We start from the raw sequence: 72,089 nt of genomic DNA, 5'->3' as shown, positions 1-72,089 counted from the left end.
TTGGGGGTATAGCCCAATCTCTCTTTGTAGAGAGAAGCTCTTTGGCTATCCAAGCACATAAGCAAGCGGTCCTCACCACCATAGGCCTTAGCCAAGGTGTGAGTGAGCTTATTGACCTTCTTCTTGAGGTTCTCATTCTCAACCATTAGTGAGGCATCACAAGTGGAACCATCAGTATTAGATGAGGTGGAAGTAGAAGTACTACAAGAAGGGTTTGTGGGAGCAACAATGATAGGCATAGATAATGATTCTTCAATTATATCACAAGTTAAGCCTACATTGCAAGTTTCAACATGCTTCTTTTTATTTTGCTCATCAAGCAAAGAGGAATGAGTCTTTTCAAGCTTTTTGTGAGCCTTGCCAAGCTTCTCATGGGCTTCCTCTAGCCTCTCATGAGATGCATTGAGCTCATCAAAGGCTTGCTTAAGGGCTTTTAGTTCCTTACGCAAGCTTTTGCATTTCCTTCTCTTGATGTCAAAGTGTTCTTTAGCATCTTCTAGCATGTCAAATAGTTCATCCTTAGTAGGTTCATCATCATCACTATCACTTTCATTTTTGTTTTCATTATCATGTTCCTCATCACTTCCATCATCACAAATTTATACCTTAGTGGCCTTAGCCATGAAGCATGATGGAGTGTCGAAGAGAGAAGGTTTCTCATTGATAGCAATGCTTGCAAGTGCCTTCTTCCTGGTGGTCTTGTCATCATCACTATCATCATCATCACTTGAGGAAGCATCACCATCCCAAGTGACCACATATGAACCACCCTTCTTCTTGAAGGTCATCTTGTCCTTCTTCTCTTTCTTTTCTTTCTTGTCCTTCTTCTTGTTCTTCTTGTTATCATCATCATTGTTGCTATTGTATGGACATTGAGCAACAAGATGATCTTTGCTTCCACATTTGAAGCACCTTCTTGACTCTTCCTTGTTCTTGGATGAAGATTTCTTTCTTCTAGCATGGTACCCTTCTTCATCATGAACTTGCCAAATTTCTTGACAAAGAGAGCTATCTTCTTATCATCATCATCATCCCATGAGCCATCATCTTCACTTGATATATCTTGCTTTGCCTTGCCCTTGGATGATGTGGCCTTGAATGCCACACTCTTCTTCTTCTCATCTTTCTTTTCCTTCTTTTCTTCCTTCTCATCATCATCTCTATATGTATCATCGGTCATTATATCTCCCAACACTTGGTTTGGTGTCATGGTGTCTAAACCACTCACTAGAATAGTGACCAATGTGCCAAATCTTGAAGGCAAACATCTCAAGAACTTGTGGGAGAAGTCCTTGTCCTTCACATCTTCTCCAAGTGCTTTGAGATCATTGACAAGCACTTGAAGCCTATGGAACATCTTCGGCACACTCTCATCCTCCTTCATCTTGAATCTTGCAAACTTCTCTTTGAGAATATATGCCTTTGCACCCTTCATGGCTTGAGTGCCCTCAAATGATTCTTCCAACTTCTTCCAAGCCTCATGCGCCATCTCAATATTCTTGATTTGCTCAAATGTTCTCTCATCAATTGCATCATGAATGTCACTTAGAGCAATGTCATTGTTTTGGAGAAGCACTTCTTCGGCCGCGGTGGAATTCTCTGAATTATTAATCTCAATTTTGGTTTCTACCACCTTCCACACTGTTCTATTGATTGACTTGATATGTATGGTCATCTTTGATTTTCAATACGGATAATTTGTGCCATCAAATTAGGGTGGCTTCTTGGTGTTGTTGATTTGAGCCATTTTTACACCGAAGGTTGTAAAGCCTCAAATCACGGTGACCTCTGCTCTGATACCACTTGAAAGGTCCTAACGGCTAGAGGGGGGTGAATAGCCTATTAAAAATTCAACAACAACACTTAACAAAACGGTTAGACAACTATGAGGCGAAGCAAGTGTTGCGCTAGCCTACTAAAAATGCAAGCCACCTACCATAATTTTAGTTTCTATTGTCTCTAACCACACAATAGCTATGGCACTACACTAAGTTAGTGTGCTCTCAAAGACTAACTAAAGAGCCACACAAACTAAACTAACAAGCTCTCACAACTAGCTACACTAAAGAGCTTGATAACTAGTTTGCGGTAATGTAAAGAGAGAGAGAGCAAGATAGTTATACCGCCATGTCGAGGAGTGAACCAATCAATCACAAGAATCAATATCAATGAAGACCAATCACCTTGGAATCAAATGATGAACACAATGATTTTTTACCAAGGTTCACTTGCTTGCCAGCAAGCTACTCCTCGTTGTGGCAATTCACTCACTTGGAGGTTCACACGCTAATTGGCATCACTCGCCAAACCCTCAATAGGGTGCCGCACAGCCAACACAAGATGAGGATCACACAAGCCACGAGTAATTCACTAGAGTACCTTTTGGCTCTCCGTCGGGGAAAGGTCAAGAACCCCTCACAATCACCACGATCGGAGCTGGAGACAATCACCAACCTTCGCTCGACGATCCTCATTGCTCCAAGCCATCTAGGTGGTGGCAACCACCAAGAGTAACAAGTGAATCCCACAGCAAAACACGAACACCAAGTGCCTCTAGATGCAAACACTCAAGCAATGCACTTGAATTCACTCCCAATCTCACAAAGATGTTGAATCTATGATGGAGATGAGTGGGAGGGCTTTGGCTAAGCTCACAAGGTTGCTATGTCAATGGAAATGGCCAAGAGAGTGAGCTTGAGCCGGCCATGGGGCTTAAATAGAAGCCCTCACGAAATAGAGCCGTTGTACCCCTTCACTGGGCACAACGCAGGGCGACCGGACGCTCCGGTCATATTGACCGAACGCTAGACCTCAGTGTCCGGTCATGCGATGCACGCCACGTGTTCCCTCTCTTCAAATGTTGATCGCCCGATCTCAACGGTCAAGTGATGACCGGACGCAGCAACTCAAAGTGACCGGACGCTGAACCCCAGCGTCCGGTCGTTTCTAGTAAGCATCCAGAGACGACTTTTCATGATGCTCGATCGGACTCTCCCAGCGTCCGGTCACTCGACGTCTCCTCTGTGCACTGCCACGTCAGTTGGACCGGACGCACCCCTTCAGCGTTTGGTCACCAAGTGACCCAGTGTCCGATCATGGGACCGAAACCGCGCGCCCTCTGCTGCCACTGACCAGACACGCCGGTCCAACAGAGACCAGCGTCCGGTCACTTACAGTGACCTCCGTCTTTTCTGTATAGGGCGCCGGTGGCACCGTCGGACTGTCCGCACTCTACGGGCGGACACTCTGCCGATGAAGTTCCTTACCCTTGCTCAAATGTGCCAACCACCAAGTGTATCACCTTGTGCACATGTGTTAGCATATTTTCACAAATATTTTCAAGGGTGTTAGCACTCCACTAGATCCTAAATGCATATGCAATGAGTTAGAGCATCTAGTGGCACTTTGATAACCGCATTTCGATACGAGTTTCACCCCTCTTAATAGTACGGCTATCGATCCTGAATGTGATCACACTCTCTAAGTGTCTGGATCACTAAAACAAAATGGCTCCTACCATTTATACCTTTGCCTTGAGCCTTTTGTTTTTCATTTTCTTCTTTTCAAGTCCAAGCACTTGATCATCACCATGGCATCACCATCATCATGTCATGATCTTCATTTGCTTCACCACTTAGAATGTGCTACCTATCTTATGATCACTTTGATAAGCTAGGTTAGCACTTAGGGTTTCATCAATTCACCAAAACCAAACTAGAGCTTTCACCGGGCCGTGGCCGTGGGCGTGGACGTGGGCGCGGGCGTGGGCGCGGGCTGGGCCGGGCCGAGGCCGAGGCCGTGGTGAGGCAAGGCAGGCAGGCAGGCGGGCGGCGAGCGAGCGGGGGGCGTGGCCAGTCTTTTGCCATTTAATCCACAAAATCACAGGAGTTTCTCCCCTTGATTGTGGAGGCAAACTGATTGCGTCAGTTACCGTCTCTTCCGCTTCTCCGTCTCCTGGGATTCTCCGCTGCCTTTCTCCCTTCCCGTCGCAGCCATATAACCGTAGTCCTCCGTCAGTCTAGATTTCCGTCTTCCGCAACCGCTCCTGGTAGAAACCACATCTCTGCAGCCCTTTGGCTTCCCCGTCCTGTAGCCCTGCGCGCACGGAGTAGCGGGAGAGCAGGTGCCTCTGGAACCCTCGTCCGCCTGAGAACCTTGCACGGGGTGTGCGGCGATTAGGTTTTTGGGGAGCGATCCGCGACTGCTCGTCCACGTACGCCTTCTTCCTGGTGGTGATCGCTCTCGGAACCCGTCTACTTCCCGATGATTGCCTGCGGAACAGCAAGGCGTCTTCTTCCTGGTGATCCGTTCGTGGGACTGCACTGCGAACATCGTCCTGCATCGACTGTGGTCCGCGACTTCGAGCAACGCACTATGTCGACTAGTGCGAATGGAGCCTCCGATGCCCTCGGCATGGGACCCTCCGCTGGGTACAATCTAATCTCTGTGATTACTGTACTTTGCGCTTTTACTGTATCCATCTGTATGTCATCTCTGCATGCTGTAGCGTTCATTAGAAATATACACATGCACATATATGCCGTCACGAACCTTCTGATGTTATTTTTCTGGATTAAATTGATAATGAAAATGCCTAAATTTCTAACATTTTGCAGTTCTGTTAATGATCGATGACAACTTTGCGGTAGATGATGTATTTCATTGAAATCAAACCAGTCGAGATTATTATTTTTGACAAAGTTGCAAAACCGAGATGCACATAGTCTTTCTTCTCAGTCTTGTGTTGAGAAGCCAAGTGGAAAGTAGTGGATCTCGCTTATTGCATTCAACTGAAGGCAGCAAAGGTGGTGAAAAATCTGAAAGAGCTGAGTACTGTTCACATCCGGCAACAAAAAGATGGAGCAGACCACCAGATAACTTTCTGAAACTTGGTTGTGATTAGGGATGGCAACGGGTGAGAAACCCGGTGGGGGGGCAGAAGAACACACCCGCCCCCACCAGGGTTCAAACACCCCGTCACCCGTACCCGTCACCCATGACGGGTCTCAAATTTATCCAGACCCATCACCCGCGTGGGTAACGGGTACCCATCGGGTGACCCATCCCCATTTAACAATAACACAAGATCACAATTCACAAAGCTAACATCATCAAAAATTCAGAATGATCATGCAAGTATGCGGCGCAGGAAGCGGATGCGAACAGACACGGAGACGCCTGGGTTACGACGCTGCTGAATGAGGAGGATTAATTGGAACGCTAGGGTTTTCTTCTCTATATACTGTTTAATGACTGGATGGACCTATGTGTCATACTCAAACGGGGGACCCATCAGGTAACGGGTTTGGGGTATACAAGAACGCATCCATACCCGCTTCACCCGACGAGTAAGGTAATCACCCAGTAACATATCCGTGGGGGGCAAAATCCCCCAAACCCGTACCCTAATAGGGTTTTTACCCGCGGGTAAACGGGTCGCGGGTACCCGTTGCCATCCCCTTGTGATGGAGCTTTCTGCCCAATAAGAGCAGGCCCAACGTGGGCAATCATCAATTTGTGCCTCAGCTAAAAGTTACTGAACAGGTAGACATTGTGAAAAACTGAAAATATCAATCTCACAACCCAAGCTAATTTTTTGCAATAAAAAAGTTACTTTCACTTTTTGCACAAACTCTCAGTGCCCTCACATTTTTGTAAAAAAACACCGCTTCTCTCACAACCTACTCTCAAACTAGCTGCCTCAACTTTTTGTTAGATGAGGCTGTTGTTACCTCTGCAGGCACCAGTGACCCTCTGCGCTGGACATTTGGTGCCGATGTGGAGGACAATGCTACAAGCCAACACGGTGCGTTTGGGCTGCCCTAATATGCTCAAGAGGATGGGACCATGTGACCCCAGAAAGTCAGATGACGTTATATGGGCCAGCAGGGGACGGCCTGGAAACAGGAAGAGTGATTGTGTAATCTGATGCTCTGATGATCAAGCAGGCAGTGACTAAAGGCGTGTTTAGTTCACACCTTCTAAAGTTTAGTCACCTAAACCAGCTCCTAAACTTTAGTCACTTCTTGTTTGGTTTGGTGGACTAAAAGAGGCCCCTTTTAGTTAGGGTGTTTGCAGCGCCGGTCAAGGATTTTGAGGGTCCTCTGGTGAGCTCGTCGCGATGGCCCCTCTAGACTATGTATAAAATCTTATATTATATAGGCGCTAATTTTTCTTGTAAAGGAAAAGTAAATCCAATAATATATTTTTAATTTAACATGACTAAATTAGAAGAAAAACATGACTATACGAGTACAAAGTACCAGAAGTCTAAAATACTATACAAATAATTAATTTGGATTAAAAATGAACAAGGAAAAAATACCTAGGGCCTGGACATGAACTAAAACAACTGATCGCAATTCACAAGAAGGCAAAAACCAAGATGTCGATGTCGCGGAGCCCTGCCTGGTCCTGGTCGCCGCCGTCGTGCACCATTCTCGGACTCGACGGCGCGGCTCGTCGCCTCGTCCGACTCCGCGTGTGTGCGTCGGGACTCGGGCATCGGCGCGTGAGCGCGTCGCGAACTCGCTAGTCACAATCTGCGATCGGCACTGCGGAGCGGCTCCTCACCTCCTTGGGCCGGCTGACCAGTTCTTTGCCTCTCTTCTCATTAGTTTGATGATGCCTAATGGACTATAGGGTATGGGAGTTTATATACCTGGGCTTGGGCCCCTCCCTGTCTGGGCCCTCGGCCATCGCACCTCATGCCTTCCCCTAGGGCCGGCATTGGGTGTTTGGATAAAGTGACTACAGGTGAGGCAGCCTGACTAAAAGGTGGGCTTTAGTCTCATTTAGCAACACTTGGGTGAATAGTTGGCTAATGCACTTTTTAGTCCCATTTAATCATAGTGTTGGGGTAGAAGTGACTAAATGGGACTAGATTTAGGAGGTGAGGAGTGAACCAAATACCTAGTAAAACGGTCTTCTGATCTTAGTTTGGTGGGTGTACTCATTTGCAAACTAAAGGACATGGACTTGAATTTCACAAAGTGGATTTTATGCTTAATCTTAGGGATTATAATAAAGTAGCTCATGACTTAGATGAGTTGGCTTGTGTACTTGTGTTTGCTCTAAAGAGACTAATCCTCATATAGAGGCTCCCAAATTGTACTCTTACTTTGGTTGCCCAAGATTATGTTGCATCCTCGGTAGAATGGAATTTAAAGTTAAGAATATGTTGCATCCTCGGTATAATGGAATTTAAAGTTACAATGAAAAAAAGTGCAAGTCATTGAATATACAACTCAAGTACTCAACGAACACTTCTCACATACCAAATTACTACAAAAAGAAATGCATGAACATAGACAAGGAACAAACTAGAAGAAAAGAGTTTCTAGTGATGCACTTCATGGATTTTATTATTAGGCACAATGTCTGACAAGTTAGACCTTTTTGCAATACCACAATTGAAGAAACAAGTTTGTAATGACGAGGAGTATGGAGTTCATGTTTTTCTACTTCTTTTCCTTCTTAACCAGTGTAATCTGGATGGTATATATATATAAACCTAGGAAGGGATCCTTATATCATGGTTAATAGCTTCATATGCAATCTTCTCAAATAGAAAAAAAAAACATTCTGCCATATATATATATAAATGAAATAATACAAGTAGGGGCCTCCCCAGATGCTCTTGCCAATAAAAAAATCATATGCAATCAGGACTTTAAAATAAAATAATAATCACACTTTCACGTGAGTCTTGTTCCTTCATTTGGCACAACAGCATTGTACTAATCAACCCATTTTCTCCTAGAGGCACCAAACTGTGTTGGGTGTGAAACAGGCATCCTTCAGTTGGTTGTCTACCGTGTTTACAGCAACCAGTTGTACAGACGCAACAGGACATAAGACTTAACTTGGATCAAGTATATACCCTTTTTGCTCCAGAACATATAATGCAGGGTACAGACGTCAAAAGAACATATAATGCAGGGTGCAGACTGTCAATCAGAACTAGCATCTTACACCAAAGGATTACATTAACATATTAAATTTGTTCAAAGCCAAAGATTAAGGTTTCGTCATCATGAGGGTGTTAAGGAAAATATACAAAACGGGCTAGGTACAGTTCTCAGTGGAAGAGTTCTGGACAAATTGTGAAATTGCTTTAACAGCTTCCATTTCAAGATCATGTTGATTTAACCCTCTAGACTCTAGGTACTTTTTGGCAACCTTAAAAGAGTGGTCACCACCATCAATGACATGCAGTTCATTCTTGCAGGTCATCTTCTTGCGAGTAGACTGAAGTTTATCTAAGGGGCACAGGGCATCTTTACTTCCCTGGTAATAAATGTAAAAAAAAACAATTTACTATTCATTTCACTTTACAATATTAGAAAAAAAAGAGAAATTCCATTACCTGAACAAACATCGTTGGTACCTTCAGCTCTAAGAGTGTCTCATCTCTCACTGCTCCATTCACTCCCTAAGTCGAACAAAGCACGATGAGATGGAAAAAAAATGATTCTTCCAATTATAATTTGATTGTGATCAGTACAGGTTTCTGGTGGTAGCCTATTGGTAGGAGTGTGGATAGCAATCCACATGACCAAGGTCAGATTACCATGACAGGTAGGAACATAAAACATGTTTTCAGGGAGGGACAAAAAGAATTTTGTAGTCTCATCTCAAGGAATGCTTTTAGAGCAAAAATATAAGTAATAAAAACGTCAACACATAACGCTACAACATAGTAGGTGAAAAAGCAACTATAAAGTCACAGAAACTACCTTTTTATCCTAATAAAAACTACAGAGGAAATAAAAATCCATTCCTAATCTAGACAGTTGATTAAGAGTTTTAACTGATAGAAGGTAAAATTCAGGTACAAGGGAACCAAAAAAACAATGTGCTGACCAACCTTTAGTGGGCAACCCAAGCATACAACAGCAGAAACATCAATGTCAGTGGAGCATGCCACCATGCAGCTAACCCTGACAATTTTGAATACACCATTGTCAGATATTCGTATCAGTGCAACATGTGTGTTGAATTGAAGCATTACAATGTAAAAGTATTCAAATGTTGAACTAAGCGAATAAGATGCACAAATGATGAAACAAACAGTAACATTGTCCATCCAAAAGTCCAAAACTACCTCGATCCCATGGACTTCCCCATCAAAATAAGAGGGTGCCCCTGATACTTGCCAGCAGCATCCTTCACGATGCCAAGGTGGTGATCAACAAGCTTCTCTGCCTTTGGCGGCGCCCTGCGCTTCCCACCCGACATATCTGCAAGTTCACATTGTTATCTTGCCATGCCACCACTTAGCTCTTGCTGACAAATTTTGATCCAAGAATCAAGGGTAACGAGTAGTAGACTGAAATACTGAATCAACTGACATGGGTAGTCAAAGGTCACTACGTCGACAGCATCCAATGCGTCCTGCACCATCTTCTTCCAACTAGCAGAATAAATCGCCAGTTTAGCACATCACGATACAGGCATCGCTTCCACAGGAAACGAATGTTTGACAAGATTCGATTGACCGCTTGGGCGAGAAATCAGAAACAGCTTACTGGACCATCCAGTCAGAGGAGGAAGGGGCACCGGCGCCGTGGGCGAAGACGACCACCGGCTGAAGTTTTGCCGTCCGCAAAGGAGGAGGTGGCGCCGGCACCGGCGAACCCTGATCCGCACGGCGGCGCTTGGGAGCCATGAGGAAGGTTATCCACGGGCGGAAGACACCCTAGATTGGGATTTGGGGAATGGGAATGGAGAGGCGGCCGTCTGAGCGCGGGAAACTCTCCTCCCCTTCCCGCCCGTCCACGGTTGCCCCGGGCAGCAATATAAGCCGGACTCTGGCTAGTCGAACTGTCGCCGAAGGCCCATATCACGTCAGGTGCGCTTCGTGGGCCGCATAAATTCATTTGTGGGACACGCAAATCATCACGCAACTTTTATCGGCACTTGTGTTTCCCCCAGGCATAAATTCCTTTCTTTTTTCATTTACCTTTACTTTCTTTTTTCTAAATTTATTTTACCTTCATTTATTTTCTCTCTCTTTATTACTTCTAGATATTTCTGAACATGGAACCAATTTATTGCCGAGCTGAACGCTTTTCTCCTGGCCGGCACTAATTTTCTCCTAAACAAGGAACAATTTGCATATGTAGTAGTATTTTCTAATTGTGACATTATGAGGGGGGCTCATGATTTATCCAACATCGTAGAAATACCCATATAATAGCTAAGGTGGAAATTTCAAAATCCTATTTATGTAAGTATCCTCTTTCAAATAACTAAGATACCTCAAACTATCAGTGCCACTCATCAATAGAATAATTATATTATATTTTTAGGTAAAAAAAGGTAAGTGCTTCTCTACCCGTCTTCCGATAACCTCTCTCCCAATATGAAGTAGTGGCTAGCTCAATATTTTTTATGAGTATTGAAAGAGTTGATACAGCAGTACCCGATATATTTCCTCTAATACCGGGTGCTAGCCTAAACAGATGCTAAATGATAAACGATGGCGAGCTATTTTGTTTAGAGAAGCAAACAAACATTTAAGGTGGACCGTTTAAATGGTCAAAAAATAGGAGAACGGTCTAAACGCCTTAAACGGGACCGAGGTAAATAATTAAACGTGCTAAAGGATTGTTTAAAAAACTGTTTAGGTGAACATCGAGTAAATATAATTGGGTTTTACATGCATAATTTTGTATACTTATAAGTTTATTATATTGATAAATATGTATACTTGATTTGTACACGCATAATTTTGCATATTTGATTCCTTTTACATGCATAAATATATATAAATATTAAAATATTTGATTTTTACTTGCATAAATACATATAAATACTAGAATAATTGATTTTACATTAATAAATATTCATATTTTTGGTAATATTTCGTAAAACCATTTAAACACCATCTAAACAGTTTGAACGCTAAACAAAGGGTGACTAACTATTTAGCGTTTAGCGTTTAGGATAACACTACCAATACCTATATAAAAGATGGGGTCCACATGTATGTAGAAAAAAGATGGTTGAAAAATAATAGTTGGGTGAGACCCATGCTATTGCAAAGAGATGTAGCTCCTCCTTTACTTGTGGGGAGACGAGAAAAATATTAGTGACCAAAAAAGAAAGAGGTACTAGTAGACTATTGGAGCAAGAAAAGAAGCATTGTGATCAATATAATAGTTTTATGAGTAAAATGCATCCGATGTCCGTTAATTTTCGTTGGGGTGTCATCTAGATCCATTAACTTTGAAACTGTATTTTTGGGTCATGAACTTTTAAAATGGTTCACTGCAGGTCCATGCCATTTATTTAACCTTAAATCCAATGTACATTTGCAGAAAACCCCTACCTTTCTTTATCTTCTGACGCGGTCGCCGTCCACGCACCTATTCAAGCGGCTGCGCCAGCACGAGGCGCTGCAGCGCCAGTGCGGCCCGGGCACCGAGGCGTACAGGGCCGCGGCTACACGGCTCAGGTCCTGGCGCTGCAACAGCCCCGAGGACGTTGCGAGAATTTAACAAGAGAGACTGGCGCCGTGCCTCGCGGAGCCTGGAGCCAGCCAGTGACGCGGCGAGACACAGGTGGAGCGATGCCAGGAGCGGTGGAGTCGGTAGTGGCGGACGCGGCGGCGGCAGCTGCTGCTGTGAGGCATGTACCGCGACCTGGCGCTGTCACTGCGGTGCGGACTCCGCGACGCGGCCGCGGGGTTCTCGTTCCTGCGCCTGCGCGGCCTCCGCGCGCTCCTCCGCGCCCTGCGCTCCGTCCCCGACGTGGGCCCCTTCCGCTGCTCCCAGTCCATCCGAGATCTCCAAGGCAAGGTCCCCACGTCGTCACGTTCACGTCTCGCCGTCGTCCCGGCTCTTCTGCCTCTTCCATCTTCTCCATTAGTCACTCGTGCCGACGGAACTGGGTTTTGCAGTGATCCCGGTGCTGTTCGAGCACAGCCTGCGCAAGGCGGCGGCGACCGGGGCCGGGGACGCGGTGCTGACGGTGGCGCAGGTGCTGGGCATGGAGCCCGCCGCGGCCAGGCTCAGGAACCCCGCCACGGACTCCGAGGTCGTGCTCGCGCTCAGGGTGCTCGAAGGCTGCTGCCTCCTCTGCCCGGCCTGCGCCGCCGCGGCGCACCGCTACAATGCCGTCAATGTACGTACGGCCTCACGATCATATCGGTGCTGCTGCTGCACATCTGCATTTGCATTCGCTCAGAGTTGTTCGTTCATCAACAATGCAATGCAATGCAATGCCCGACGTTTGTTCTTCTGGTCTGTCCTGCCTGCCTTCACTACTGTTAGTTGGCTAGTTCTTTTCAGTTGTCACCACACACACGCACTACACGAAGCACTGGAGCTTCAGTTAGGAAGCTGGGGATACTTGGGGATGCCTGGAGCCCTGGACAGTGGGACAAGTTCTCAATAGCTATGCGTTGTGGATGGATAAGTGGCCCATCGAACCCATCAGGTCCATGTCTTCGCTGCGGTTTTGGTGCAGCAGGGCGCCAGCGTCGGCGACGGAGCGCAGGGCGCAGAGGCCGCGTAGGCGCAGGAACGAGAACCCCACTACCACGTCACGGAGTCCGCACCGCAGCGACAGCGCCAGGTCGCGGTACATGCCTCACAGCAGCAGCTGCTGCAGCTGCCGCCGACGCGTCCGCCTCTGCCGACTCCACCGCTCCTGGCATCGCCCCACCTGTGTCTTGCCGCGTCACTGGCTGGCTCCAGGCTGAGCGAGGCATGGCGCCAGGCTCTCTCGTTAAATTCTTGCGGCGTCCTTGGTGCCGTTGCGGCGCCAGGACTTGAGCCGCGCGGCCGCGGCCCTGTATGCCTCGGTGCCCGGGCCACACCGGAGCTGCAGCGCCTCGTCCTAGCACAGCCGCTTTGAATAGGAGCGCGGACGGCGACCACGCCAGAAGATAAAGAAAGGTGAGGGGTTTTCTGTAAATGTACGTTGGACTTAAGGTTAAATAAATAGCATGGACCTGCAGTGAACCATTTTAAAAGTTCATGACAAAAAAATACAATTTTAAAGTTGATGGACCTAAATGACACCCCAACGAAAATTAATGGACCTCCGATGCATTTTATTCTAGTTTTATTATGGGGATAGAGGGAAAGGTCCCTTTGGACTAAAAAGTCTAAAATTCGTCCTGTTGATAAATCTTGAGAAAGCAAAATACTCCCTCCATTCTAAACTATAAGGCATTTAAGATTTTTTTGGTATGTAATTTTTGCTCTGCACTTAGATATACACTATGTTTAGATACATAGTAAACGCAATGTATCTCGAAAAACCAAAACGCCTTATAATTTGGAATGACTGCCTTTTAGCATTAAGAATTACTACCTTCCCCCTAAAAAGTATCATTATGGTTTTGATCTATGTCAAACGATATTACATTTTATAGCTAAGTTTATATACAATGAAATACCAACATTTGGATTACCAAATGAGTACTATTAGATGTTTTAATAAAATACATTTTTATAATATGTCTATTTATGTCAGAAGTGGTGACAATTTTCTCTGTAAACTTTATTAAGGTTATTAAAATAGTTTGACATCGGACAAATTGGTTTAGCACAAAATGATTTCCCTATGTATAGCAATGCAAGAAGAAAAGCACCATATTGGCACTAGAGAGGCATAACAATGTAGGAAGAAGTGTATTAGCGCTCTTACCTCGGCGCACTGGAGAGCATTGGCTACCATCTCGACCTAAAAAGATGGAACATAGCAAATAGCATGTCGCGACTCACCCTGCCGTAAAAGCCACACGCCCACACATACGGGCAAAAGGCAGCAGCGCACTAGTGCTCTTATCTGCATCCCGCACGAACACGACTGGCCGGCCGGTCCCGTAACCGGCCTACACCATATAACACCCACCAATGCCACACTCTCCCAGTTACCAACACTCACGGTCACAGCAGAATCAAACACGTAGCCCGAGCACCTCACCAACCACTTGTTCCCGTAGCTGACGCCGCCCGCCGGCAGCCGCCTCGGTTTCATCGTACACTGCTGACAACATGGCCCGCGCCGCCGCCGCTGCCGTCTGCTCGGCCGCTATCCTGCTCCTCCTCGCCAGCGCCGTCGTTGCCTCCGGTGCCGCCACGGAGCTGTCGACGGCCGTGCAGGCGACTGACCGTGCCGGCGTCGAGCAAAGGAGCAACCTGCTGCCGGTGCACCACGAAGGTGCCCGGGAGGAGGACATCAAGCCTGGCAGTGGCAGGCATCGGAGGGCCGCCGGCGGCAACGGGGCAACCTTGGCCTCCGTTGAGGAGGAAGTGAAGAAGGTTGGATCGGGATCGGACTGGGGCAAGGCCAAGGTGCTGGACGACGACGACAAGGACCACTCCGACTCTGACTCCGACTCAGACTCCGGCTCTGACTCCGGCTCTGACTCCGGCTCTGACTCAGACTCCGATTCCGACTCCGATTCCGATGCTGACGATGCTGACCACAACTCCAAGCATGGAAGAAATCAGAAGCATCCGGCTTCCGGGAAGAAGGGAGGTCCGGGAGGTAAGCACGTTGACGAGCTACCCAAAACGGTGATCAAGGTGTGAGCTAATCCGTGCTTCTGCCAAGATCGATCCTCGATCATGAGCAATTAAGCGTGCTGATCAGTAGATGTGCCATGCTTATTATCACTATGTATGTGGGTTTGTGTACGCGCGCGTGTGTGATTAGAAAATACTCCGATATTTGGACGGAGGGAGTAAGATGTAGTGCTAATTATGGTGGTTGTGTTGAGAAGCTAATGAGCAGACTGTACTGTCTATCTAGCTGCAAACATATTGGCCACACTTCAGCAGTTCAGCCTGCTCCTGTTGCCATCTGCTGTAGGATAATTCAGCAAATAAATATGCACAGGTTGCTCTGTTTCGTCGCTGACACGGCCATCAGCATGTGTTCGTCATGGATATTCTGCCAATAAAACTAATGGTACAGCATCCGAGCACATAGGAAATATTCAGATTAAGCATCTGATCACAAACTAGACTATGCAAACCTGTAGCTACGAAAGAAATTTATGGTTCCAAATCCGTTTTAAGATTGTTGTTCCGTAGGTCTGGGGCAGAAGATTCTTTGTGGCGACCATAATTAGAAAAGCAATACATGGATGTTGATAAGCACGCAATGTGCTAAGAAGTAAAGGTATTAAATTACAGAAACAGCACACGCTGTCACACTACATGATCCTATCAAATAACTTACTAGTAGTACAACCACTCTATTTCTGTAAAGTATCAAGATATATAGTGATACTACTACAATAATCACAGTTCATATCTTTTTTTTTTGAGATAACACAGTTCATATCTTCTTATCGGGCAGTTAATACGAAATTGGGTTCCAAGAAAAATAGCAGATATATTGACAACAAGAGAGTGCCAAACTGCCAAGACAAAAAAAAAAAAAAGAAGATATAGCGCTTTCATGTATAGATAGACATTTCATTTTCCATAACTTGATCCATTGAACTATCAGCTTCATCGGTAGAAAGTATAGCCTGCATGTTTGTTCCTGTCTTCCTCCAAACATGAAACAGCTAACTTGATCAGCATTCTTGCTTGCCAATGATTCAATTGCCCATTCAATCTGAAGTCCACAAACTCAGCTATCCATGCATGTTCATCCCTGTTCAATCTGTGAACGAGTGTCCTAACAACTTTCCTAATTTCCATTTCCGGATTATCATACACGCCTAATGCCTTGTCGGATACACGGGTACCAGATGCCAACTCAAGAAGCAAACAGTCTGTTCGGTTGGCTGGTTCGTATCGTTGCTGGTTCGTGAAGAAGTACTGCTGGCTGATTTGTGTGAGAGAAAAATACTGTTCCGACTGAAAATTTACTATCGTTTACAACAAGCTACAGCCAAACGAACAGACTGAACTCCATAGCTATATACATCAACTTTAGCGGTGATTGGCAGGCCAGTCACCCACTCCGGAGCAATGTAACCCACTGTACCTCTTACTTGTGATATAATCTGATTAGATCCACTCCTTCTCAATAACTTTGCCATACCAAAGTCGATGATCTTCGGTTCAAAATTTTGGTCAAGCAGTATATTCTCTGGCTTTACATCACAGTGGATCACCCACTCCAAACACTCATGGTGAAGATAGGCCAAACCCTTGGCAACACCTACAGCAATATTAAATCTTTGCTTCCATCCTAGCATGATGTTGCTGCTGAACAAGACTGTACCCAGAGATCCGTTCTCAACAAACTCATACACCAACATCCTATGATGGCTCTCTGTGGTCTGAGCAATAGCCCCATATTCTAACAAGATTCATATGATTAATCCTTCCAATGACATAGCTCAGACTGAAACTCCTGTTTCCCTTGCCTAACAATTTCCAGCCTTTTCACAGCTATTGCTCTATAATCGCGCAACATTCCCTTATATAACCCCTGACCCTCCCCCACTACTACATAATGGACTTGTTGTCCTGGGCGGTAACGGCCTTTAGTCCCGGTTACCGCGCCGGGACAACGATCCCGGGACTAAAGGTCCACCTTTAGTCCCGGGTCATCGAGCCGGGACTAAAGAGGGACCTTTAGTCCTGGTTGGTGTTACCAACCGGGACTAAAGGCCCTCCAGCCGAGCAAACGTGGCCGCACCCTTTAGTCCCGGTTGGTAACCCCAACCGGGACTAAAGGTTCCTTTTCTTTTTCTTTTTTTTTAATTTGTTTTTAGTTCAGTTACACGTATTTGTTTAATATATAATATGTTTTTATGTACGTATTCTACGCTGCTAATATAAATACACGCACGCATATAATTACATCTAATTCTCATCTCGAGCATTATTATATTCGAATAAAGTATGAACCTATATATATTATAGATATATATATATATATATGTATATATACAACACTTTCATAATCTTGTTCTCGAAAATAACGATATCAATAAACATTTAATTTACATCATTTATTCCTTAGGATCAAAGTAGAACTCGCCGTTGGGATTTAGCACTTTTTCTAGAAGATATCCTGCTATTGACTCTTGAACTGCTTTCATATGGTCTTTTTGCATGACCCTTCGTTTCAACCATTCAGTCTTGCATTTGAAATAAAAGGAAAAGTATTAATACATATATATATATATATTCATTTAAAAATAAATAAAAAATTGATATATACGTACTCTGAGGACATCTTTAGGAGTTCTTCTTATATGCGCAGTGATAAATTCACAAACGTAGTATCCACACAAGTTATTACCTGGTTCCTGCAGCAAACACCACTGTACGAGAAGAAGATTATTCTCATCATCTCACACGTAAATTGAAGTACGATATAGTAATTAAACACGTGGGAAAGTGTATATAGTACAACTTACTGGTATTTCAACTACATTAAGTGGTGCCTTGCAATCCTTGCGATGTTGCCGAATAAACTCTTTCCAAACCCTGTGCGACCAATAATGTACGATCGTTAATAAATTATGGCAAAGTCTATTCAATAATAGTTGTGCGCGAGAGATCGAAATTACCCCTGGATAATGTCTATCATATCTTGGTATAGTGCCCGCTCTTTTCTCAACGAGTCAAAGATTACTAACCGACTTGAGTTTAACTCAATGACAATGAGTATCCAGTGAAACCTGCATTGGTTTATACACACACGTACATGCATATAAGTTGTATTGATATTACATAAAATGTGTAGACTACATTATTATTAACACTTACTCAAAGTTGTACGGGGAAAGTATTGTTGTCTTGTCGTGCTGCTTCACGAAGAACATCATGATATTCTCCTGTGCTTCAGATACCCACCGCTCCTTGACAATAATACCGGTTTTGAATACGATATAAGGATCAATGAAGCCAACACTGGTGTCTTGTATTATTTGGAGCTCTGACATCTAGAATCTGTATATAAATATAAGTTACATGTGAGGATAATTATATACATGTACGCATGGAAGTGAGTTTATTAAATAAAAGTAAGAATCACTTACAAACAAAAGGAGCTAATGATTGATTTGTCCAGAGCGTCCAAGTGGAATAGTTGATGCAATTCTTCGAAACTAATATGTAAGATGTCATCGCCACGGAAGTAATGATGGTCTCTAAATCTGACAAAGATCCACTGCTCACCCCTGCCACACGCCTGCATGTACCACTTGTTGAGCAAGTACATTTGCGTACCCAATTCATTCAGAGCCACAGGATTGTACAGACTTTTGTCATATTTATAAGTCTTCCAGGTATCAACTTCCAGGTTCTGGATTGGAGCTTTGCCCGTCAATTGATCCAAGGTTAAACCAGTATCTTTAAAAAAAGCATTAAGGGCTTGAACCGACACTTCTCCAGAGTTGTCTGGTCGATAGACTTCTATGTTGGAACCATATTCATTAGCAACAACAAGATTTTGCATTGGTTGCTTCTGTTGTCCGAGCTGTGGGACATCCTTCCCTGATGCTCTTTTCCTTTTCTTATCTGCATCATGTGACTTCACGAGGGAGCGGTCATAGTCTGATAGTGGCGAAGGCTTACGAAGTTCAATCATCTTTTTCTTGTGAGCATCGACCTTCTGCCTCAGCACCTCTTGTGGTAGGTAAAAGTACGGCTTCTCCTTAAGCTTCGCTTGACTCTTGTTTTTTGTATCTATAAAAAAATCTTTCACTTTTTTGTCTTCTTCAGCTGCTATTTGCTCATCAGTCTTTTCAGGAAGTATTTCTTGAGAAATAACTCTTTTTCTCGGGGTCTTCTTTGCCGCCGAGACCTTAGACGTCTTTGTAGTGCGTCGCTGTGGAGGGGGTGGGGGCGGTGTTGGAGACCGGCATGGAGGCGATGTGGCCGGTGTTGGTGGAGACCGGCGTGGAGGCGTTGGAGATCGTTGTGGAGGCGGTGGGGCCGGTGTAGGAGTTGGAGATCGTTGTGGAGGCGATGGGGCCGGTGTAGGAGTTGGCGATCGCCGTGGGGATGAAGTCGTCTCGCCCCCCGCGACGCTGTGATGAGATGGGGAATGAATGATTAGGCTAGGCTGGGGGGAGACCCTGCTACAAAAACAAGTTGTGTGTCAATTATTTTTGAAGCCAATAGAAAATTAATGGAAAATAATATTTCATTCACTTTCATTCGTACCTAGGGTGAGGTAGGGGAAGCGGTGGCGCCCCAGGAATGATGATGAAGCGTTTGCGCCATTGAATAAATGTCTTCTCTGCTTCTCCTAGTGTCTTCTCCCCATCACCGCCTTTAATGTCAAGAGGAACATTGCTGTAACCTTTGAGCACTCTATCGACCGAGACGCTAGCATATCCAGGTTGAATAACTGACCCATGGATTCTTGGTGTCTTCGTTCGGTCTATTGGAGATACAACCCCGACAGCCACCATGATTGATGCATTATTACCATCTGGAATGTGCAGCTCACATGTTGTTAGAGGCTCGGTAATGTCATCAACAGGGAAGCGCAACCCAGCGTTGTCTTGAATAACTGGCAGCTCCGTAGAAGCACAACTGCTTTTCATCTGACCAACGGGGCTAATGGTGACTCCCGGCATTGATTGCGATTGCATTTGACTCATTGCTAGCTGCACTTGCCTCTTGATCTCCTCCTGCATTCTTGCCTCAAGAGATTTTTCTCGTTCACGTGATTCAAGCAATGCTTGTCGTGACTCATCAACAAATTGCTCCAATGCACGGATTCGTTCTGCCTCCTCATCCTTCTTTCTCTGGCGGCTTCTGTAGGTATCCTTGTCTGCTGGGAATGCGTGTAGCCACGGAACCGCCCCATAGCCTCTTGTTCGACCACCGTGTTCGGGATTCTCTAGGGCATATGTCAATTCATCCTTCTCTCTGTTGGGCTTGAAAACACCACTATCAGCTTCTTCCCTAGCACGAGCTAGTCTCTGTGTTGCTCTCTCAATTTTTTGGCCAAAAATTAGCTTGCCAGTGTCTGGGTCTAGGCTTCCCCCATGAGCGTAGAACCAATTCTTCGCGCGTTGAGGCCAGTTCTTCTCTATTGTTTCAGGTATGATTCCCTTGGCAGTAATCTCTGCTTCTAGGTTCTGCCACTTGGGAATAGCACTCCTATAACCATCTGATCCCATGTGATGATGGTATTGCTTCTGTCGGGCATTCTGCCAATTCCTCATCACACGTTCCTCACTGTCTTGAGATGTCTTGTATTCTACGAAGGCATCCCAATGGGACTCCAACTTGACAAACGCCTTAGCATTGAAATTCAGCGTAGCATTCTTCAAGATAAACTTTTTATACAATGTCTTCTTCCAACTCTGGAATAATGTTGCCATCTTCTTCATTGTCCAATCCCTCACTAGCTCCTTCAAAGCATCATCTGCTTGTAATGTGAAATGCTGAGTGATATCTCTCCAAGCTAGGTTCTTGTCACAATCAGATACAAAACTAACATTAGGAGCGGATATCTTCTGCTTCCATTCACGAGCACTAACTGGGATCCTATCCCTTACAATAAACCCACATTGATTGACATATGTCTGAGCATGTGGTCCCAATGGTTTACCGGTGTCGGTGTTGAATTCTGATATTATGAAACGGCCCTCTAATGGCTTTTTTGGCCCTCAGACTTTCCTACTTTTGTCGATGGTTGATGTAGATCCAGAGACCGGCTACATGAGTAGAAACACAACGATTAACAACAAATATACGTACGCATGCATCTATAAGAGATGATAGATAATCGAATATACCTCGCCAGTATTTTCTTGCGCGATAATTTGTTGATCTTCAACCACCAGCATATTCAGGATATCCTCATAATCAGCAAAGTACTGACTCGTGTCGTCTACATCCACATTGGTGCCGGCGTTGATAATATCCGCCATTATGTCATCACTCAAGTTATCATCCGGAGCAGCCATTTGTATCTTCAAGATAACACATAGATAGAATTACTATGGTACATAACATAAGTACATGTGATAACACATATAGAATTACTAAATCCAATTAAATATAATAACACATAATATTTCATAAGGATAAACAATAATAAGGTATAGGCTTTGGAATCGAATCAAAAACACTTTCGATCCAAAAACATGGAAATAAGTACATGTATATATATACACATAGAATGATACAATATATTTTCTCTCTCTCTCAACACATAGAAATAAGTGCATATGTCTATATCTCTAGATATGCATGTGATACACATAGAATGTCTCTCTAGATACAATTTTCTCTCTCTCTCAACACATGAAAATAAGTACATGTATATATACATATAGAAATAATTAAGTACATATGTATACATATAGAATCTCTCTCTAGATATAATATATATAGAGAGATAGAATATATAATTACTAAATCCAATTAAATAAATCTAACATGAAATTAGATAAACTAGTAATAGATAATACATTTTAATCTAACATATATCAAAAACTATAATAAAAAACTATCTAAAAAAACTATCTAAATAAAATACTAATTAAATTTTAATACATTTAATCTAATATATCAAAAACTATCTAAAAAATAACTAAAAAACTAACAATAAACTACTAATTAAAATTTAATACATTTTAATCTAACATACAGCCGAGACTTTGTAAAAAAAATCTAAAAAACATGGCCGATCGAGAGCATGCAGCAGATCAAGAGTACTCGACGGAGGCCGTACGGTGGGCGCGTGGGAAGCGTCGGCGACGGAGGGTGGGGTCGGGTGCGACGGCGGAGACGGGATGCGGCGTTGCGGGCCGGGAGAATGGCGCGGCCGGGCGGGGGTAGACGACGGCGGCGCGGCAGAGACGAGCTCGACGACGACGGATGGCGCGGCCGGGCGCGGCTGAGCGACGGAGGCGAGATCGAAGATGAACAGAACAGACGTTCGATATATATAGGCCGGGACCCTTTAGTCCCGGCTGGTAACACCAGCCGGGACTAAAGGACATTTAGTCCCGGCTGGTAAGACCAACCGGGACTAAAGGGTTGGACCTTTAGTCCCGGTTGGTCTTACCAGCCGGGACTAAATGTCCTTTAGTCCCGGCTGGTGTTACCAGCCAGGACTAAAGGTATTTTTGGGCGGGCACCGAAATTGCCGCCCACCCTTTAGTCCTAGTTCTTGGTCTGGGCCGGGACTGAAGGCCTGAAAATTTTGGCAACCCGTCAGCGTAATTGGAAAGACCTAGGATTTTGATTTTGTTTAATACTAGGTTAATCAATTAAGTCCATAGCAACTTCAATACTTTGCAATATTTATTTTAAAAAATACTATTGATTAACTAATTATTTATTGTAAATAGAAAAATTTTGTAACCTAAAGTTTTTAATTTCTTTTATGAATATAGAATATAAATGTTACTAATACTAAGTATTTTGTCTCGGTAGGAAATTAATATTATCACATTATTGTAACATCAATGTTTCAATTTTGTCTCGGTTTTTGACCAAAATTGACAGGAAATTTTTGTTGAAGCTATAAAAATAAAAAAATATAGTATTTTTTGTTTTACAACTTTTTCAAATGAAAAATGGCCTATATAAGGATTGTATATATTGATGATCTTAACAAACTTGGTATTCAAAACTTTTCAATTTGAGACAATCTAGGGTTCCGAAAACTAGTTTGTAGGCGTCGAAATTTAAAAATCACAAATTTGAACCATCCAAACTTTCTCAAATGGAAAGTTGACCAAAACAACAATTGTAGATATTTTTGAGTTTAACAAACTTGGTATTCAAAACTTTTCAATTTGAAGTCATTTAGAGTTCATAATACTAGAGTCAAAGTGTTGTTTTTTCATTTGACCAAATTTGACTTGGTCAAACTTGCTCAAATGAGACACTAAATGACCTCAGATGAAAAAACTCTGAATACCAAGTTTGATCATCTCAGCAAGATCTACAATTGTTACATAGCTCATTTTCCCATTTGAGAAATTTTTATCAAACACTAGTCACAACTTCTTGAATCTCATGTAGACTTTCTAAAACTATGTCACACACTTGTGAATTTTGAACTACATTTTGTTCAAGCTTTCTCAAATGAAAAAATGGCATATATAAGGATTGTATATATTGATGAGCTTAACAAACTTGGTATTCAAAACTTTTCAATTTGAGACAATCTAGGGTTCCGAAAACTAGTTTGTAGGCGTCGAAATTTAAAAATCACAAATTTGAACCGTCCAAACTTTCTCAAATGGAAAGTTGACCAAAACAACAATTGTAGATCTTTTTGAGTTTAACAAACTTGGTCAAACTTGCTCAAATGAGACACTAAATGACCTCAGATGAAAAAACAATTGTGAAGTCATAACATATTACATAATATCCGTCTCTAAAACATAATATATTAAACATGCATCGTTGTATCATGCGGGCACAACAGTGAATTTCTTCTTGACGTATGACCCTTGGTTATGATCTTGTCATAACCATGGAGTGTCTTCATCATTTAACATGATGCTTGGATCTTTCTTCACTATGAAGGGTGGAATTCGGACATTTCTTTCGTAATCTTCTGACATGTCTGACTGGTCTTCAATTCCCACTATATTTATTTTCCCAGAAAGAACTATGTGGTGCTTTGGCTCATTGATTATTGAGTTGATGTCTTCGTTTTTTCCTCTCTTTGATTTTGTAGACATGTCTTTCACATAGAACACCTGACTCACATCGGCAGCAAGGACGAATGGTTCGTCTTTGTACCCAATATTGTTGAGGTCCACTGTTGTCATTCCATACTCTTTGTCGACTGTTACCGCTCCTTCGGTCAGCTTCACCCATTGGCACCGGAACAAAGGGACTTTAAAATTAGGTGCGTAGTCTAGTTCCCATATATCTTCTATGCGGCCATAATATGTTTGTATATTCCCATTTGGATCTGTGCCATCTATGCGAACACCACTATTTTGATTGGTGCTCCTTTTATCTTGGGCAACTGTGTAAAATGTATTCCTATTTATCTCGTACCCTTGGTACATGAGGATATGCCATGATGGTTGCCTAGCCAACAAATACAGTTGCTCATCAATATTGTCATCGCCTTGACATTCTTTTCGCAACCAACCACTGAAACTTTCCATGTGCTGACGCCTAATCCAAGCTTCAGTCTTCCCTGGAAACTTGGATCGTAAGAACTCCTTATGTATCTCGATGTATGGATGCACCAATGATGAGTTCTGAAGAACTGTGTAGTGTGCTTTATTGAAATAATCATCTTCCATGCCAATATATGTTTTCTTCCCTAAAGTTCCTTTACCACTGAGTCTCCCCTCGTGTCGCGATTCGGGAACGCCAATCGGGGCAAGGTCAGGAATAAAGTCAACACAGAACTCAATGACCTCCTCTGTTCTATAGCCCTGGGCGATGCTTCCTTCAGGCTTAGAACGGACTTTCACATATTTCTTCAAGACTCCCATAAACCTCTCGAAGGGGAACATGTTATGTAAGAACACAGGTCCAAGAATACTAATCTCCTTCACCAAATGAACTAGGAGGTGTGTCATGATATTAAAGAAGGATGGAGGGAACACCAACTCAAAGCTGACAAGACATTGAACCACATCATTCTGTAGAGTAGCTAGTTCCACTGGATTGATTGCCTTCTGAGAAATTGCATTGAGGAATGCACATAGCTTCACGGTGGCTAGACGTACATGTGGAGGTAGAATTCCTCTTAAAGCAACTAGAAGCAATTGTGTCATAAGCACGTGGCAGTCGTGGGACTTTAAGTTTAGGAATTTCTTATCTGGCACATTTATTATACCCTTTATATTGGAGGAGAATCCCGATGGGACCTTGATGCTGCTTAGACATTCGAACATGCTATCCCTCTCTTCTTTGCTAAGCGTGTAGCTAGCAGGACTTAAGTAATGACGTCCATCATCTGTCTTCTCTGGATGAAGGTTGTCTCGTTCTTTCATGCCCTGCAAGTCCTGGCGTGCTTCAAGTGAATCCTTTGGCTTCCTGTACACACCCATGAATCCTAACAGGTTCACACAAAGATTCTTTGTCAGGTGCATCACGTCGATTGCGTTGCGGACCTCTAGGACTTGCCAATAGGGTAGCTCCCAAAAGATGGACTTCTTCTTCCACATGGGTGCGTGCCCCTTAGCATCTTTGGGAACAGATTCGCTGCCTTGTCCCTTTCCAAATACTACTTTCACATCCTTGACCATTGCGAGTACATCTTCCCCGGTTCAGTTATGAGGCTTCTTCCGGTGGTCTGGCTTACCTTTAAAATGCTTACCTTTCTTTCTTACTTGGTGATTCAAAGGAAGGAATCGACGATGGCCAAGGTACACGACCTTTCGACATCTTTTCAAATATATACTGTCAAGGTCATCAAAACAATGTGTGCATGCATTATATCCTCTGTTTGTCTGACCTGAAAGATTACTTAAAGCAGGCCAATCATTGATTGTTACGAACAACATTGCTCGTAGGTCAAAGTGTTCTTGTTTGTACTCATCCCAGACACGTACACCTGGTTTGTTCCATAAAACTAGAAGTTCTTCAACTAATGGCTTCAGATAGACATCAATGTCGTTGCCAGGTTGCCTTGGACCTTGGATGAGGATCGGCATCATAATGAACTTTCGCTTCATGCATAACCATGGAGGAAGGTTGTAGATACATAGAGTAACTGGCCAAGTGCTATGACTAGTGCTCTGCTCCCCAAAAGGATTCATACCATCTGTACTTAAGGCGAACCTTAAGTTTCTAGCCTCATTTGCAAACTCTGGAAATTCCCTGTCTATCGCTCTCCACTGGGACCCATCAGCTGGGTGTCTCAGCATATTGTCTACCTTACGGTCTTCTTTATGCCACCGCAACAACTTTGCATGGTCTTTATTTCTGAACAAACGTTTTAAGCGTGGTATTATAGGAGCATACCACATAACCTTGGCAGGGATTTTCTTTCTAGGACGTTGTTCACCCTCGACGTCACCAGGATCATCGCGCCTGATCTTATACCGCGATGCTTTACATACCGGGCATTCATCCAAATTCTCGTATTCATTGCCATGGTAGAGGATGCAGTCATTAGGACATGCATGTATCTTCTGGATTTTTAATCCCAATGGGCAAACAACCTTTTTTGCTTCGTACGTAGTGGTGGACAATTCATTTGGCTTCGAAAGCATCTTCTTTATGAGGTTCAATAAATTCCCAAATGCCTTGTCGGATATACCATTCTTTGCCTTCCACTATAGCAATTCCAGTGTTGTACCCAACTTTTTTTTGCCCCTCTTCGGTCGTCGGGTATAGCAACTTCCTATGATCCTCAAGCATGCGCTCGAACTTAACTTTCTCTTTTTCACTTTCCAATTCTTGTTGTGCATCACGAATGGCATCGCCAAGAGCATCACTGAGATCATCTTCTACCGCTACCTCTTCTTCATCTCCCCCCATTGTAGTATCATCAAAGGCACCATACTGAGCAATAATGTCATCAATGTCTAAATCTTCTCCTTCACCTTCTTCCATCATGACCCCGCTTTCTCCATGCTTAGTCCAACATATATAGTTTGACATGAAACCTGACTTAAGCAAATGTGAATGAAGACTCATTGAGCTTGAATATTCCTTTAAATTCTTACATAGGGCACATGGACAGCACATGAAACCATCCCGCTTATTTGCCTCGGCCACACCTAAGAAATAGTGCAAGCCCTTAATAAAGTCTTGGGAGCGGCGATCGGCATTGTACATCCAATGGCGTGACATAATCTGTATTACACGACAAATTATGAAAACCTTGAACATAATTAAGTATTTTATTACACAACATAAATGACACACACACGGTTGATTAATTAACTAAGCCTGGCTACAACGTAAGCAATCCCAACTATCACTAAACAAACTAAAACTACAATGCACTTCAGTAACATAATTATTTCGTGATCGTACGCAACTAAAACAGACAAATCATTCTTCTGTTGAATATCAATAAGCTTCTCCTGCTGGCTCACTGACTCATCAGCAGCAGCCGCTACCTCAAGCGCACCCAAATTCTGCATGTATGTAGCATAATCTTCCTCCCAGTACCAACCATCGCATCCATTGCCCTCCCACTGAAATTAAAGCTAAAAAATATTTAGTCAAAAATATTCAAGAAAAGCAGGTCAATTAGCCATAATTATAAAATGCGTAAGAAACTCACATCGCGATCCGGGCACTTGTAGAAAACACGACCCTTGTTGGGTCCCTGTCTCTTGACTCGGTACTCCATCACAATCTTCTGCTTACACTTGCCGCAGATAATGAGAGGGAGTTCTGGCCTCAGTCGTTTCGCAACCGAACGAGAGGCCGAGGATCCGGTACCAGTTGTCATCTACTTTCTATACTTATTTTTGCAAACTAGTGTAAATTTCATATTTTCTAAAATGATATATTTAAATAAAACTAGTACGGATTTCACATGTTTCAATCAATAACCATCCGTACTAGTTGACCTTGCTTACGTGATCATCTCGGCCAGCATTTCTCCACCGGACGGCACCGTACTTGGCCAAGGAAGAGCTCTGATTCTACGAGAAAGGGAACACGGTCTTCCACAACCGTTGCCGCTGTTCCTCGTAGAATCAAAGTTCCTCCTTGACGTCCGTTACCGCTCGGCAGAGAACATGTTGGCCGAGCTGAACACGGTCCGCAAGTTCAACTAGTACGGATTTTCTATAATTTTCTAACTATTTACTAAGTTTTTCATTTCATGAAAATTTTAATTCTAAAAAAAAAGGCATGATTTCTAAGTAGTTCATTTCATGGAAAAAATAATTCTAAGTGACCTGCTCGATATCGGCGAGCTCACGGACGTTTAGGTTGCCGAGGATAGTAACATTTGTAGATGACATTTATAGGTCTGAAGTTATCAAATATCCATCAAATTATAGCTCAAAAACATGTTTCAATAAATAACCATCCGTACTAGTTGACCTTGCTTACGTGATCAACTCGACGAGCATTTCTCCACCGGACGGCACCGTACTTGGTCAAGGAAGAGCTCTGATTCTACGAGAAAGGGAACACGGTCTTCTACGACCGTTGCCGCTCTCCCTCGTAGAATCAAAGCTCCTCCTTGACGTCCGTTACCGCTCGGCAGAGAACATGCTCGCCGACCTGAACACGGTCCGCAAGTTCAACTAGTACGGATTTTCTACAATTTTCTAACTATTTTTTAAGTTTTTCATTTCATGGAAAATTTAATTCTAAAAAATAAAAGACATGATTTCTAAGTATTTCATTTCATGGAAAAAATAATTCTAAGTGACCTGCTCGATATCGGCGAGCTCGTGGGCGTTTAGGTTGCCGATGATAGTAACATTTGTAGATGACATTTGTAGGTCTGAAGTTATCAAATATCCATCAAATTATAGCTCAAAAACATGTTTCAATAAATAACCATCCGTACTAGTTGACCTTGCTTACATGATCATCTCGGCGAGCATTTCTCCACCGGACGGCACCGTACTTGGCCAAGGAAGAGCTCCGATTCTACGAGAAAGGGAACACGGTCTTTCACGACCGTTGCCGCTCTCCCTCGTAGAATCAAAGCTCCTCCTTGACGTCCGTTACCGCTCGGCAGAGAACATGCTCGCCGAGATGAACATGGTCCGCAAGTTCAACTAGTACGGATTTTCTACAATTTTCTAATAATTTTCTAAGTTTTTCATTTCATGGAAAATTTAATTCTAAGATCACGTAAGCCACCGGGGACGAGGATGGCGCGTGCTCCAGCGAGGACGAGCGAGGCGTGATTTTGATGAACTAATTTAACTTTTGTTTATACAAACATATATGCAAATCATCATGTGATTTTGAGCTAAAAATGACATATAAAATCATAATAAAGTCCAACATATAAAGTTACACATGCATCTACATCGCAAAATGAGATAAGCTACTGATAAAACATAAGAGGATTAAGTTTGTTACCTCCAAAATCGAAGAGCAACACCAATGGAGGGAGAGAGAGCAAGAACAACAGTAAGCTGAAGAACAGAGGCAGTGAGTTTGAACGGAATGGCTCGGGCTTGGGGAGGAAGAAATGAGCTGAATTATAGGCCGGGATGATTAGTCCCGGTTAGGGGTCCAAACCGGGACTAAAGATTAATCTTTATTCCCGGGGCATTACCCAAACCGGGACTAAAAGCTTTAGTCCCGGTTGGTAAGGTAAACCTTTAGTCCCGGTTGGTAATACCAGCCGGGACTAAAGATCCTTGCCCTGCGGATGACCGTTGGGCAGAGACCTATTATCAACCGGGACTAAAGGGTCCTTTAGTCCCGGGGGCAAAAAAAAATGTCGAGGCTAATGTCAAATTGAGACATCGTTCTAAAGTCTGTTCTCTAGTAGTGCCCTTCCATGCTCATCTTTGAAATTTGCAGTAGCCATTTCCAGTTCTTTGTAACTGTACCTCCGGAAATGAGTAGATAAAACTCTGTATCCTTCTAGAGTTTGGGCTGGCCTCAAATCTCTCCTCAAAACAAAAAGCCATGCAGACGAGATGAATATGACTTCTATGACAAATATTGCAGCAATAAATCCATATAAATAAAACCATTTTGATTCACCTGAACCAGTCCTTTGAACATCTGGAAATAACTGTATTGGTCTTGCACTCATATCACAACATTTCAGAACATTCGGAGATGTATCAAGCACATTAGATTGTGGAATAGACATGTTTGAAACGTCAACACTCAGTGGGAGCTTGATATACACGGTCCGCAGATCATGGGATGGGAAGGATCCTCCACTGAAAAGGAGAGATTTTGGAAAGCACAACCCAATCCCTTGAACATACAGAAAGCCTTTACAGGTGCAATCATCCATACAAATATCCCTACAAGCCCGAAAAGACATGAATGGAAGCTGTTGCTGATCGTTGCCCCAAAAATCAGTGTTCAGAAGCCGCAAAAACCTTTTTTCTCAAATAAGAAGCCGCAAAAACCTCAGGCTGCGTTTCAAAAAAAAAAAAAAAAAAACCTCACAGGCTGTGCCGCACCACATGTGATATTTACAATAGCACTGCAGCCTTGGCTCCAGTTACCAGGATTCACCATTTTATAACCAGGTGGGCAAGAACATGAAGGTGTAGGTGAGTAGTGGCAAATTCCATTTGGACCACAAAAACCATGAATTTTGCACGATATAGGCATAGTGACCCTAGAAACTGGCCATAACCCACCAGTGTTATTCAAGCTATAAATTATGAGATTACCATCAGGATCCAGGGTAAGCCTTCTCTTAATTCCTAGGCCTGCATCAGAAGCCACAAGTGCTTGCTGAACACCAAAGTCACTTAATAGATCTCAGATTCAGATTTGGGAACTACCAGATGACAGCTTGGCCCTTGGCCGCTCGGATTGAAAGGAAATGTAATGGCTTGTCCTGATGCAAGGGTGTGCCCCTGCTCTTATGGGCAGATGGCAGCATCTACTTTCTACCTGCTTCAGTATATTTTTTAACCACTAAAGTGGATGCTGAGCATATTTCTATTACAAAGGCTTGAAAGCTAAGGAAAGTAAAATACGGAAAATTAAGATACAAGTGCTGCCGAGCACTAGGCTTATCTGTCATTCTCTCCCTAAGCCTTTGCCGAGCACTGAAAGCGATCTGCTGTAACCCAATCCTCTCCCTCATCTCTTGGAACTTAGATTTCTCCAGCGACTTGGTGAGAATGTCGACCAGCTGATCAATAGTAGCAATGTAGCTGGCCTTGATGCTCCCGTCCTCCAAGCAATCTCTGATGAAGTGGTATTTAATGCGGATGTGCTTGCTTCTCTCATGGAAGACAGGGTTCTTGGTCAGAGCTAGAACAGACTTGCTATCCACCTTCAGCTCAACCACATCCACCTTCTTGCCAAGGAGCTCTGCCAGCATCCTTGACAGCCATAGTGCCTGAGTTGCTGCAGTGGTGGTGGCGATGTACTCCGCTTCACAGCTTGAGAGGGCCACAACCTTCTGCTTGAGGGACTGCCAACTGACCAAGCAATCACCGAGGAAGAACATCATTCCAGTTGTGCTCTTGCTGGTGTCCACATCGCCGATGAGGTCGCTGTCACAGTAGCCGACGAATCGCGCCATGTCAGGGGCCCTTCCATAATGAAGACCATAGTCAAGGGTGTCCGCCACGTAGCCAGGATACGCTTGACGGCCTACAGATGCTCCATTATCGGCCACTCCATGAACCGGCTCATATACCCGACGGCGAACGCGATGTCCGGCCGGGCGTGGACCAGGTAGCGCAAGCTCCCGATCAGCCGCCGGTAATGGGTTGGATTGACCTGACCTCCTCCGCCGTGCTCTCCCGACTCAGCTTGAGCTTCTCCTCCATCGGGATGTGGGCCGGATTGCAGCCTGTCATGCCGCTGAGTTCGAGGATGCGCTTGGCGTAGTTGGTTTGGCGGAGGGCGATCCCACTGGTGTCCTGGCGCACTTCGACATCGAGGTAGAAGCAGAGGAGGCCGAGGTCACTCATGTCGAACGCCTTCTTCATCTGCGCCTTGAACACCTCCACCTTCTGCTCTTTAGTGCCAGTGATGATGAGGTCGTCGACGTAGACGCCAACTAGGGCGTTGCGTCCATTGGCCCACTAATACACCGCCGCCTCGTGCACGCTCTACTTGAAGCCCATCTTCTTGAGTGTGGCGTCGAGTTTCACGTTCTAGGCGCACGGTGCCTGGCGTAGGCCATAGAGTGCCTTGCGTAGGCGGTACACCTTCCCCTCTTCTCCAGCGACGGCGTAGCCAGGTGGCTAGCGCACGTAGACCTCCTCCTTGAGGTCGCCGTTGAGGAAGGCAGACTTCACGTCCATGTGGTGGACTTGCCACCCCTCTTGAGCCACCAGCATGAGGAGGACACGTACTGACTCCATGCGCGCCACGGTGGCGAAAGCGTCATCATAGTCGATCCCCTCCTGCTGGATGAAGCCACGTGCTACCAGCCACGCCTTGTGCTTGATCACCGCGCCCAACTCATCCTTCTTGAGCTTGAACACCCACTTCAGGGTGATGGGGAGGTGGTCGTCAAGTAGTGGCACCAGCTCCTAGGTGCGGTTCTGCTCGACGGACTTGAGCTCCTGCTCCATCGCCGCCCGCCATGGTGGATCATCCCGCGCCTCAGCATAAGTGGTCGGCTCACCGGCATGCGTCAGATGTAGCTGGGCGAAGAGCCGCTTGGGCTGGTCCGATGGAGACTGCTCTCCGAGGATGTTCGCCACCGTGTGGTACCGGAGGGGCTCATCGTCATAGTAGGCATCCAGGCGGTCTTCATCATCCTCCAGTGGTGTCGCGTACTCGACCTCTGGCTGCCCTACGTGCGCTGGTGTCGCAGCGGGCGAGGTAGAAGATGCCGGGGAGGTCGGCTGGTGCGCCGAAGAGGTCGGCTGATGCACCGAAGAGGTCAGCTGGCATGCCGGTGAGCTCCTGATCGCCACTGATGGACTGCTAACCACCGCCGTTGGGCTTTTGACCACCGGCGATGGGCTTCCAAGCTCCCCTAGATTTGGTGAAGGCGAGAGCGACGGAGCTGATGAAGAGGTCAACGCTAGTGATGAAGACCCAGTCGTCGATGAGGATGCACCTTGTGCTCCCTCACCACCGCCCACCCACACATACTCGATGGTGAAGTCACGGAGCATGGCCGCTGACCCATCGTCCACCGCCTTGTCCCATGCCCAGCTGCGTCCTTCATCGAACATGACGTCGCATGCCACGCGCACACGCCGTGTCGCCGGGTCGAGCACGCGGTAGGCCTTAGCCCCTTCTACGTAGCCGTTGAAGACCCCCGGTGAGCTGTGATCGTCGAGCTTGCCGACGTGGTTCAGCCGAAGACACGTAGGTAGTTGACCGCCGGCTTGCGCCCGTGCCAGGCCTCATATGGTGTCTTGCCGTCAAGTGCACTGGTCGGCGAGCGGTTGAGCAGGTGTACGGCGGTCATCACGACCTCGCCCTAGTAGATTGCTGGCATGCCGTGCCGCTGCCACCACCGTCTGATTGCGGTGCTCGACCACGCCATTCTGCTATGGTGAGTAGGTCATAGGGTAGTGGCACTAGATCCCCTCATCAGCGTAGTACGCCACGAACTCGGCCGCCGTGAACTCACCACCATTGTCCATGCTAAGCACCTGGAGCTTGTAGCCATACTCCTCCATAGCTGCCTGATGGCACTTGATGGTGTCTGCAGCTGCCGCCTTGGAATCGAGCAGCACGGCCCATATGTAGCGGGTGGAGTCGTCAATGAGTAGTAGGAAGTAGCACCGACCTCCAGGAGTGGCCGGTGACACTGGACCGTAGAAGTCGCCATGCACCAGCTCAAGCGGCTTGGTGGCGTGATAGGAGGCTTGATGCGAGAAGGGCTACGTTTCAGCTTAGTCACCACACAGGTGTTGCAGAGCTACTCGACATGGTCGAAGTAGGGCATGCTGTGGACCATCTCCTCCTTGCCAAGCTATTTTAGGGCCTCGAAGTGAAGATGCCCGAAATGCTCGTGCCAGCGCCACGTCTCATCTTCCCGGCACGCGGCAAGGCAAAGGGGGTGCACCACCTGCACATGAAGCACGTAAAGGCAGTGGCTTCCCTGGTTCACCTTGGCAAGAAGACGACGGCTTCTATCCTAGATACGCAGCACGCCGTCCTCGATCTCCACTTGAGAGCCATTCTCATCTAGCTGACCGATGCTGATGACGGAGTTCCTCAAGGTTGGGATGTAGTACACGCCGGTGAGGAGGCGGTGCTCCCCTGTCTTGGCCTTGAAGATGATCAAGCCAACTCCCTTGATCTCAACGGCGGAGGCATCACCGAACTTGACGAAGCCCTTCATGCGTGGAGTCTAGGTTGGAGAAGAACTCACGTCGACCAGTCATGTGGTGCGTGGCACCGGTGTCAAGGTACCAGCCATCGATCTTGTCATCATCAGCGCCTTTGTCGAGGAAGGCACGAGCGCGCAGTTCGTTGGGGTGGAGATGTGTGGAGCCAGCCATCGCGGATAGGGGAAAGCTTGGACCTTTCACCCCCTCCCGTGCTTCTTGCTACGGCTCGACGGACCCGTGCACCAGGAACAGAGCAGCATCCTCCTCCCCTGCTTGCACGATGTGAGCCTACCCACCACGGCATGGAAGAAGGCGACAATCCTTGGCCCAGTGGCTGGACTGGCCATAGTTGTTGCAGGTGTTATCCCGAGCCACCTTGTGCTCGCCGGCGCCACCGCCATCAATGCCTGCCTGACCCTGGGGCCTCTTCTCCTCCTTCCTCATCTTGCCACCACGTGAACGCCGGTGATGTTCCTTAGAGAAGCCAAATGGTCCATATCCTTCCTCCTCCTCCTTCTCAAAGGCATGCCACTGCTCCATCGTGTACAACAGCTTGCCTCCGACGGCGCCCGGCTTGGCGTAAGGCCCCTCCTTGCGGTCCTACACCACCTTGAGCCTCTGGGTCACATCCTTGATGGTGAGCTACTCGAAGTCGAGGAGTGTCTCAATCAACAATATGATCTGTGCATACTTCTTCGGCATGCAGCGGAGGAATTTCTCCACCGCGTGCTCCATCGTGAGGTCGGTGTCGCCGTTACGTGCCATCTGCTCCATCAGGTTGGTCAGGCGAAGGGCAAAGTCCTCGACTTGCTCACCTGGCTAAAAGGTGAGGCCTTCCCACTCCCCTCGGAGGCGCTGCAACGTCGCCTGGCACACGCGATCTCCACTGACACGCGCTGCAGTGATCGCTTCCCACGCCAGCTTCACCGTAGCCTTGTTGGAGAGGGAGGCACTGAGCTCGATGGGGACAGCGGCGCACAAGTCCTCCAGCTGACGCCACCGACGTGTACCGCCTCCCACAACCGCTGAGCCTACAACTTGACCTTCATCAGCAGGCTCCACTCGTGGTAGTTTGCCTTGGTGAGCATCGGCCATGGTGTGCCCGCTCCAGAGTCTGCAGCACCGGGGAGTGCCCGTGATGACCATGACACCGCTCTGGTAACGGCAACTGGCGGCGGCACCTGATCAGACTGCGTGACCCTTCTCCCATTGGCCCTAGCTCCTCCTGCTCCATCTTGACGCGTGGTGCCGCAGTGGCAGCCACCGTGGCTTGAGCCACTAACGCTGCCTGCCTAGCCGTCTCGGCCACCGCCGCAGCTGCTTGAAAGGTCCTAATGGCTAGAGGAGAGTGAATAGCCTATTAAAAATTTCTACAACAACACTTGACAAACTGGTTAGACAATTATGAGGCGAAGCAAGTGTTGTGCTAGCCTACTAAAATAGCAAGCCACCTACCACAATTCTAGTTTATATAGTTTCTATCCACACAATAGTTATGACACTACACTAAGTTAGTGTGCTCTCAAAAGCTAACTAAAGAGCCACACTAACCAAACTAACAAGCTCTCACAACTAGCTACACTAAAGAGCTTGACAACTAGTTTACGGTAATATAAAGAGAGTGAGCAAGAATGTTATACCGCTGTGTCGAGGAAGGAGCCAATCAATTACAAGAATGAATAACAATGAAGACCAATCACCTCGGAATCAAATGATGACACAATGATTTTTTACCGAGGTTTACTTGCTTGCCAGCAAGCTAGTCCTCGTTGTGGTGATTCATTCACTTGGAGGTTCACGCGCTAATTGGTATTACACGCCAAACCCTCAATAGGGTGCCGCACAACCAACACAAGATGAGGATCACACATGCCACGAGCAATCCACTAGAGTACCTTTTGGCTCTTCGCTGGGGAAAGGTCAAGAACCCCTCACAATCACCATGATCGGAGCCGGAGATAATCACCAACCTCCACTCGACGATCCTCGCTGCTCCAAGCTGTCTAGGTGGCGGCAACCACTAAGAGTAACAAGCAAATCCCACAGTGAAACACGAGCACCAAGTGCCTCTAGATGCAAACACTCAAGCAATGCACTTGGATTCTCTCCCAATCTCACAAAGATGATGAATCAATGATGGAGATGAGTGGGAGGGCTTTGGCTAAGCTCACAAGGTTGCTATGTCAATGTAAATGGTCAAGAGAGTGAGCTTGAGACGGCCATGGAGCTTAAATAGAAGCCCCCCACGAAACAGAGCCGTTGTACCCCTCCACTGGGAACAACACGGGGTGACCAAACGCGCCGGTCAGATTGACCGGACGCTGGAACTCAGCGTCTATTCGCGCGATGCACGCCACATGTCCCCTCTCTTCAAATACTGAGCGCCTGATCCCAACGGTGAAGTGATGACCGGACGCGCTGCTGCGAGGTGACCGGACGCTAGACCTCAGCGTCCGATCATTTGCAGTAAGCATCCAGAAGCGAGAAATCACGACCGGACTCACCCAGCGTCCGGTCACTCGGCGTCTCCTCTGTGCGCTGCCACGTCAGTAGGACCAGACGAACCCCTTCAGCGTCCGGTAACCAAGTGACCCAGCGTACGGTCGTGAACCAATGCCAGCGTCTTCACGCATCCACTGACCGGACACGTCGGTCCTACCGAGACCAGCGTCCGGTCACTTACAGTGACCTCCGTCTTTTTTGTATAGAGCGCCGGTGGCACCGCCGGACTGTCCGACACTCCATCGGTAAAGTTCCTAACCCTTGCTCAAATATGTCAGCCACCAAGTATATCACCTTGTGCACATGTGTGTTAGCATATTTTCACAAATATTTTTAAGGGTGTTAGCACTTCACTAGATCCTAAATGCATATACAATGAGTTAGAGCATCTAGTGGCACTTTGATAACCGCATTACGATACGAGTTTCACCCCTCTTAATAATACGGCTATCGATCCTAAATGTGATCACACTCACTAAGTGTCTCGATCATCAAAATAAAATGGCTCCTACCATTTATACCTTTGCCTTGCGTCTTTTATTTTTCTCTTTCTTCTTTTCAAGTCCAAGCACTTGATCATCACCATGTCATCATCATCATCATGTCATGGTCTTCATTTGCTTCATTACTTGAAATGTGCTACCTATCTCATGATCACTTGATAAACTAGGTTAGCACTTAGGGTTTCATCAATTCACCAAAACAAAATTAGAGCTTTCAACGCTGCCTCTGTGGCAGCAAGGCGCGTCGCGCGATCTCTGGCTCAGGCTGCTGCTGCGTCAGCGCTGGGGTTGATCACCGCACCGACGGCGACGTGCGCTCTCTTGATCTGGCCGGCGGTGGATATGGCGCTCACTTATTCCTAGGCTCTAGATACCAATTGTTGGCTCAAAATAAATCTCAGATTCAGATTTGAGAACTACTAGATGGCAGCTTGGTCCTTGGTCGCTTGGATTAAAAGGAAATGCAATAGCTTGTCTTGATACAAGGGTGTGCCCCTGCTTTTATGGGCAGAGGGCAGCCTCTACTTTCTAGCTGCTCCTATATATTTTCTAACCATTAAAATGGATACTGAGCATATTTCTATTACAAAGGTTTGCAAACCAATGAAAGTAAAATACAAAAAAATAAGATACAAGTGTTGCCGAGCACTAGGCTTATCTGTCATCGAGATCATCCAAAAGCCCCAGCCTAGTATTATTGTAACGTTTTCTACCATTGTCGTAAAATGGGGTACGAGGATCTGGCCAGTATATATCTGAAACATCAGGTCGTTATATATAAGAGACAATATTGACAAATCACTTAAACGGAAGACGTAGTGGCCGGGAAAATGGGCTGTGTTTAGTTGTAGGAATTTAGATTTTGGGGCTACTGTAGCACGTTCGTTTTTATTTAGCAAATAGTGTTCAAACATGGACTAATTAGGCTCAAAACGTTCGTCTCGCAATTTTGCACCAAACTGTGCAATTAGTTTTTCTTTTCGTCTACATTTAATGTTTCATGCACGGACAGCCAACATTCGATATGACAGGTACTGTAACAACTTTTTGGAAGTTAGGGTGGAACTAAACCAGCGCTAAATGGGTGGCAGAGACCAGCTCTGTAGCTGCAGTTATTAGTTGAGTGGGTACCAGAGTGTGTCTAGATGAATCAAAACTAATTGCATAGTTTGGTTAAAAATTACGAGATGAATGTTTTGAACCTAATTAGTTCATGATTGAATACTAATTATCAAATAAAAACGAAAGTACTACAGTTGTCAAAATCCTAAACTTCACCCAGCTAAACAAGGCGCAAATGATCTTACCAGGGCCTCGTTTAGATTGTGAAAAAAATGAACCCGATGAATAGTACTACTTTCGTCTTATTTGGCAAATATTGTCCGATCGTGGACCAACTAGGCTCAAAAGATTCATCTCGTGATTTTCAACTAAACTGTGTAATTAGTTATTTTTTTACCTATATTTAATACTCCATGCAAGTGGTTAAAAATTGATGTGATGAAGAGAGAGTAAAAAAACTTAGAATTTGGATGGCATCTAAACAAGGCGCAGTTGTGCCTTCCGCAACAAGATTCCCAGTATCCAAGAGCTGAGCATACCGAGCGTCTGTCAAGTCACCATCTGCCTTCCAAACCCACCGTGCCATCATAGTCCGTGAGAACCGTGCTCCCATTCTTCTGCAAAGTAATGGTCGACTTCCTAGCATGTACCGGACGGTCTCGGTTCGCGCTCCAAATGATGGTCTTTTCTGCTGAGTTGGAGTACCGGGGCGTTTAGTTCCACCAAAATTCAAACTTTGACACTATGTAAAAAGAAGATTCCCTGTCATATATGGAGTACTAAATATTGACGAAATAAAAAACTAATTGCACAGTTTGGTTGTACTTTGCGAGACGAACGCTTTGAGCTTAATTAGTCAACGATTGGACAATTATTACCAAATACAAACGAATGCTACAGTGCGCTATAGGAAATTTGCCGCCGCCAAATCGGGGCAACTAAACGAGGGCCTGGCGGAAAATGTGAAGGCGCTGGCATAGATGCTGTAGAAGCCACAGGAGAAAGTGCCATCCGGTGATTGCAGAACATTGCTCCGGTGCTCTTTGACTGAGAGTGAGGATCCAAGTGGTAGAATGCTGCGAAATGCAGCACTTGATACCAGAACAATCAACAAGAGGAGGAAAAGAGTACCACTGGGATTGTAAGGAATATGTGCCATAGTTGACTAAACTGGTGAGAAAGTGAGCACAGCTCTTTCTTGGGCTCTGCAGAATAGTGTGTTTAAACTTTAAACTGCAGAGCACTCTTAATAGGTAGTAGTAGTATTATATGCACTCATCGTTTTTCTCCTGTATATGGTCAAGACAAAAGCAGAAGTCCAATATGGACTGTAGGCCCAGAAGTCTAAATGCGTGGTGCGTCCTTTAAATGCAGATGCAGTTCCCTGAATATTTCCTCCCTAAGGCCCTGTTTAGATCCCACAAAAAAACCAAAAATTTTCAAGATTCCCCGTCACATCAAATCTTGCGGCATATGCATTGAGCATTAAATATAGGTAAAAAGAATAACTAATTGCACAGTTTGCCTGTAATTGACGAGACGAATCTTTTAAGCCTAAATAGTCCATAATTGGACAATTTTTGCCAAATACAAACGAAAGTGCTACAGTAGCCAAAAGCCAAAAATTTTCGGAACTAAACGCGCCCTAAATTTAAGCTGACGTTGATCTAAGGTGAGCTAACTTTGACTAAGTGTAACAACTAAAAGCACATACACTAGATTGGAGACCACAGTTGGGCAAGGTACTAAATAGCGTATAACTGGTTGATAGCGGATTGGTGTCCAGATAGCTGCTCATGGATAGCGGACGCTAAGTTCCAATAGTGGCATATGGTAATTAAGTGTAAATTTGTTTTGAATCCAATACCCAATCCTGTCAACAAGCCTTTCTAGCTACTCAAAAATAAAGTCATACAAACTCAAATCAAGCGTGAAAGCATAAATGATGTAAAGACAATGAAAGCCAGTAGCCATTCTGAAAGCAGCCAATATTTATGCACAATAATGCTATGCAGGGAACTAATGCTTATCATGTCATGGTTTTCTTGTTTCTAATACATTGTTGCTTTGCTTGTAATTCACACAGATAGCCTGTTCGTTTGTTGGTTTCAGCCAGCCCAAACCAGCCAGTCAACAGTGTTTTCCTCTCACAATAAACCAGCACTAGCCAGCCCAAACCAGCCCAGAAACCAACCAGCGAACAGGCCGAGAAATGTCCTGATAACCATGAGCGGGACAACTGGCAGTTTGCAGTTTGTAGGTATCTCAGTCATGCTGCTCTATACTGTGACGTGAAATTTAGCACTGTTTGTTATGCCTTCTTTGACGAGGACATCACTACTTCATCGCATACAAGCCAAGGAGAGGAGGAGGTCCAGTATGGACGTCCAATTCATCTTTTTCATGGTGGAAGTCCAGTCCAACTCAAGTTCGAGTCCGGTTCGGACTCCAGGACCAGTCTGCCTTAAACTGGTCACCCAGAACGCATCTGGACTCCGTTTTCGATGATCCACATATGGATGGAAAACTAATTGGATAAGGAATCCAACCCAATTGGTCTCACGTCAAAAGCCCTTCGGAATCAACAGGAATCGTCGAAACAAGTCAGCGTCCAGAATCTGTCAGGGTGCTGCGACACCGTCTTTTGGTTCGTTGGACTGTGTATCGTGTTTGGGCCCATTAGGGGGCGCGTCTAGGGGGGTGACGCCCAAGACTCTATAAATACCAGCCGTCGCTCTCCTTAGGGTTTGTGTTTTGTTTAGTTCTTGATTTCCTCGTGAAACAGACGTCGTTTTGCTGCAACTGTCGCCGCCAAGGCCGCTTGCTGTGAACCAGGGCCCCAGTTCTTGATCTTGTTCGCCTATGGCGATTAGTCCTTTCGAATAAAGACTTGAACTCCTTATTTTCATAAGCCTCATATTTATTTGCAATTTCAGATTGTGTTCATCCCGTTCTTGCTTGTGTTCTCGATTTGCTTGCAGGAATGCCTTCTCGACGAGGTCAATCATGTTCGCGTGGTTGATAACCAACAGAGCAGTGGTGTAACGGTTGCGGGGTCCGAATCAGTCTTGGTTCGAAGCCTAGATCGTGAACGTCGAGTCTTCACCAATCGACGCTATCATACCTTTCAGAAGATCGGGCCTAGTCTACATCATTCTTTATGCTGAATTTAGGCAGCATGGTGTAGCAGCACTACTTATATCCCGTTGTGTATTTCATGGGGTTTCCTTACATATAAACTAAGACATGAATTTCAACTCACAAGTAGGGAAAAGTTCCCTTTGTTTAGTTTCTTATACAATATCATGCTGACTTTTTGTTAGTGTGCTAAATGTTATCAGCCATGCTTATCAGCCATGATACAGTAATTTTTCTCTCACGACAAAACAACATCAGCTAGCTTATAAGCCACAGAAACGAAGCGAACTGGGTGTTAGTTTCTTATACAACTCACGTGGGTCTGGGCTTTCTATGTTAGTGTGCTAAATGTTTTAGTCTCCCCTTATAAAAAATGTTTAGTCTTATATATTTTTCTGTAGGTGGTTACATTACTGTAGTAGCTTGCTTGTATAGAAATTAATAGTCTTTTGGTATGCACAAGAAATCATGACAATACAATTCTTCTCCATGAGTCCTGTTCCACTGAATGGTTTAACAATACAAGTAATCTCTATTTTCTAAAATTTGTGGCTTGTTTTCTTTAGTGATCTGCTGAATAAACTAACAACCATATTTGTCATGTACAGATTGTAAGAAAAATGGACCGGTCCATTTTTCTTACAATCTCCCCCCTTTTGATGATTGATGACAACACAACCAAAGCAAGTAAATAATAAAATTTTTGAAATTAAAAAAAACTATTTACTTACTAGGATGCAATACAAAGGGCAAGGTGGCTCCTGACCCCTCCTTTCCCTCCCCTACCATCTCGCCTCCCACCAGCCCCGCGCCAGAGTTCATCCCGAACCCGGCGGCCACCAAAACGGCGCCCGCGCCTCTTCTCCATCCCAAGACGGTGGGTTCTTCCTCCCCTGTTCCCTCCCAGGCGGAGCAGCTGGTTCTGGGCAGACGCTCCAAGCAGGAGCGTTGGTGCTCTATTTCGCTGAGCTCCTCTACCAGTCCTAGCAGCTCGCCGCCATCCTTCCGTGATGTCGTGGTCTCTTCCTCGCGGGCTTCTTGTGTGGCGTCTTCGGCAGCAGGCGGTGGAGCGGCTGCCGTCATAGTGGCAGGCGCTCCTCTCTCGATGACTTCTGTGGCGGCCATGGTTCCTGTGACCTCCTGGGTTCCTAGGATAACGCTTCTCCGGCAGGATCACCCTGGGTAGTGGGGTGCGGTCTTCTCGACCGGCGCTACGCGTCCAAACTCGGAGGGATGGCAGAAGGCGCTGTCACGCGGCGCACAGTGGCGGATTAGGCATGTAGCCCGTCCTCCGCGCCGTTCAATCCCGACGGACCTGGTTGGCCATTGCTTCAACTGCTTCTCGACTTTGCATACGACGTCTCATTGTCGCCAGAGGACTCGCTGTTTCCGTTGCCGATCCTAGGGCCACCGTTCCTATGTGTGCCCTGCGGTGATCCACGGCGGGAATGCTTCTGCTCGTCCTACTTCTGCCCGCATCTCTGTTTGGCGACGGATATCTCCAGCCAATGTGGTTACCGGTGTTGTTCCCCCGCAACGACCTTCTTCGGCGGGGGCTGCTGGTGGCGCTGGTATAATGTAGAACGCTTCTAGTCGACCTACTCCTACCCGCGTCCTCGTGTGGCGACGGATTTCTCAGGCCCATGAAGCCACCAGTACTGCCACCCCGCAACGGTCTTCTCCGGCGGGTGCTACTGGTGGTGCTGGTTCAACGCATGGCCCTTTGGAGGTGTAGGCCCAAGGTCAAGGTACGCGGGCAGGGCAGCAGCGTCGTCGTCGATGTCTGCGGTTCTGGCGTCGCCCTATGTAGGAGTTCGACCACGACCAGGCTGATGATCCATTGCCGGGCATGGCTTCATCGTAGACGGCCTATGATGCTTTGAAGCCTCCTCCGTGCATCATTGATTGGACCAAGCAGCTGGCAAGGGCTGAGGAGGACCTGGCAAATGCAGTTACGGTGTCTGTGATTGGCAATGAACCATTGGCTGCAGTGGAGGAGGTTGCTGTGGTGATCGTGGATAGAATTGATGTTGTTGCCAGCTCCTTGGTGCTTCATCAAGCTTCCTCCTCAAGTTACTTACTGATCCTTCCTGACATAGCTTTGGTCGAGCGTCTGGTTGGGCTACGGCAACCGATCAGTTCTTCCGGCTTCAATTTTCGCCTTCTGTGCAAGCGATGGAGCCGCCTAGCTGGTGCCCAAGGTCGAGTTCTACCGTTTCTGCTTCATATTGAGCTGCGTGGCATTCCAAATCATGTTTGGGAAACATCTACGGTGGATCGTTTCTTGAGTCCCCACGCTTGGGTTCAGCAGGTGCATCCTAACACCCTAGGGCTTTCGGTGTTTGGCGTAGTGTTCAGACCCGTCTGCTCTTCCCTCGTCAAAGGAATTATGGGTGGTTGAGCCTCCAATGGCTGTCATCGAGGATCCTCCGGTCAAGAGGGTTTTATCTTACCCTGTCAACATATGGTATTCAGTCGCTCTCCAACCTAAGGCACCGAATCCTCCTCCATCTGATGGGGGGGATGATGATGATGGTGTCTGTGCTAGACAGCGGCATCATGTTCGTTCCCCATCGCAACCGCCTTCAGGTCTGGCTAGTGGGGAACTTTCCAGTCATGGCGGCGGTTCTCGGCAGTGATCGGTCTAGGGGCAGGAGATGCAATCGGTTCTTGGGAAGTCGCACGTGTCTCATCCTCTGATGGTGTGCTCTTTGCTGTTGGCCGAGGCCTTGGGGTCTGAGGCGGCCATGTAGGAGCGGGACATTGGCCGCCCGGGCCTCGTTGTGGCATTGCGGGGTCCCGAGGATGTCCCAGCATCTGATAAGGTGGTGGCAACTAATGCCGCGGTTTTAGATACCGATGCTATCGAGCGTGTTCTTGGGGAGCCCTTGATCCCCTTGAGGGCCTCTCCTACTGGTATGCTGCTTGAAGAGAACTCTAGGTCATCGGTTGTTTCTGGCCTAGTGGAAGTGGCACCCACGGGGCTAGAATTGGGCCCCGTCGTGTGTTTCTGGATTCCCCGGTCTTGGGCTGTAACTCCATGGATCACATTGGTCTTGGTGAGGCTACGGTAGGGAGCTTCCCTGGCCAGCCGACTGTGCCGTGCTTGAATCCACCGGTCGGCAAGGCGACGGATGAAGCTCCCACTCCGGCCTCGCCACGCTTGCCCCAATGCTCCCCTGCGCCCGTCATCCCGGAATTCAATCCGCCATCGCTGGATTTCCCCCTCACAATATCTGAAGCAAGGCCTGTTACGCTGCTGGTTGGGGAGCACCTGTCGATGGCTGCTCTGTCGGACCCTGCCCGCGGGCCTGCTCAACCTCTACATGCTGGGGGGGCGTAGGTCCGAGTTTACTCCATGTGGCGGTGCCGTGTTACGTCCCCTAACCCAGCTTCCCCAGCCATTGCGGATGCTCCTTCCCTAGGTTCAGGGGCGAAGTCCCGGCTCCAGAATCTCGACAAGGTGCGCAAGCCGGTGGACAGACTCGTCCCGCTGCCTGTAATCCAGAAGCGATGAAAAAAGGCCGCTCCTCTGGGGTCTCTACCACGGCGCAGTAGGTGGGTCGCTGGTGCCGCTACATGCTCGCCGGGACCGGTGCTTTCAGTGGCTCAGATGAGGGTGATGTAGTAGCTTGGCTTTGAAGAAAGGGAGATCATTCAGCCAGAAGCTCAAGACATTTATAGTAAACTCTTCGGTCCATTACTCTCTGATTCCCACGTCTGTGCTTTAGCTGCTATTTTTGGCTAGGAAGTGGGAGAGGGTGAGCAGGTGCGGGCTAAAGATGTCCTTACAACGTTGTAAGGTTAGACTCTTTGTTATGGTCGTCTTATTTCTTTGCTCAAATGAATCCTTCTACCATTCTAGTTTGGAATGTCCGAGGTCTTAATAACAGGGATCGTCGAAATTCTGTCAGAGATGTTGTTATATCCAGTAATGCTGACATCATCTGTTTACAAGAAACCAAGGTCGCTAACATGTCCCAACGTCTTCTCCTTTCGGTTTGTGGCTCTGCGTACGATAATTTCATTGCACTCCCGGCCACTGGGACTAGAGGAGGGGTTCTGATTGCTTGGAAGGGGTGTTCTTGCCAGGCAGTTGCATCAAGAATTGACACTTATTCAGCTTCTGTTCTGTTTGCAGAGCAAGAGGGTCGCAATTGGTGGTTCACTGGCGTCTATGGGCCACAAGGGGATGATGAGAAAGTGTTGTTCTTGCAAGAATTAAGGAATATTAGGGCTCTTTGCAATGGTCCTTGGCTCTTAGGCAGAGATTTCAATTTGATTTATTAGGCTGCTGACAAGAATAATGCAAATTTAGATAGAGCTATGATGGGAAGATTCAGGCATTTTCTAGATGACAATGATCTCAAGGAGATTCCGCTCTTGGGTCATAAATATACTTGGTCCAATGAGAGGAGATCGCCTACTTTGGTGAGACTGGATCGGGCTTTTTGTTGTGGTGATTGGGAAAATATTTTTCCTGATGCTGTACTCCAAAGCACAGCAGCCGGGGTTTCAGACCACTGCCCACTTATCCTCGGTTTGAAGGTGTGTACATCTGGCAAGCGAAGATTCCATTTTGAAAGCTTCTGGACCAAATTGCCTGGCTTTCTTGATGTTGTTAAACAGAATTGGGAGGCTATAGTGCAGTCTACTGGTGCTGTGGAGTGCATCTTCCTTAAATTGCAGCGTCTCAGTAAGGGGCTACAAAAATGGGGACAACAGAAAGTAGGGAATATTAAAGCCCAATTAGAATTGGCCAAGGAAATACTTCACTGTTTGGAAATTAAAAGAGATTCAAGGGCACTCTCTGATCATGAGGAATGGCTCAGAAAGAAACTCAAACTTCATTGTCTCGGTCTGGCTTCCCTTGAGCGAACCATTGCATGGCTACGTTCTAGATTTCTTTATCTCTGGGAAGGTGACGCCAATACTGCTTTCTTCCACCAACAAGCTAGATACAGGAAGAAGAAGAACTTCATCTCAAAATTGCAAGTTGGTAATCAGGTGGTTGTCACACAAGATGAGAAATAGAAAGCAGTGGACGATTTCTATGAGAGCATTCTTGGAACAGCTGAAGAAAGAGATTTCACTCTTGATCTAGATATTTTGAACATTCAACATCATAATTTATCTGAGCTGGATGCTTCTTTCTCTGAGGAGGAAGTGTGGGCTACCATAAAGGATATGCCCTTGGATAAGGCCCCAGGGCCAGATGGAATCACAGGAAGGTTTTATAAATCCTACTGGAGCATTATTAAAGGTGATGCGATGAGGGCGTTGGAGGCCATCCAGCAAGTCCATGTCTTCAAATTTCAGCTCTTGAACACAACCTTTATAACCCTGCTACCAAAGAAAGTGGATGCAGTGGAAGTGAAGGATTTTTGACCTATAAGCCTGATTCATAGCTTTGCCAAGTTGGTGACAAAGATCTTGGCTAATCGGCTAGCCCCTATGCTGCCTTCCTTGATCTCTGCAAATCAGAGCGCTTTTGTGAGAGGAAGGAAAATCCATGACAATTTCATGCTGGTCCAATAGATGGTTAAAACCCTGCATAAGAAGAAAGAGGCGCATATCCTCCTTAAACTGGACATCTCCAAGGCTTTTGATTCTGTGTCTTGGTCATTTCTCTTGGAGGTCATGTGCAAGGTGGGGTTTGGTCAGCGATGGCAGGACCTCATTTGTCTGATCCTGTCCACTTCTTCGACACATGTCTTGGTTAATGGAGAGCCTAGGGACTCTATTTTCCATCACCGTGGGCTCAGATAGGGTGACCCACTGTCACCAATGTTGTTTATCCTAGTTATGGATGTCCTAAATTCTTTGGTCAATCACGCTACTTCGATGGGTTTGTTGCAGCCTCTGGCCATTCAGCAAGCAAGGCATCGGGTCTCCTTTTATGCTGATGACGCGGTAGTTTTCCTGAGACCATATATTTTGGATCTAATCACCATCAAGCACCTCCTAGATCTGTTTGAACATGCTTCTGGGCTTAGAACTAATCTAGCTAAGAGCTCAGTTTCCCCTATTCACTGTACTGATGAGGAATTGGCTCTCACGGCAGATATCCTCTCATGTTCTATAAAGTTTTTTCCCTACATGTATCTTGGCCTCCCGCTCTCAATTGGAAAACCAACTAAAGAGGTGCTGTTACCTTTAGTGGATAAAGTGGCAGATTATCTCCCTAGATGGAAGGCTTCTCTTATGAACAGAGCTGGGCGGCTAGTCATGGTGAAGGTTGTGATGACTGCTGTCCCAATATACCTTTTAACTGCCCTGGACCTTCCAAAATGTGTGATTAAGGCTATTGACAAAAAACGGCGAGCCCTCCTTTGGAAGGGTCACCAGCAGGCCAATGGTGGCAATTGCCTAGTAGCTTGGGAAAAGGTGCAAAGACCACTTGAGTATGGAGGTCTTGGGATTCATAATCTTGAACTTCTGGGATGTGCACTGAAGACTCGGTGGCTATGGGCGCAAAAGACAGATGCTGAAAGGCCTTGGGCCGGCCTTCCTATCTCTGTTCCTCATAAAGCCGAGGCTCTCTTCAATGTTGCAGTAGATGCCATAGTAGGAAATGGAGAGGAGATATTGTTCTAGAAAGATAGATGGCTAGGGGGCATACCATGGCTGAAATAGCTCCTAACCTATTCAAGGCAGTCCCAAATCGAATAGCCAAGAGAAGGACGGTGACGCAAGCCTTGCATCATAATAGTTGGGTTCAGGATATTAAAGGAGCACATATAGTTGTGGTCATGCTTGAGTACCTTCATATTTGGGACATTGTGGATGGATTTATTTTACATCTGGAGATTCCAGATCAATATAGATGGAAATTAACTCAGGATGGTTCCTACACCAGTAAATCAGCTTATGCAGCCTTCTTTGAGGGAACCATCAAGTTTGGGTCTTGGAGAAGGATCTGGAAAACTTGGGCTCCTCCGCGCTGCAAGTTCTTCATCTGGTTGGTATTTCACGACTGGGTCTGGACAACCGATAGACTTGCAAGGAGGAATCTACCCCATCCTGAGGCTTGCCCATTGTGTGATCAAGAGGATGAAACAATAAACCATTTGCTAGTGGGCTGTGTTTTTGCCCGGCAAATTTAGGCCCTGGTTTTGCATTAGTTGGGAATACTACAGTTGGCACCATAGCCTACTGTGATTCGTTTCTCAAGGTGGTGGAAGAGAACAACTGCGGCTGTCCCTAAGGATTTGCGTAAAGGCCTCAACTCCTTGATAATTTTGGTGGCTTAGGAGATTTGGAAGCATCACAATTCTTGTGTCTTTGATAAAAAGAGGCCAAGTGTTCAGGAAGTCCTTAGGGCTATTAGCTCAAAGGGTGGGCTCTGGTGTTCGGCCGGGGCCTCCAAACTCCAGGAGGTGGTTTTCAGGTTGATGCCTTCTGGAGCTTAATGCTTGGAGAAGTTTGGTCATCCTTTTTTCCTTTTTGTATGGCGAGTCTATAACCTAGTTCTGGGAGTGGGGTGTGTGTGTTGGGTCACTTGGACCTTTGTAATTTTTTTCTCTACCTTAATGAAATGACGCGCAGTTCTCCTGCGCTGTTCGAGAAAAAAGGGCAAGGTTATATGATGCTAAAAGATACCACATGTAGACATCTTTGGAAACTTATCTTTCCATTGCAAATGTCCTCATGTGGCATTATGGATTTAAGCCTCCCCCTAACTCCATAATCCACTATCCTCCCTTTCTCGAACCATTACCACTTGTAAATTATTATAATCGGGCTTACTTTTGGTCCTACAAATTCTCCCCCTTTAGAATCAAACATCGAAAAGGAAGACATTAGTAGCACAAGGGAGGGTCAAACTTTGTGATCCTTTGTATGTGGAGTGGAATAGGTCACAAAATTTGACTCTCACATTACATAGACTAAGCTTCCCCTAAATATATGCATACATATGATGGAGAATGTAGTTTATGCAAAATTGGCAAATTAATGCTCAAGGGAGTTTAATCTATATAATGCATGGAGAAAGCATATAAATACCAAAGTGAAATCAACATGATGATATCGGTTTAGAAATACCACATGTGGAAACTAATTTGATTTATACCACTTGCAATAGGTGGTGGATATTTGAAGTATGATGCTTAACTCCGAGGACTCCATTTTCCTTGCAATGAGACTACTACACACATGATAAGCTTGAAAATGTGTTAGTCTCAAAGCATCCAACTTGTAGAGTAACCCCCCCTAAATTTGTGCACACAAGTATAGAATACTTGTAGGAGACACGCATATTGATTTTAGAATAAAAAATACCACTTGAAAGATGATATCACATGAATGTGAGAATCATTTTTGAAAATGATATTTGGGAGAAATTATCTATAATTTGGACTTTGACACATATTAGATGAACAATTGTAAAACAAGCTATGTGCTATGCTCCTAAACAATTTAAACCATGTAGGTTTGCTCCAAGGGTTAAGAGTGAAACCGAACAAGCCTACCATAAGATATACCTAGTGTATGCAAGACAAAAGATTAAACATGCAAATGCAAACCTAGGCATGAAAAGGAACTAGATGCTAATTGAAATTGCAAGAAATTAAATCTAGTTACATAACATGGGAAGGGGAATTTGGGTCCATAGTATTCACTAACCCACTTGGCAGTTACCTTGCCCATAATGATGCACCCCATAAAATGCACCCATACATTGCCAAGTCTCCAAATTCCCCAAAGTCCATCGGACTTCTCACTTCTCTTTCGGGATCCAAACCTTCTTGGTGCTCTTCATGTTAGAAATGATCTCCTTTGGCACCCAAATGTGTTTGGCCTCATTGTTGGTTTGCTTGTTCACCTTGATGGCCACCACCTTGTCATTTTTCTTCTTCTTCAAGAGATAAGATGTGGAGACCTTTTTGTCCACCTTGTTGGTGTAGGTGTTGGAGAGCTTGCTTGCTTCCTTTTTGTTTTTCTCTTTCTTCTTAGCTCCTCCCCCATTCTTCACCATGCACTCATAGGACTTGTGACCTTCCTTGTGGCACACGTAGCAAACCATGGTTTGTCCTTCATCAAGCTTCTTCACTCCCTTAACGGTGTTATCTTGATGATGTTGGGCTTATCGGGATTCTTAATGGGTTTCATTCCCTCATGAGTGACTCTCCAAACACCCAAATCTACCACCTCAAGGTGACAAGCCATTCTAACTTTATAGTAGGGGAAGTTAGTGCCGTGAAAGTGCGAAGGCCTAGAGGTATCCATTCCAACCACTCTAAATAGCATTGGCTCAACGACGGTGAAGCCAAAGGTCCAATTTAAGCCAACCAGCTTTGATACCACTTGTAAAGGACCGTGACGCCTAAGAAGGGGGGGGTGAATTAGGCAACTTAAAATTCTACTTCTAACTAAGGCCTCTTTTTCTATCCTTAGCAAAAACCTATGCAAAAGATAAACTATCTAAATGTGCAACTATGGTTTTGCTAGTGTGTTGCTATCTCTACCACAAAAAAGAAGTTATGCAACCTAGGTTCCAAACCTATCAACTAGCCGATCACTAAGCTAGGAAAGTAAAGAATAAGCCAAGATTGCAATGTAAATACGGAAGCTAAAGAGTAAGGTAGAGATATGCAAACTCCCATCGATGACTAGTATTTTTATCGAGGTATCGAGAAGCGCACAAGCTTCCCCCTAGTCCTCGTTGGAGCCCCTCACAAGGAATCCCTCACAAGGGCCAAGCTCCTGGTCGGGTAACTCCATGGATAGCCCTGGTCCTTCTCCATGCACAAGTGGGTCTCCGGTGTGCCTTCCGGCAAGCCTCTCCCAGACCGCTCCCCACCGTCTTCACTATCAAGCTTCCGGCCAAACCGCCGCGAGCCTTGTTCCCTTCGGTACACGGTGGCGGCCACACCACAAATACGGTTGGTGTGATCTCGCAAGACTACAAGCCCCTCCAATGTACAACAATGGTGCGCGCAAGCACCGAGTGGTAAGAGGTGTGCAAACCTCACTAAACACTAGGCCTAAACCTAGAGCAAGCGCATAAGCGGTGGTCTAATCAACCTAAGCACTTCGCAAACCACCTATGCTAATCACCTAATGAATCACTAAGCACTATGCAAGTGGAGATCACTAAAATGGTGTATCAACACCCTTAGTATGTTTCCTTAGCTCTCTACTCTCAAATGGCCAGTTGGGGGTCTATTTATAAGCCCCATGGAGAAAGTAGCCGTTGGGGACGAAACCTAGCTTTCTGCCATTGACCGGATGTTACTGTCGTCCTGACCGGACACGTTCGGTTGTGTCGACCGTTGGAGCACGCACATTGATCGAACTCTGGGCCGAGTCCGGTCTCACTCGATCGGATCCGTTCAGTTATGCTGGTGCCACTCTAGAACCTTTCTGGACATGATCGGATGCTACTTCTTGGTGCGTCTGGTCATCCTACCGTTGAAAGTCTAGGTGCTTGCTTCAAGCCATACAATGCTTTCTTCAACTTATACATATGGTCGGGCTTCTCTTCATCTTCAAAACTGGGAGGTTGCTCAACATATACTTCTTCATTTATGTAACCATTGAGAAATGCACTCTTGACATCCATTTGATAGAGTTTGATATTGTGGGCACAAGCATAGGCTAGCAAGATTCTAATTGCTTCCAATCTAGCAACCGGGGCATATGTTTCTCCAAAGTCAAGACCTTCAACTTATGTATATCCTTGTGCTACTAATCTTGCTTTGTTCCTTACTACTATCCCATCTTGATCTTGCTTGTTTCTAAAGACCCATTTGGGTCTAATCACATTGTGTTCCTTTGGTCTCTCTACTAATTCTCATACTTGATTTCTTGTGAAGTTATTTAATTCTTCATGCATAGCATTCACCCAATCAATATCCTTCAATGCTTCATCTATCTTCTTTGGTTCAAGGGATAACACAAATGAGAAATGCTCACAAAATGAAGTTAATCTTGATCTAGTTTGCACACCTCTTGAAATATGACCAATGATAGAGTCTAATGGGTGATCCCTCGCAATATTGGTTGGTTGGAGTATTGAAACTTGATTGCTTGTACTTGCTTGATCATTGGATTTAGATGATGTACTAGTCACTTGATTTTGTTCATTGTCATGAGATCCACTTGTACTAGTTTAATTTGTATTATCTTGCACATTTGAGTTAGAGAGCACTTGCACTTGATCATCTTCATCATCATTTACTTGCCTAGGCCTTAATTCACCAACATCCATGTTCTTCATGTCATTTGAAAGTTGAATGCCTCTAACATCTTCCAAGTTCTCATTTTCTTCTTGTGAACCCTTGGTTTCATCAAATACAACATCTTAAACTTCCTCAAGAGTACCACTATCCAAATTCCAAACTCTATATGCTTTGCTAGTAGTTGAGCATCCAAGTAGGAATCCTACATCACATTTCTTGTCAAACTTGCCCAATCTAGTGCCTTTCTTCAAGATATAACATTTGCAACCAAAGATCCAAAAATATGCAATGTTGGGCTTTCTACCATTCAAGAGCTCATATGGTGTCTTCTCTTTCAATGGGTGACAATAGAGGCGGTTGCTACAATAGCAAGCCGTGTTGATAGCTTCGGCCTAAAAAGATTGACTCACATTGTACCACTAAGCATAGACCTTGCCATATCAATGAGTGTTCTATTCTTCCTCTCAACAAGGTCATTTGATTGTAGAGTGTACTTGGATGAGAATTGATGTCTAATTCTAAATTCATCACACAACTCATCAATTCTAGTGTTCTTAAACTCACTACCATTGTCACTTCTAACTCTCTTGATGGTTGTTTCAAATTCATTGTGAATGCCTTTAACAAATGATTTGAATGTTGCAAACACATCACTTTTGTCCACTAGAAAGAATATCCAAGTATATCTAGTATAATCATCCACTATCACAAAGCAATATTTGTTTCCACTAATGCTAGTGTATTGTGTTGGCCCAAACAAATCCATATGCAATAACTCAAATGCTTTACTAGTGCTCATCATGCTTTTCTTAGGATGGGTGTTTCTAATTTGTTTTCCGGCTTGACAAGAGCTACAAAGCTTATCTTTCTCAAACACAATATCTTTCAAGCCTTTAACCAAGTCATTCTTAAGCAATCTATTCAATTGTTTCATTCCAACATGACCAAGCCTTCTATGCCATAACTAACCCATGCTAGACTTAGTGAATAAACATGTAGATAATTTAGCTTCATTAGCATTGAAATCAACCAAGTATAGATTCTCATATCTAAAGCCTTTAAAGATCAAGTTAGGGCCATCTACACTTATGATCTCTACATCATCTACTCCAAATATGTATTTGAATCTAAGATCACATAATTGGGCCACGGATAGCAAGTTGAAGTTCAAACTCTCTACTAGCAACACACTAGATATACTCATGTCATTGGATATTGCAATCTTACCAAGCCCTTTGACCTTGCCTTTGCCATTGTCACCAAATGTGATACTATCAAAACCATTATTGTCATTGGTGTTGATTGAGTTGAACATTCTTGCATCACCGGTCATATGTTGAGTGCACCCACTATCAAGAACCCAATGCCTTCCTCTGGCTTTGTAATTGACCTACAAAAGAAGATTAATTCTTTTAGGTACCCAAACTTGTTTGGGTCCTTAAAGGTTAGTGACTAAGCTCTTTGGCACCCAAATGGCTTTTTTCTTTGAGCCCATCCATGGTGTACCGATGAACTTAGCTTTCACACCATTTGTACCCTTAGTAAGCACATAGAAAGAATTAATCTTAGTTGAGGATACATTAGCATTTTTGCTCTTGTTCTTGCATTCATGCTCTTTATGACCAACTTGCTTGCAACTAGTGCAAAACCAACCATTGTTCTTCACAAAACTAGTCTTGTGAGGAGCAAAGACCGCCTTGCCTTTCTTGGGGGTATAGCCCAATCCCTCTTTGTAGAGAGAAGCTCTTTGGCTACCCAAGCACATAAGCAAGCGGTCCTCACCACCATGGGCCTTAGCCAAGGTGTGAGTGAGCTTATTGACCTCCTTATTGAGGGTCTCATTCTCAACCATTAGTGAGGCATCACAAATGAAGCCATCACTACTAGATGAGGTGGAAGTAAAAGTGCTACAAGAAGGGTTAGTGGGAGCAACAATGATAGACTTATAGAATGATTCATCAATTATATCACAAGTTAAGCCTACATCACATGTCTCAACATGCTTCTTCTCATTTTGTTCATTAAGCAAAGAGGAATGAGTTTTTTCAAGCTTCTTGTGAGCCTTGCCAAGCTTCTCATGGGCTTCCTCTAGCCTCTAATGAGATCCTTTGAGCTCATCAAAGGCTTGCTTAAGGGCTTTTATTTTCTTATGCAAGCTTTTGCATTCCCTTCTCATAATGTCAAAATGTTCTTTAGCATCATCTAGCATGTCAAGTAGTTCATCCTTAGTTGGTTCATCATCATCACTATCACTATCACTTTCATTTTCATTTTCATTTTCATTATCATGTTCCTCAGCACTTTCATCATCACAAGTTTGCACCTTAGTGGCCTTAGCCATGAAGCATGATGGAGTGTTGAAGAGAGAAGGCTTCTCATTGATAGCAATACTTGCAAGTGCCTTCTTCTTGATGGTCTTGTCATCATCACTATCATCATCATCATCACTTGAGGAAGCATCACTATCCCAAGTGACCACATATGAACCACCCTTCTTCTTCTTCTTCTTGATGGTCATCTTGTCCTTCTTCTTTCTTTTCCTTCTTGTCCTTGTTCTTGCTCTTCCTGTTGTCATCATCATTTTCGCTATTGTATGGGCATTGAGCAACAAGATGATCCTTGCTTCCACAATTGAAACACCTTCTTGACTCTTCCTTGTTCTTGGAAGAAGACTTCTTTCTTCTAGCACGGTAGCCCTTCTTCATCATGAATTTGCCAAATCTCTTGACAAAGAGAGCCATCTTCTCATCATCCATCTCATCAAAGCTCAAGTCTTCATCTTCACTTGATGATTCTTGCTTTGCCTTGCCCTTGGATGATGTGGCCTTGAATGCCACACTCTTCTTCTTGTCATCCTTCTTCTCCCTCTTTTCTTCCTTCTCATCATCATCTCTATAAGCATCATCGGTCATGATATCTCCCAAGATTTGGTTTGGAGTCATTGTGTCCAAACTGGTCCTCACTAGCAAGGTGACCAACATGCCAAATCTTGCAGGTAAGCATTTCAAGAACTTATTAGAGAAGTCCTTGTCCTCCACCTTCTCACCAAGTGCTTTGAGATCATTGACAAGCACTTCCATCCGATGGAACATGTCCGACACACTCTCATCTTCCTTTATCTTGAAGCTAACAAATTTCTCCTTGAGAATGTATGCCTTTGCACTCTTCATTGCCTTGGTTCCCTCGAATGATTCTTCTAACTTCTTCCAAGCCTCATGAGCCATCTCAATGTTCTTGATTTGCTCAAATGTTCTCTCATTAATTGCATCATGAATGACACTTAGAACAATATCATTGTTTTGAAGAAGCACTTCTTCGGCTGCGGTGGGATTTTCTGGATCGACATTCTTAATTTTGGTTTCTACCACCTTTCACACCCTTCTATTGATTGACTTGATATGTGTGGTCATCTTTAACTTCCAATATGGATAGTTTGTGCTAGCAAATTGGGGTGGCTTCTTTGTGTTATTGATTTGAGCCATTTTTACACTGAATATTATTAAGCCTCAAATCATGGTGACCTCGGGTCCGATACCACTTGAAAGGTCCTAATAGCTAGAGGGGGGTGAATAGCCTATTAAAAATTTCTACAACAACACTAAGACAAATAATTTGTCAATAAGAAGGCAAAGCGAATTTCACGCTAGCTCTATATTTGGGGTTGCAAGCCACCTACCCCATTCTATTTTGTATGATCTCTAGTATATCACAACAAAGCTATGTCACTAATATACACCTAGATGATCAACATAGTGAGAGTGATACAATTAAATGATACACTATCTAGTCCTAACTATCACTAGCTCTATCCAAGTGAATGTATAATGAAATACAATAGAGTGGTAGAGAGTTATACCGTTGTGAAAAGTGACCAATGAGTGAATATCAATGAATACCAAGGAGACAATCAAGACACAATGATTTTTCTTCCAAGGTTCACTTGCTTGCCGGCAGGCTAGTCCCCATTGTGGCGATTCACTCACTTGGAGGTTCACGCGCTAATTGGCATCACATGCCAAACCCTCAATAGGGTGCCGCACAACCAACACAAGATGAGGATCACATAAGCCATGAGCAATTTACTAGAGTACCTTTTGGCTCTCCGCTGGGGAAAGGTCAAGAACCCCTCACAATCACCATGATCGAAGCCGGAGACAATCACCAACCTCCGTTCGATGATCCTCGCTGCTCCAAGCTATCTAGGTGGCAGCAACCACCAAGAGTAACAAGCAAATCCCATAGTGAAACATGAACACCAAGTGCCACTAGATGCAAACACTCAAGCAATGCACTTGGATTCTCTCCCAATCTCACAAAGATGATTAATCAATGATGGAGATGAGTGGGAGGGCTTTGGCTAAGCTGACAAGGTTGCTATGTTAATGCAAATGGCCAAGAGGGTGAGCTAGAGCTGGCAATGGGGCTTAAATAGAGAGCCCCCATGAATAGAGCCATTGGCTCTCTGTTCACTGAGAAATTGGGGCGATCGGACGCGTCGGTCAGATTGATCGGACGCATCCGGTCTAGCGTCCGGTCAACGGATGCATGACATGCGTCACCTCCGTTCAACCTCAGTCGCTAGATCTCAAGGGTCAGCAGCCACGCACCAACGGTCAAGTGATGATCGGACGCAGCACTGCGCCAAGACCGAACGCACCTCTGCCGAGTCCGGTTATTTCTAGAGAGGCCCCGAGAGAGCCAAATGACGACCGAACATGTCAGTTCGATCATGACTAGACGTAGGAGGGGCAGCGTCCGGTCGAGTCTAGAGAGCTCCTAGAGCTGCTCAACTATGACTGGACGCATCCGGTAGGTCACGATCGGACGCAACATCAGCGTCCGATACTTCTCACCTTCTCTGCGCCGCCACATCAGCGGGACCGGACGCACCCACCACGCTTTCGGTCATGAAGTGACCCAGCGTCTGGTCGAAGACCGACGCCTGCGCCTTCACTGCTGCCTTTGACCGTACATGTCGGTCCAGTTGAGGCCAGCGTCCGGTCACTCACAGTGACCTCCTTTCGCCTCCGTTTCTTCACCGAGTTGATCCACATCAACTCTAACTTCTTCACCCTTGGTCAAATGTGCCAACCACCAAGTGTATCACCTTATGCACATGTGTTAGAATATTTTCACAAATGTTTTCAAGGGTGTTAGTACTCCACTAGATCCTAAATGCATATGTAATGAGTTAGAGCATCTAGTGGCACTTTGATAACCGCATTTCAATACGAGTTTCACCCCTCTTAATAGTACGGCTATCGATCCTAAATGTGATCACACTCATTAAGTGTCTCGATCATCAAAACATTAATAGTTTGGCGTGTGACGCCAATTAGCGCATGAACCTCCAGGTGAGTGAATCGTCACAATGGGGACTAGCTTGTCGGCAAGCAAGTGAACATCAGAAGAAAAATTATTGTGTCTTGATTGTCTCCTTGGTATTCATTGATATTCACTCATTGGTCACTTGCCACGACGGAGAACCTTACTATTCATGCGCGCCACACATTTTGGTCCACAGGATATATTTAGATGGCTTTCTTTCTTTTACAAAGGAAGATGTAATTAATTTGCAATTAATACAATAATTATGAATCCACTTCTAATCTCTGCAAAGAACACACAACCTAAATAGAAAAAAGTGGACCGAGCACTCTAATATTATCAATTTTAATACTAGATTGTGACCCATTTGTTCGAGAGAAAAACATCATGACCCTCTGTGGCAATTGTTGTGGATGACGCTACAACTAAGGACTGTGAAGTGTGCTTCTAGAGGATAACCTATGTGCAAAACCAATAGATAACTGAGCCCTTGTTTAGTTCCAGGAATTTGGATTTTGGGGCTACTGTAGCATGTTCGTTTTTATTTGGCAAATAGTGTTCAAACATGGACTAATTAGGCTCAAAACGTTCGTCTCGCAATTTCCCACCAAACTGTGCAATTAGTTTTTCTTTTCGTCTACATTTAATGCTCCATGCATGGGCCGCAAACATTCGATGTGATATGTACTGTAGCAACTTTTTGGAAGTTGGGGTGGAACTAAACAAGGGCTGAATGTACCACTTGCAAAGGTGAATAATTATGTATCTTTTCAAACAACAAGTCATTCCTGCAAAACCAAAACGGCCATCAGGTAGCTGCCACCACTAGCAGGACTAAAGGCTTTAACTTCTCCCGTATCCTCGAAGCCAACTCTCAAACATATAATATGAGAAAGATCATATATGAGGGTGAGGAAGACTTAGGCCCCGTTTAGATGCAAGCCAAAATCCAAAATTTTTCAAGATTTTCTGTCACATCAAATTTTACGGTACATGCATGGAGCATTAAATGTAGGTAAAAAAAATAACTAATTGCACAGTTTGCCTGTAATTGACGAGATGAATCTTTTAAGCCTAAATAGTCTATAATTGGACAATTTTTGCCAAATATAAACGAAAATGCTACAGTAGCCAAAAGCTAAAAATTTTCGCATCTAAACGGAGCCTTAAAGCAACATGGATGCAGTCCCAAACTGCAGGGCAAAAATTGCATTCAAAGATAAGGTGCTTAATTGTCTCATTTTTATCACAAAAGCAACACTTTTCAATGCCTTACTAATTGTGTTTAGCTAAGTTATCTTTGTTAGGATGACTCCTCTATGAAAATATCAAAGACAAAAAATATCTTGAATGGAGCCTTTAACTTTAAAATGATTTTGTTTAAATTGGGAACCTCTAGACATATCAGTGTAGCATAATGTAATATTACCGAAAACTGACCCGTTGGGTCAAGTTCCAATGAAACACATTGCACAATGGGATGGCATCCTGGAGCAGGCAGCGGAGGCCTCGAAGACGAGTGGGAGGAGAAAGGACGAAGAAGCATAGTAACAGAATCCACGACCGCAGACCGGTGAGAGTACCGCTTGGCATCGAAAACGACCGCACAGGGAACACGAGACATGTTGGACAGCCCAGCTGGCCATGGAAATGACAAACACGGTCAACAACGCAGCGGCGATATGGTCCACACCGATGAATGCAAGGGACAACTGAATAAAGGGGGTGTTATCCGGCTACTAAAATTTAGAAAGTATATTAGGAGAATATTGTATGGGGTGTTTGGATATTAATAAAAAAATAAATTACATAATCCGTCAGTACTCTACGAGACGAAATTTTTAAGCCTAAGTAATCCGTCATTAGCACATGTTTACTGTAGCAAAATATTGCCAAATTATAAACTAATTAGGCTCAAAAGATTCGTCTCGTAAATTAGTCGCAAACTATGTAATTAGTCTATATTTAATACCCTATACATATGTTCAAATATTCGATGGGACACCGACTAAAATTTAGGAGCGACAACCCAACGCCACCTAAACCTATAGCCAACAGAAAAAATGACTGGCACACTATGGTCACATCTGCCCGACATAAAAATGCCATACACTGAAATCACGCAGAGGTTCTGGTCAAATCTTGTGTAAGCTTGATACTAGCAATCCAAGGAAGAAGTTCATTCTAAGCTACTAATTTATGTCCAATCAAATTATGTCGGCACAAAATGTTTAGAGGTAATGTACTAATGACCTCAGCTATAGTGTCTTGCTTGCGTCTAGTGATTTTGTATAAGTAAGGATATTTTGACCTCAAAGTTGAGTTTCCCAACCGCATCATCTCCTAGAATCTCACTTGGGACCCACTTTTTATTATGAAGCATCCATAACGAAGAAAATAATGTTTCACCTTTTAAAGACTAGCCCAAATATGTGAGTCTCCAATTTTCCAATAAGCCTGAGATAGAGTCTTCGAGCCTAAATACTTGTTCTGAAGTATTTGCTTCCAAGTCCCATCTATTGTATGCAACTTCATAAGCCATTTACTAAGAAGTGTGGTGTTTTAATACTCAATTCATGAATTCCAAAACCCCCATGATCTTATGGCTAACAAAGTATGTTCCATTTGGCAAGGCAATACTTTCTCATTTGGTCATCACTTTGCCAAAAGAAAATCAAGCGAAAGTAGTAAAAATTTCTTCGATACCCCATTTAGAATTGCAAAGAAAGGCATCATGCACAACGGTATACTACTCAGCAACAGTCTTTCTTTGTTTGGAAAACGTGTCCAATGTCATCATTTACATTAATTGATAACTCATGCTCGTGACAAAATTTTCAACCCAATTTATCCATTTTGACAAAAAACCTTCCATATGTAGAGTTTGTAGCAAAAAAAAGCCATCTAAACCTGCCATAGCCTTATCATAGGTTTTCTCAAGATCTATTTTAAAAATGACCCAGTTTAGTTTTTTTCGAATGGAGCTCGTGTATTGTCTCATGCAAGACAACAACCCTTCAATGATGTTCCGTCCTCTCATGAACACTACTACATAACTCATTTTTGTAGCAGGGTTTTCACTGCCGGTTTGGCCAGAACTGACAGTGATAATGCTTCACCGTTGGTCGAAGCGACTAGGCGCAATGAGGCAAAAACCAAGTGGAGAAAAGAGGTTTCACCATTCTTGGGGCCATTTTCTAGCATGAACTTGATGCATTATGGATGTTGTGGGCTTGATTTAACCACATTACTGATGCTATTAATTATTATGCAACATTTAAATTAATATTCTAGAAATGCATTATCACCATTGCACCGAGACAACCATTGGTGATATGGTAAATCAATAGTGATGAACTATTCATCATCGTTGGATCAAACATTGCACTAGTGGTAACGAGCTCTTCATCACCGCTAGATAAAACACTGCATTAGCGGTGATGAGCTCTTCATCCCCACTAGATCTCAAATGCTGCACCAATGGTGATGTCCTCTTCAACAGCACTAGTCGTCTGCTGCATCGGTGGTGATGAGCCCTTCATCACTGATGGATCATATGCCAGACGATGGTGATTAAGAGATCATCACCACTGGATGGTATACTAGACCAGTAGTGATGAAGAGGACAATAGCGTCGGATCGTATGCCAAACCGACAGTGATAAGGGTGGTTATCACCACCTACTTTCATAAATGACAATGAAGGTGATGGGGGCTTTTGAACTGCTAGCGATGAAGTTTTGTCGAGTATTGAAAAGCTGACTGAATTGGCTTATAATATGATGATTGGCCACCGTAGTAACACCAATAATAGCCACTTTAGTCAGAATTTTAAATTTGATGTTGAGCAAATAAATGGGTCTATACTGCTCTATTTAATTTACTTCTAGCACCTTTGAAATGAGGGTGGTAACACAAGATTTTAAACCAAATAGTGGCAAATTTCCATTGTGAACATTTTGGAACATTTGTTGTAGGTCACCTTTAATGACCTGTCAAAAATTTTGATAAAACTTAGCCGGGAAACCATCTGGGTTGTGTCGGGCCGGGGCCGGGGTTTGGGGGTTTTCTCGGCTTGTGTGAGAAGGCCTTCTTCTTACGTATAATGCCCGGGGGGCGGCTTGCCCCTCGCAGGTCGAGTTTTTTTATGTTCCATGTCAAAAACTGCATCCTGAATTTTCTTTTTGTAAATGGGGAGGTTAGAAATTCATTTTCTTCTAGTGTTACTTGTGGAGCAGTGGTATGAGATCAAACCTTGAGCTATCTAGGTAGGGATGGCAATCCTACCCATGGGTGTGGGTACCTTCGGGTATTGTTCCCGAAGGGTGTGGGAGTGGGTACAAAATTCTACTTGCAGGTGCGGGTACAAGTGCTGGTATATTGCTTCACCTACAAGTCCTAAAAATACAAAGAAATCCATATATTCTAGTGATAATCTAACTCATGGGTGCAGGAACCCACGAGTATCGTACCCTATATGTGTGGGTATGGGTATAAAATCTTACCAATAAATACGGGTGCGGGTATGAAATTTTACCCGATAGCCAATTTATCACAGGCAGGTATTTACTCCACCTGTACCTTACTGAACCCACTATCATCCCTATATCTAGGGCACACAAGGACTCCTCTGATGGCCAAAATAGTTCCTCATTTTCATACTTTTCTATCCTTCAATTTTTCCCTCCTCCTGATCAAGCGAGAAGATGGGCTTCCTTCTATGATTGTCATTTTGCAATTAGTTAGAAGTAATGTGAGAGTTATTATCTCATAGAAGGACATCCTTCACCTTACCCCTTTAGAATATTTAATTTCATATTATCTAAGTAGTCGTGTTGGGGTCATAACTCGGGGGTGTTTCAAGGCATCGATTAGTTAGCAGGCCGAGAGGCCCACAATACGCCAGGTAATGAAGGCCTAAACGACCGAGGCCTAGCTCGGCCAAGCAGAGCAGGCCGGGTGCTAAGGCTGGGGTCAGCCACGACCCCTTAGCCACACGGCGCTCAAGAAGCGCACGACCTCACCCCCGTCACGACCCCAAGAAGGAACAGGGAGAGGTCGAGCGCTGCCCAACGTGCCTATTCTGATAAGAACTAGCCCGCCACACTGACCCCGCAAGGACCGAGGGGACAACAGTCATCTCTGCCTGGTCAGACGTCATCCCTGTGCCACGCTGCTCGGACAAGACAACACCACATGGCGGTGGCGACATGTACGGTATCCACCACCTGAATACGGTCTGACAGGACGCATGTACGATCTCAACAACAAAGGCGATTGACGACCCGAGGGCGGATACCAACTTTCGTACGACGCCCCAGGAAACTAGGGAGCGATGACAAAGACCATGATGTAGACCATGTCGCGTAGGACGGCTGGCGAACCACCACCGTGTCTATAGTGCTGCCATGACTGGCACAGTAGTACCACACTACCCATGCTGTGATATGGCCTCTAGACCATGATGACAGCCATGCCTAGACGTACTCCATAGGACGACGTAGCTTGCAAGCCAAGTTAGCTAGGACCCTCCTTGGGCTCACGACCCTTCGGTCGGGAGAACCTTTTCTTTGTACAAGCCCTGGCCCCGAACTCTATATAAGGATAGCCAGGGCTCCATATTTAGACATCCTCTACCATTTCATTCATTCTCCATAGTAGTAGGGCTCCTTAAGGTTCCCTTTGGGTAGCCCACCGCCTAGCTTAGGTTCTTCTACCTCTTCCACCATTCTTGCACCCCCATTGTAAGAACTTCAGAGCATTCAAGCAAGGAACACACACTCGATCATCTCTAAGACTGGATGTAGGACCCCGGCCTAAACCAGTATAAATCATCGTATCTTTTGGATGCTACTATCGTCTTCCTAGAGCAGCGCAGTAATCGTATAAATTCACTAGTCCGGTTTACAAAACACCAACAGCTGGCGCGCTAGGTAGAGGACAGTCGTGCACTCTCGTTGTTGAGAAGGAAGCGATGGCCCCATGCACTTATGTCGGACTTGCTCTTGGTGCAGCCCCCGGTGGCCACATCCGCTTTGGAAGCCTTGAGTTCACTGACATCGACGGGCCAACTCTCGTCAATGGTCTTCTCCCCGGCCAAGCCCTACGCTTTGGGGACCTAGACTTTGTGGCCAACCATCTAGGTTAGTTGCGGCTCAACAAAGAGAATGTGGCTCTACCACACATCTCGATGCCTGATGATGGACCAGCCTGATCTGGTCCCGCAATCGTCGACTCTGATGCGCTAGCATGCAGAATCGACACCTATCTTGGGGTGAATCCCGAGCCAAAGCTAAGCCGACGTGTTTTCTATGTGTTGGCGAACGCTTTCGTCCAACTCCCCGAAAGGGGCCCCTTGCCGCCAGAGGCCAAATTCTAGAACCCCAGCACCACACTACCCTCCGAGATGAGGGAGGCGATCGCGCTCTTCGAACGAGAGCTAGCCAAGCGCGATGTCCGATCGACGACATTGGAATCCTCTGGGTTTGTGGGGATGATGGAGTGGGATCCAGAGTCCATCTATGACCTCCTGCTGGCAACTCTAGAGAACACGGACTCTAAGTCTGATTCCGAGGGGAGCTGCCATCCGCTAAGAGAATGCAACATGTTGCACCTCTCGGAGGATGGCGTAGCACCGGCGGAGGATACAGAGGATGATGCCTATCCAATTCCATGCACCCCCGGAGAATAGGTCAAGTATGACCTAGAGCGCTTAGAAAGAGCCAAGGCGCGAGAAGCTGATCAGGCCAACGCGCGCTGCGACGACAGATGCCCTAGCCCATAACACCTCGATGCTGAGGCGCGTGGGCACAGACACGCCGTGTGTATGATCAGATCAAGCAGGGCAAGAGGGAGACACCCATCTTCCCTCGAGCTAGCTAGAATGTTGTAGTGGCCGCCATGAACATGCGGATGGCCCCTAAACCCTCGACCAAAGAGGGAAAGCGTGTCCATCAAGAGCTGCAAGACCTGCTGGAGATTATGGCGGTGCAGCAGGCTCAAAGCTCCGTGGAGAGGCGGCACCCCAAGGCCAGCTTCATACATGTTTCCTTAGCACGTGGTGCCCCTGAGGGGCACCACACACCAAGCATGCTCCGACTAGATGAGGGTGGCACAACGCATAGGCGGGAACCCTCCCCACCGTGCAACCGCTATGTTGGAGACCAGCTACATTATGACAACAGCGACCTAGACAACCATGGCCAACATCATAGGGTTCGAGACACTCAGCGCAGTCCAAGTTCGGATGCCTGTGGCCCGTAGGCGTTCACAAAAAGGGTCCAGCAGACACCATTCCCGGTGCATTTATGTGCACCGCCGAACATCGTCAAGTACTCTGGGGACACCAACCTTGTCATGTTGTTGGAAGACTTCCGCCTCGCCTGTCGAGTTGGCGGGGTAGACGACGATCTCTTCATCATCCAATACTTACCGCTCTACCTTGCGGAAAGCGCCCGAGCATGGCTCGAGCATCTCCCCGCGGACAGCATCCACTCGTGGGCAGACTTCAAGCGCATCTTCGTAGGGAACTTTCAGGGCACGTACGTTCACCCAGGAAATTCTAGGGATCTCAAAGCGTGCAAGCAAAAAGCGGGAGAGACTCTACGTGAGTACATCCGCCGCTTTTCCAATGAAGCATTCATCTCTGACATGTGATCGTAGTGCTCATCTCCGACACGTCCAACGAAGCACTCATTCACAAGCTTGAATGCTGCAAACCGCGGACGACGTGGGAGTTGCTTGACCTCACAACAAGCCATGCCTCTGGCGAGGAGGCCATCCGTGCAATCTTCTACAAATACAAGGGCAAGTCCTAGGCTAAACCCACAGACAAGACTAAAGACCATAATCGATGGATAAAGGGCAAGAAGGTTAGCTAGAGACGCCGCGATAGCGAGTTCGTCATGGCGGTCGATAGGGTCCACAAACAGAAGACTAGCAAGCTCAACCATGTCAGCTTCGACAAGATAGTCAAGGTGCCGTGTTGCAATCATGGCTACCCAATTAAACACACCCTCGAGGAGTGCAACCTCATCAAGCGCTACTTCAGTGGTGACTACAAAACAACCGGCACGGACGTGCCGTCTGGGCCCACCGGCAATGAAGAGAAGGGGGATGTGTATCCTGACCCGAGAGGGTGCCTTATGATCTTTGGTGGACTGATGGCGTATGAGTCCAAACGCCGGCAGAAGTTCATAGCTAGGGAGGTCAACGCGGCTACCATGGGCGAAGCCATCCCGGCCTTCCTAAAATGGTTGGTGTCGGGTTCATAAACCTAGGGTCCCTCATGGACTGGCTTCCCAGCAAAGGCTTGGCCCAGCAGACAACGTTGCAAACCAACGCACAAACTCTTGGGCCAGCCCAAGTACCTAAACGATAGGCCAGAAGGGTGATCCAATCTCTGACGAAAAGGCCTAGCCGAGGAGGAGTGACGCCCGCTTCTGACTACGGCCCGCCTCTCCGACCGAAGTGCTCGCTTCGGTCTCCAGCCCACCTCCAGACGACCTCTCTGACCGAAAGGCCTGGCCAGAACACCATTTCTGACTCCAACCCGCTTCTCCGAACAGGGAAATGTCGAACCCCTGTTTATAGCTCCTCTCCGACTGGCGCAAGCAGAGCTGACTAGGACCAATCGACTAGGGACGCCCGCTCGGTAAAGACTAGGAAATGGACAGAGAAAGTAAGGCAGGGCACACAAGTCAAACTGCAATACCAGGGACCATACCCTGTGCACCTGCAAGGCGGTACCCTGCGACCCTCCTGGCATGATAGAACTCAAGCAGTGTTGTAGGCGCCAACATTTTCCCCTATAGTGTTGTGGGCGCCATCAACTCCCATACCAGACAAATACGGTAAGGATCCCCCCACATGCCTCTGCGGCATCGACAGTGTTGTGGGCGCCGGTATTTACCATACTAGGCGAACATGGTAAAACCCCTTGCATGCCTCTTGGTATCAATAGTGTGGTAGGCACCGACGTCTGCCATACCTGAAGAAGACGACGCAACCTCCCACGTGCATCTGACACTAAATAGTATTGTGGGTGCCTACCATCATCTTGTACCCACCAGCGTGGGCAACAAGACTTAGTAGTATACGTACTCTCTCCCTCTCACTTGTAAGGCCACCCCCTTTATCTATAAAAGGGGATGCGCTCTCTCCCAAAAGACTAAGTTGATTCAGATCGATCAAGTTTACTAGTACACAGCAACAGAACCACCAGGTTCAAACTACAAGCACACGCTCGAACACTTAGCACATAGCAGAGCTCCCATCACTCTCGGCCCCTCAGACCAGAGTCCGACCAGACCTCTTGTACCTCCCATCTTTCTCCTTCTCATTTGTAAACCCACTGCAAACTTCGAGCACCTAGGCCCAGGAATAAATTCACCGACCGACTCAAACTGGACATAGGGCATGTTTCCTTAACCGGTATAAACCCTGTGTCATTGAGTGCTAGGCCACCTCCGATCACAACGTACGACAAAACTACAAATATTTACGTGTTGGTCACTTTCTACACCGACAGTTGGCGCCGTTCATGGGGAAGACGCTGTACGTTCAACACTTTTTGGTCATTGGATGACCCACTTTTCCGCCACCTTCATCGTGGTGGGCTCAAGCGATACGACTCGCTTCGGCTCACTAGAGCTTCCCGCACTCCCACCTATTGGGATGTGGGTTCTGCCCGTCTTCGAGCCTTCTAGGCCTTCCTCTTTGGAAGCCTGGACTTCGTCGCCGACCGGCTCGACATACTACACCTCCGCAAGGAGGCACTCGTTCCGGCGCCCGTCGGAGGGGCGCCCTCCATCGGCTCTAGGACGCACGATGACTTCAACGACGAGGCGCCTGTGCTTCATTCCGAGCAAACTCTCTGCTCAAACCCTGCTATGAGTAATGTGCATACTGTTATTTACTCTTTATTTACTATCACCCGCCGATTATCTGGAGGGACCGTATTGTCCGCTCCACAAACACCATATGACCGGTTCCCCTATGGCCTCGTGTCTCCCGTGGACGCGTGTGCTCAGGGGCTCCGAAGGACGCTGGCGCCGCCCCTCTCACATTTGAATTCGTGGGAATGGCGAGCTATGCTCCCACCACTTTCCACAAACTCCTGGATGACGAGGTTGAAAGCGACGGCTCCAGCATTGGCGATGTGGCACCTAGCCACCGTCTGTCCTGGGAGTGCACTATGGCGGACACTCTAGGACAGCCGCCGGTGGTTGCGGAGTCTATGCACACTCACACCCCTCCGGGCCCATGTGCGGGGGCCCTTGCGCTTGCACAAGAGCACGCCGAGAACCAGCCGCCGCCTACACCGGCGCGCTCGGTGCGGCACGTTGCGCCCCATGCGCATGACCCGATGGGCGGTGCCCAGGGTTGCGCCCGCTAGGTCTAGCGCGACATCATGAATGAGGGGAACGACCCCTCATAGTTCACTCAGGCTAGCCAGAACATCACCGCTGCATCAATGCTTCTGCGTGGTGTTCTCGAGCTCGTCGACCCCCAGGAGCTGGCGGTCTACCAGAACCTCTGGGCGCTGGTAGAAGCCGCCACCGTTCAATAGGTGGAAAGCTCTGTGTCGCAACTCCGGCATGGCCCTTTGTCCCCATTGGGGGAGCAGGAATGCACCAAATGGATAGCTCCATCCGCTCGCCGCTACAGCCACCAAGCGCGGTAGAGGAGGCAGCGGCTACACCGTGGTCTGACCTGGTGCTTGCTCTACACTGACCACTGGTACGCAAACAGCCTGGTCCGTGCCAAGATGCTTGCAGCATCATCAATGTCACAGAACCGTCCAATTTATAAGAGCACAAGTACAATAGCAATCACCGAAGTGATCAAACCGTCATACTTGAGCCCATATAAACCCGGTAGTCCCACGAAATCACAAAGGATCTCAAACAACCAACACACAAACCAAGATCGTAGAGATTCAACACAACCAGTCACATGTTACATTACAGTTCACAAATATGTCTCATACATCAGAGTTCGAATAATTATTACAAACCAAGTTTGAAAGTAGCGGAAGCAAAGTAGTTTAACATAAACATCACACGTAGTTTAATACAAAGCCAGTGTCATAGTCATCTCCAACCAAAAGCACAAAGGTGAGATGATATATAGAATTGACCATTGCCCATGGTCCTAGTCCTCGTCCACGGCAGGAGCAAGACAGTTCTTGCAGTAGCCATGAAACATAACGTTATCTGCAACAAAGGGAATAAAACCCTGAGTACGAGAAGGTACCCAGCGAGACTTACCTGTCCAACTAATATACTAAGACACCAAGGAGTATGCAAGGCTTTATAAGTAGAGCTGGTAGACATTATTTGTAGAAAAAGCATAAGTTATCCAACATCTCTTTAATTGTGAATCAACAGTTATTAATCCTATCTCATACTAGATTAGCAACTATCCTATGCCAAACATGTTGGTACCATTAAGTCATCACAATAATAACCATATCCAGTTGAGTTCTTGCATAATCTCATAACCATCATTTCCATAATTTACTACGATGAAAGGAACTCAAGTCAAGTTCTCACTATTCGGGAGAGACGGTGATTCGAATCGATTCCTACCCAGCTGGGGAATTATTCCTAACACACACCCAAGCATACCTCGCGAAGGTAGCCTTAGGTCACCTTTGGTACAAATTAGGAACCAAATTCGCGGGTACGACCAGCGCCACACAATCAGAGAACCACTCTGCCAAGGGTGATCGGGACTCTAACCCGCCCTTGGGCTTACGCCAATGGCTCTTCGCACATCCTTACTACCATCCAGAGTGCGCGCTTGAACTGCTCGTGGTCCCGGCCTGAGATGAGCTACTTGGCTTCGCGGTCGAAACGACTTATCCAACCAACTATGTGAGAGGCTGCGTTCAACATGACAAGATGACCTCCAACGTCCGGTCCTTAAACGACACAGGTGGAGTCACAACAATATCACATATAAGATTCCACCCGGTCTCCATTTATTCAACAATACCAGGTTATGTTCCACGATAGCACAATATAGCCAACCGTGATTAAGTTATCACCTATAGCTCGCAGGTGATAGGAAATCACCCGACTTCTACCGGTCTAAGCAGAGCTAAGCATGATAAACGTTCTTGGACTTAAATAGGATTCGTGGTAGATATTTCTGGTCAAGGAAGGTAATATGCAACAATGGTTTCCAAACAACTCCTGTCACGTAATGCAGCAATACGAATACTTTAAGGGACATTAATAAAATAGGGAGGCTTATAATGCTTCGGGGCTTGCCTTTCACAAACGTCGAAGGCTGGGGATCCGGGCACTCAGGAAGGTGATCGGATTTAGGCTCTCCTTCTCTGGAAGCCTCCAAGTGCTGAACTTCCTGATTCTCCTCCTGCGGCTCGGCGTCAAGTTCCACAAGTGTGATCCCCTCGGTTGCACCTATTGCATGCATATGCATAAATAAGTACCATGAATGCATAAGATGGATCACCGAGGATGTGATAACAGGAGGTACATGCTATGACAATGATGTTAAGTAGAAAAATGATAACAATGCTAACTCCCTACTAATTGAGTAGGTGCATATCTCTTCCCAATCTACTTACCAATTTCACACAATGCCATGTCTAAACTACATACGACAGTTACATGTTTACATCATAACTGAAGTTATACTTATCCAAATACTTTGATGTTAGACTTTCTGGAAAGCTTATAAAATTTCCTACAACTCTTATTTAATCACCAAAAGCCGAATCACAATCTATCATAGCCAAAATAGTAAATCTATGCCTTGCTGTCCAGAATTACATAACGTGAGAAAATAATTATTAACTTATGTTTCAAACATATAATTGGACAAAACCAACTTTACTAACTCATCACACATATCAAAATAATACCAGAAAGTAGGGTGTTCACCACCAAATCATTTCTTTTAATGCTTTTCTTAATTTATTTAATTAATTAGGGGAAATGGTAAACATATATGAAAACTCTACCATTAAATCTACAAAAATTACAGTAGGTACTACATACTCTAAGTAGACTACCATAAAAATTTCACACCATTTGAGTAAGTATAACAGCCTACACAAAAATGATAAGGCATAATGGCTTAAAATGGAATAATTAGGAAACCTTAGTGAAAAGTGCAAGCAACAGATTTCATATTTTTCCTAGCATCCTTAAGGTACTAGGATACTCCCCACAAAATTTCATGGTCACTGGATTCCTATATAATTTATAAAAATTCACACAAGTATCAATCAGTGATAAAAGAAAAATCTATAACTCAAAAACCATACATGCAATGACTCTCAAATTTTAACCAGAGTCTCTACTAAGCCAGACTAGCTTACCCACCAAATTTCATAATTTTTGGATCACAGAAACTCAAGATACAATTCAAACAACTTTACATGCATTTGAAAACACATTTCAAGTCCCTATTTAATTCATCCAAAATTTCTACAACATATGCTCATATCATATTTTTCTTAAATACTAGACTTCCTCAAGATCCTAACAAAATTAGAAACACCCAATTTAGATCTACCAAACTCAAGATATGGATTTCACAAAATTGTATTCAAATCTGTAAAAATGAACTATCTTTCTAATACACAGTTGCTGACAACTGGGGTCCACCGGTCAGCTGGGCCCACGTGTCATAGACATAGAAACAGAGGAGCCGACGCGGACCGGCGCGGGAATGGCTGAGCTCGCCAACGGTGACCTTCCCGGCGAGACCAACGACACGACGAGCATCACCATGACATTGCGCACCTAGAGAACTACCTAACAAGACCTATCGTCGGAGCTCAAGACGACGGCGGCAAGACAGCGCGGCTTGATGGCGATACGCCAGAGCCGGCCACGATGACTCAATCAAGAGCTACGATGATCTTCTACCTACGACGGCGGTTCAATAGCACCAACTAGCGTGACTGGAGGTGGTCGGAGGCGGTGCGGCCACGGTGCCAGAGTGAGGCGGCGTACACCGGTGAGGTCCGTGCGTGGTGCTGTGGCTTACCGAGCGCTCCTAGCTAGCCAACATGGACGCAGTGGTGCGGTGGGACCATGGTGAAGCTATGGCAGAGATGGAGGAGGGACGCGGTGCACTCCGGCCGGCAATGGCGACGGCGGCACTGCGGCGGCTGCTGCGTTGCTTGCTGTGGGCGAGCGTGTAGGCGAGGGAGAAGGCAGGAAACTGAATGAGAGCGCAGGAGGGAGCGGGCAAGTGTGGGGCGTGTAATGCTGTGCTGCAGCTCGACGTGGCCTGAGCGATTAGGACGCCGGCGACGTGTGGCGCCACGTGGTGGCCGAGCTCTGTAAAGGGTTGGCACTGTAGACTCCATCAGTTAAGCCATCAGAGAACGATAGGCCGACCTGACGACGCAACTTGAAGGCGATAAAACTCTTAATCCATAGATCCTAAGCGTATACAATCTGAACCAAAGTTATGGCCCTTCATACCATCTACAATATCTATTAAAGGATCAATCTCTAATTCACAACCAAAATGCAGTAATATCATGCCAAAGTCAAGCCTGCGAAACTGGAAAATGAGAAGAACTTAGAAAAATTCCTAAGTGTTGGAA

General features: G+C 45.6%; 2 protein-coding genes and 2 pseudogenes across 2 annotated transcripts; 2 read left to right on the top strand and 2 right to left on the bottom strand.

The window, feature by feature from the left end:
* Window positions 1-7,729: 7,729 nt before the first annotated feature.
* LOC136518970 (uncharacterized) lies at window positions 7,730-9,754 on the bottom strand. Its single transcript, XM_066512646.1, has 6 exons — window positions 9,531-9,754; window positions 9,354-9,415; window positions 9,107-9,242; window positions 8,870-8,942; window positions 8,369-8,434; window positions 7,730-8,289 (listed from the first exon to the last, which is right to left on the bottom strand). The coding sequence occupies exons 1-6, from the start codon at window positions 9,668-9,670 to the stop codon at window positions 8,068-8,070; spliced, it is 699 nt and encodes a 232-aa protein (XP_066368743.1). The 5' UTR covers window positions 9,671-9,754; the 3' UTR covers window positions 7,730-8,067.
* Window positions 9,755-11,636: 1,882 nt separating this feature from the next.
* On the top strand, window positions 11,637-12,402 carry LOC136515581 (uncharacterized). Its single transcript, XM_066509128.1, has 2 exons — window positions 11,637-11,799; window positions 11,906-12,402. Exons 1-2 carry the CDS (start codon window positions 11,637-11,639, stop codon window positions 12,400-12,402), a joined length of 660 nt encoding a protein of 219 aa, XP_066365225.1.
* A 3,077-nt stretch (window positions 12,403-15,479) lies between these two features.
* Window positions 15,480-42,105, bottom strand: LOC136515580 (putative receptor protein kinase ZmPK1; annotated as a pseudogene).
* LOC136515578 (uncharacterized) lies at window positions 42,104-43,619 on the top strand (annotated as a pseudogene).
* Window positions 43,620-72,089: the final 28,470 nt, after the last annotated feature.

The sequence above is a fragment of the Miscanthus floridulus genome, chromosome 17, assembly GCF_019320115.1.
Source record: "Miscanthus floridulus cultivar M001 chromosome 17, ASM1932011v1, whole genome shotgun sequence".
NCBI classification, from domain to species: domain Eukaryota; kingdom Viridiplantae; phylum Streptophyta; class Magnoliopsida; order Poales; family Poaceae; genus Miscanthus; species Miscanthus floridulus.
This window is presented reverse-complemented; position numbering and strand designations above follow the sequence as displayed.

What these genes read in the sequence shown, in the direction of transcription:
- LOC136518970 (XM_066512646.1), bottom strand. Translation starts at nt 9,670, where the DNA reads ATGGCTCCCAAGCGCCGCCGTGCGGATCAGGGTTCGCCGGTGCCGGCG. An exon ending in GCTTGGGTTGCCCACTAAAG is followed by an intron (nt 8,435 to 8,869) that starts GTTGGTCAGCAC and finishes TGTTCGACTTAG; the next exon opens with GGAGTGAATGGAGCAGTGAG. An exon ending in TACCAACGATGTTTGTTCAG is followed by an intron (nt 8,290 to 8,368) that starts GTAATGGAATTT and finishes ATTTATTACCAG; the next exon opens with GGAAGTAAAGATGCCCTGTG.
- LOC136515581 (XM_066509128.1), top strand. Translation starts at nt 11,637, where the DNA reads ATGTACCGCGACCTGGCGCTGTCACTGCGGTGCGGACTCCGCGACGCG. An exon ending in GTCCATCCGAGATCTCCAAG is followed by an intron (nt 11,800 to 11,905) that starts GCAAGGTCCCCA and finishes TGGGTTTTGCAG; the next exon opens with TGATCCCGGTGCTGTTCGAG.